At 34.8% G+C, this 72,089-nt stretch overlaps 1 protein-coding gene across 1 annotated transcript; it reads left to right on the forward strand.

The window, feature by feature from the left end:
- The first annotated feature begins 12,185 nt into the window (after window positions 1-12,185).
- PPP1R3A (protein phosphatase 1 regulatory subunit 3A) lies at window positions 12,186-52,338 on the forward strand. The gene is made up of 4 exons (XM_059395646.1): window positions 12,186-12,973; window positions 47,745-47,803; window positions 47,916-48,040; window positions 49,957-52,338. Exons 1-4 carry the CDS (start codon window positions 12,186-12,188, stop codon window positions 52,336-52,338), a joined length of 3,354 nt encoding a protein of 1,117 aa, XP_059251629.1.
- The last annotated feature ends 19,751 nt before the right edge of the window (window positions 52,339-72,089 follow it).

Here is a 72,089-nt window from a genome sequence, read left to right on the forward strand (position 1 = left end):
AGAATAAACAAAGGCTCACAATCAAATCTGAAAGTAGTAGTATACCTTCAAAGAGCTGCAACTTACATAGAAGGCCTTTATCCATTTTCATTAGAAGATGTAATCCAAAACGGAACTATATTAACTACATGTCTACTATCACAAAGAACTACTGTATTTAGAAGGAAATTTAAAGATATTTGAATTTTGTTTCAGCAACCAAACTGAAGAATAAATTAACTTCACACTAGGATTTATTTATTGGCAAATAGTTTCTTCCTGTCAAAATTCTATCAAGATCTGATTTTCTAAGCCTATTAAAAATAATAGGTAAATCAATAATAATTTAGTGAACTTCTTTCCATTCAACTTCCTTCACATAAAATGAATGAAAACACTCCATTTAATCACTTATTGAAAGAGAAAGTCATAATTTATTGACATAGAATCAAGTCTCTTGTTTTGCCTGGATCCTGCAAAGGGAGGGGAGTGGGAGGTTGCGTGAGCCTGGTGGTGGGTATTAAGGAGGGCACGTATTGCATGGAGCACTGGTTGTGTTGTATAAACAATGAATCTTGGAACACTGAAAAAAAAATTAAATTAAATTAAATTTTAAAAAAGTATTAGTATCCCACATCTTTTATCTCCCTTGGGAAAATAAGTGAAAATTAAAAACACATCCCAAATTCCCAACTTTGTTTCTGTAACTGTTAAGAAGAAAAGGGAAAGTACTATAATACTTGTAAGCCCAATGAGACATTTTTTTTAAGATTTTATTTATTTATTTGACAGATAGAGATCACAAGTAGACAGAGAGGAAGGCAGAGAGAGAGAGGGAAGCAGGCTCCCCGCTGAGCAGAGAGCCCGATGTGGGACTTGATCCCAGGACCCTGAGATCATGACCTGAGCTGAAGGCAGAGGCTTAATCTACTGAGCCACCCAGGCGCCCCCAATGAGACATTTTGAGAGTTTTAATTTATTCTCGTTATAAAGTTCTATCTGCTTATTATCCATGAGGTTTTTATAATCGTTTAGGTAGGTGAATGCAACATGTAAAATGCAGAAGGATACCAAAGGACCAAAGGACTCTCGAACACTAACATTCAACTCCCCTATGCCTGATGCCCTGCCTTGCTTTTAGTCCCAATTCTATTTTTGGTTCTGCCTTTGTTCTTATGACATATTTCGAACTCCATATGAAGACCTTATGGGGGTCCGTGCGTGGAGCATGCCTGCCACATGCTGGGCAAATAGAACTCCCTGTAATTATCTCTATTTTATAAGGGATGAAACTGAGATGCAGAAAGGTTAAGCCATTTGTGAGAAACCGCATGTAAGTAAGCATTCTTTGAGATGGAGATAGAAACCTTTAATCAAGAAGAGGTTAAAATGTCACGATTCCAAATCTGAAATAGATGGTCTGAAATGGCAGATTCTTAAGAGAGAATAATTAAAGGAGTTGATGCCTCATTGTCTTTAACGATATTCCTTGCTGTTCCATCAAACCATTGAATAGATAAGAGGTGAGCAATAAGTTTCAAGCTGATCTTTTGTATAGCCAGATAATTTAGACAAAAGCTCATAGGGATGGTGTGGAAAGTAAATTCACCTGCCTGGCCTCGAAACTCCAACTTTCAGTAGAGGGTGATTGAGTGACACCTAGACACATGGAGCAGAAGAAAATTACTCTGTAAATTCTGGTTATCTTTCTGAAATTTGCAGTGTCAGGCCACAGACCATGTATACTATGTTAATTGTAATAATTTGAGCCTTAGATACAGAGATCGCTATGCCACTCCTGCACTTTAGACTGGGCAGATGAACTTTACTCATATTCTATTTTTCACTTCACCTATGCTCAGAAGACTTAACCTATAATTGTATAAGATGGTTAATCCTAGTTTTTTCCTACGGTGGCCATAATTTTCAGTGTTTAAAGGGTGAAAGAAAATATCACCATCCAAGCAGGCTGGCACATATATTTGACCTCTCTCTCCATGTCTGGGAAGGTTCTGGGTAGGAAACCTTATGAGGTACCTCACCACCCCTAGTTTGAATTCTGATTACTCTCCTGGGGAAAGAAAATAGGCCATTCCTAAATTTAAAATTTTTGCAACCAGAGGGAAGTAGTGACAGTATATATTTATCACATCTCCTCTAATGGTTCTAATTCCCTGATACTGGTTTTTAATGGATCATTTCCCTCACATCTTTATATTTTATGTGAAACTGTACTTGAAAATGTTCTAATGTTAGTCTACTTTTTCAGGGATTCATAAGTCTCTTTTCTTTTGTGCTCTACTGTTCTTTAAGGTTTTTTCAAGTAAGTCTACATAAACCATGATGGGCTTCTTTATATAAATGAGTATGATAACTAACTTCATTTATATGAAACCTTCTATGGTGACTGTTAATATATTAAAACCTGTAGAGTTGTTCTTTTAAAGAGGTTATTCAGAAAGATACAGAACACTCGTCTCTAGACTCCAGGTAGACAGTGGAGAAATCACCTTCGACTAATAAGAACAAGCAGAGAAATGATCAGTGAAATAGGACTCCTTTACCAAGTGAGCCATCACCACCTTTAGACTTTCTCACCATCATGGAGTGTGATAAAGATCCTGGGGTGACTGCTTGGATAAAGAGGAGAGATACCACACCCTTTTAGGGGACTTGACTGATCCTCAGAGTTAGATTTTATGTACCATCCCAGCCTTACATATGGATGCAATAAAAATACTTTGAAAAGAAGGGTTCAGCTGCTTATGTTCAGGACACCTTCAGGAGTGGCAGAGGGACACATATTAAGCACTTTTCAAAAATACCAAACCAAACTGCTTAAAGATTTTGAGGGGGAAGACCACTAAAGTGTGAGCCAGCCAACCAAATTCTAGCTTTGCTTATGCTGCTGGTGCTTTAATAAGAGGTGGGGGAAAAACTCTCTTCTTCCTTGTAGACATGCTTCTTTTACAATAAAATGTAGCAGAGGGTTTACAGAGTTTCTAGAATTCTTTCCAGCTTATATATGTTCTAGTATACAAACATCTTCTGGTAAGTCTGTGCTCTTGGAGCTGTGGGAGACATGATACCATATAAATTCTAGTCCAGCTCTACAAAAGCTAGCTCTTACTTACTTCATCCTATGCAAATGGTACAGAAAATTAAGCTGAAATTTTGAGCCAATCCTGCAATAGTTCGTAAGTAATGAATAAACCCAATAATGCTGTCTGATCTGAATTTAGTAATAACTACAATATTTTATCTTCATGGTCTGTTTCTTGGGCATGCAGATTGCCTGTTAAGAGTGAATGCCATTCACTACAGCAGTCTAGTGTGGTTCAGCCAAATGTATATGTAATGTACACAAATTACCTAAATGTGTGGATAGCTATCAACTAAAATTTTTAAAATTAAAGGAAAGTTACAGACTTATCAACTTTAAAGGAAGTAAAAGGATGAACACTAACTATTATATCCTTAAAAAATTGTCTAATTCACAAAGGAGAATTTAAGTTACACTTTCTATGATAAATTGTGGTCCCCTTGGAGGCAAGGGCACTTTCTTATCCATCCTGGCACAGGGTAAGAGTATTAATAAATATTTACTGAAGTGAACCTTATAAAATGGAAGTTTGGGAAGTCAATCAATAGTGTCTGTCCCAACACACACATCTACTCACACAATGAACAAACAGGCACAATTCATCACAAAGTTTAAGCATATTGCAATAAACTTCATGGGGCATAAGAGTCAGAATTAGCAAATTAAAAAGGACCTTGGGGATCATCTAATTGTTTTATGATATTGAAAATTTTATTTTAATGAGAGAACATGACTAGAAATCACATTCTCATTCTGTGGGAGCTAGGGATGTGAAAGAATTTATATTTAACCTTTCTGAGGGAATTACCAAATTAAAAGAAGTTTAAATTCCAAAAGTGTAGAAAGAGTAGTATCAGATCCTTCCTATCCCTGCCTATTTACCTTTTAGGTCTTCAGGAACTTTTTATGTTCTTTTGGGTTATTGTGGTATGGTTTGGGTGAATGTTTTTCAGATGGTCTGATGGGATTTGAGGTTGGGATACAGAAAGATTGGGAGTTGATATCTCCAATGGAAAAAGATATAACAATCACAACTCTTCTTTCTCTTCTGTGGCTATTCAAGTGCAAAGTGAACACTGTAAGTTATTGTCTTTGAGAGGAAGTTACACAAGCAGAAAGAGAAGGATTTATTACAAAAGCAATAATACCTAATGAGTTTGTGCTTTGGAAAATGTAATGTTTTCCACAAATTTAAAGCCATACCTTATTTTTCCATTTCAGTGTATGCTATTGTGAACTGAACACCTGCTGATGCTAGGCACTGTGCTTGACCTTTAAAAAATATATCTCATTTAATATTAATATTACTGTTATTATTTGTGCTTTACACATATATAAAGAAAATGAGGATTCTTTAAAAAAGTCAAATACTTGTCCAAAGTCACATGACTGGCAATGTATGAACCGTATTTTAAATAGAATTTTCTTGACTCAAGCGATCTTTTCATAATGTGCTACTTTCTTCCCAGTGGATTTTATTGAATTGAATTTACCATAAAGTGCTGAGTAGATGACGGTACTAACTTTGGGACTGATTTTATCCTTTACTAACTAGCTGTGAAGAAAGAATTTGGTTGCATTTAACTTAAGCTCAAAAACCAGAAAATTTATCAGTGGTGTAAGAAGTCACAATAGTGGTTACCTTTGAAAAGTAGCTATTGGGAATGGATAGGAGATGGATTTCTGACTGGAGCACTGGTAATCTGTGTTTTTGGACTAGTTGGTGGTTAAATGGTTAAGTTCACTTTGGGAAAAATTCAACGAACTGTACACTAATGATTTGTGAACTTTTCTGCATGAATGTAATACTTTAAATGTTTTGCTTCAGTTGACATTTTTTTTATAAAGATTTTGATTAGCACAGTAAGTTTTTATGAGAATTTCAAATTCTGCTTCCAAAATAAAAATAAAAATAAAAAACAAAAACTAATATAAGTTACACCGTGGCACAAAATGACAAAGAACTCTTTATTAGTTTTTTTCAAAGTGGAATGTGCTGCCTTATGAAGCAGTGAGTTTGCTATTACTAAATTTATCTAAGATAAAGATAGAAACATTCCTATTAATAAATCTTAGAAGGGAGTCTGAAAGGGTGGAGGTGGACAGAATGACTTCCAGGGAACTTTCCTACTCTAGGAGATACAATTTTAACCTTATAATGAACAAGCATAAGCTCCCAAATGTGTTTTACCAAATAGCTTTCCAAACACTGATCATCAGTGAATAAATCATTTAAAATTTCAAGCTGATTCCACCTGGAACAACATATATATTTCTCACTTCCTTACATATTTCACAACTCTTTGTTATAGGATTTAAAAATATAGATGACGAAGCTACTGGGTTAAGCAAGAGATTATGCCTAGATTTCTTTTTTATTCTTAAGAAAAATCTAAAAATATTCAAAACAGTTGACTGCTCTATTGGTAAAAGATGATTTGCCATAAGAAAATTTAAAATGATGCTAAATATATTTATTCACTGTACCAGGACTGCCTTATGAAAAATTAAGCAAGTTCTATTTATTTCTCACCTATATAGAGAGATTAGCTATGCATAATGTGTGTGTGTGTTCATATAAACATCATCATGTATTTTTCATATTACATAGCAAAGAGGTTTTTATAATGGGTACTGATTCAGTTTGTGCTGAACTTGAGGTGCATGAAAAGGACACACTAGCACAGATTCTACTTGTAATTCACAGGATGGCATCCTCCTGATTGTCAAATCATCATTTGCAGATATCAATCATTCTTAAAACTTTGATTCAGAGATCCAGGAACTAAATTTTATATACTCAACACAGTTAAATGTAGACATGCAAAAATTTAACATATAATTTTAGAGAATTTCAGATCCTTTGTTTTCTATCCGTTTACCCTGCAAGGTCAATATACCACAGGTTCTAAGCTCCTAGCCTGGTAAACAAGTATGCACTCTTGAGACAGCTACAGTGAAGTAATGCTGACAGTGTTGCTGGCTTCATTGTAATATTAAACCTGTTAGGTACCATAACCAGCACAACAAATTCAGCTTAAGATTCTGTAAGTTGTTACTGAGGTATTAAGTACTCGTCTTTACCCAAAACTGTGCCAAGCATTGCATAAAGCAAATACGTATCTTTGGAACTTTGGGGAAAATCCATAGGTAATGCAAAATTTTGCCCATATTAAGTAAACCAAATGGCAGAAGCCCCATAGTGATCAATTAAAAATTTATTAAGATATTACTAGATTGTGCTTGACTTTGAGAAACTTTTAATATATTTTCCTTCTAGGACTAATGCTGGATTCATCCACACCCCGAGGTAAGAATCCAATTGACCCCTTAGATTTCAGTGTTTTATTGGTAAAACGCAGGGTTTAACCTAGATGCTTGCTTCCTTAGTAAACTTTGAAACCTAGATTTCTTTAACTCTGTATTTATACATTTTTATTTCAATCCAAGGAGTTCAAAGCACATTATTTAATCCCTATAAAATAATCACTCAGTGCTTGAATATTATACTAGTTTTTCTTTTGTGAATTAAGCTAAAGAATGAGGATGCTGCTTTTGGTGACAAAAATCTTCTGCTATAACATGATCAATCACCTACACTGAATCATTCATCTCTCCATGGATAAATGACACATACCTTTAAAAATTTATCTTCACCTGGCAAAATTTCCACTTTCTACTGATTTATCTGTGCATCCTCTATTGGTAGATATATGCATCTTTGCAGAGGATGTCTTCCAGTAATTGGCATCTGATGAGCCAACCTGTGTCTCAGACTATGTTTGAAGCAGTGTCCTTTAACTAATAGTCCTTTAAAATACTGAGTATCAATATTAGTTATAAAAAGGTCACATAACTCATTTTTATAACTTATATCAGTAATTCCCAAATAGGAGTACAGCAGAGTCTCTGAGGGAGAGGGAGAGGACAGTGTGAGATATTATATTTACCAAAGGCAGCAAAGGTTAAAAAAGGTTGAGTGACTCTGTCATGAAGAAAAATTATCTGGACACTCTGGAGATCTTTCATCAAATGGAAAAAAGAAAGTTCACAAAAGTTAATTGATTTAAAAAAATAAACTGAATTTAGAACAAATGAATTTTAATGACTATTTGTTAATTTTGAATTCTAAAGCTAAAAGTTGGTGAGTATATGTGATAATATGGAGAACACTAGAATCAAAGCAAGAGAGGGCTGAGTTCAAGTCCCAGCTCAGTTACTAAATGGTGGGGCCATCATTGTTTCAGATTTCAGTGTTCTTCTGTGAAAGTGAGGGGATCAGCCTAAATGATTGCTAAGTGCCTTAAAGTTCTGTTACTCTATAACTCTACTAAATTTTTATGTCAATTTTTATGAAAGTATTTTATAGACTCTATATAAAAAAAACAAAAAACAAAAACAGGGGCACCTGGGTGGTTCAGTGGGTTAAAGTCTCTGCCTTCAGCTCAGGTCATGATCCCAGGGTCCTGGGATGGAGCCCCACAGCATCAGGCTCTCTGCTCAGCGGGGAGCCTGCTTCCTCCTCTCTCTCTGCCTGCCTCTCCGTCTACTTGTGACCTCTCGCACTTTCTGTCAAATAAACAAATAAAATCTTAAAAGAAAAAAAACCCCAACAACCTATACTTGTACAAAAAAACAAAAACAAACATAAAAGACCAAAAACCACAGGGGTGCCTGGCTGGCTCAGTTGATTTAAGTGTCTGACTCTTGATTTTGGCTCAGGTCGTGATCTCAGGGTAGTGGCATGGAGCCCCACATTGGCTCAGTGTGGAGCCTGCTTAAGATTCTCTCTCCTTCTCCTTCTGCCTCTCCCACCCCCACCTGTGGGCATGGTCTCTCTTTCTCTCTCTCAAAAACAAACAAACAAACAAACAAACAAATGAAAACCAACCAACAAACAACAAAACAAGACGAAAACCCCAAGATAAACCACATAATACTTGAGGGATGATAGCTATAATTCTTTCTAATGAGAACCTAGGTCCCTGACTCCTTGATGCTACAGCCAAAAGACACGCAGATCCTGCATCTTCAATCCTTACTAGAATCATTTGTGCAGTATCATCAACCTGGAAGTTCTGTTCAGTAGAGCTGATGACGCACCTAGCCTGTGTACTTTGAACAGCTCAGTGATTTTGATATGTATCCTTGGTTAAAAATCACTCTTCTGGGATCTCTTCTCACAAAATATTTCTTGAGTTTAGGTTGCAAAGACTTTGCCAACAAGGGAAACAAAGTGATGCTATAATTCATCTCAAAAAAAGATTCTTTCTTTCTTAATCATCTGTGGATAAACTCAGTATTTCGTATTTATTACTTCCACTGGATCAGTTTATGAATGCTAGATATTTCAAGTTTTCTCACTGTGACAATAAAATACCAGGTAATAGGAACTCAGCTGGTATTGAGATTGAGATAGAATATGTATTATGCAAGAGGAAAACATATGCATACTTTAAATTACATGTTTAAACATAATGTATAAGCATATAACAATAAACAAGTAGTAAACTTTTAATCTCTGAAATCTTTGTTTGCTCCTCCAAATCCACTTGCCACTTTTTTCTCCCTTCTCCATCCTGTTCTCTATACCAGGAAGCTGACCTGAATGAATTGTTATAGCCCCTGTAGCCTCTGGCCCATGTATGCCCTAGTAGGACATCACAGGAAAGAAGAAGAGTAAGTTCAATGCATTTTTGTTCCTGGATCTCTCCTGGCAAGGTCATATTTGGTTGGCTGTGTCCCTTGACCAAAGATCACTGATCCTCTTCAGCCAGTAGGGAGCTCATGGTACTCTTTGCTTTCAGGTTCAGATGATTATCCCTTTCCTCATCCCTTGAAGTATGGTAACAACACTGATGTGCCTGGGCCCTAGTTTACTGCACTAGTCCTCATGGCTTTTCTGAATTTATACTTTATAAATAGATGCTTGTAAATAAACCCTTCTGGAAGGAATTACCTTATTTTGAGCATGATGTTGATCTCCCATTTACTGGCATCATGACTGATACAGTCCTTTACATTGAAGTTACCTTTGAGAATCTTTGATTAACACAAAGAGATGGAGTATGTGAAAACTTGAGCTGTAGTTTGTTAAGGAAAAGAAAAGCCCTAGTTCTTTTTCCTAGTTAAAAAAAAAAAAAGTCTGTCTAAACAATTGAAGAAAAGTAGGTACAAGTCATTTTTATAATTGAAGTAGTGGTGAATATGAGAAAATGGGATGATGGTCTGATCTATGATATGGAAAACAAGCAAGGTGATGTGAATTTTAACTGAATACCAACACCAAGTCACAAGGCTGGAACCAGTATTGTTTCTTTACATGCTCCAGAGACACTGGATCTGTGATACTGCATTCATCTGGGGGCAGATCATTAACAGAATATACGTAAGCTGGAAGGAGGCCATAGAGGAGTAACAAAATGATAAAAAGTGCTGGAGGATGAGATTAAGAGTCACTTATGGTTTGTCTCCCTCTTGGGAGAAGGGGGTGGTATTATGGACATTGGGGAGGGTATGTGTTTTGGTGAGTGCTGTGAAGTGTGTAAACCTGGTGATTCACAGACCTGTACCCCTGGGGATAAAAATATATGTTTATAAAAAATAAAAAATTATATTAAAAAAAAAGCGCTGGAGGATGGACATGGGAGAAGAGATAAAAAAGATGAAATCACTGGGCTTTTGTTAAATGGTGACTAAGATGGACTATTCAAGTGTCTACAATTATGCAAAGGTTATAAACTGCGAAAGAGAGGCAGTAATTACTACAAATCAAGGGAGTAGTGCTGTGTAAAGACACACATTAAGAAGAGAAAACTTGAGTTCAAATAACAGGGCCATTTTCTAATGTAGAGCTGTTTTATGTCTTATAAAGTTAAGTGTTCCCTACTAGAGTCTTTGAAAAAAAAATCAAATTACAGATCATCACTTAATGTATGTGGACTCTCTGTAGTCTATTGTCCACCTATTGATGTGTCTTAAAAATCAGCCACTCCCAAACACATTTAGAAGTAAACATAATGCCTGCCACCGTTACTGTTGATTTTGTGCTACTTTTAATGTGCAGCTCATTTAATTGTTATTATTGCATTTTAACAATGAAAGAAGATAAGAAGATGGGGGTTAAAAAATTTGAGCAGAATTCTGAACATCATCCAGCTAGTAAGTGTCAGAGACAGAATACAACCCCAGAGGGCTTTAGCTCTAGGCCTCAGCTCATAACGCATGAATAGTTAGATTACTTTGGTACATCACTGTATCTGTAAATTTTCATTCTTCTATTATTTACATGACTGTATGGATTATTGACTAATTCTTTAAGATATTTTGTTACTAATGTCCTTGAATACCTAATGGTATATTTTAAGTACCTTGGGATGTGGTTACTCAAGTCTCATGGTCATTAACTTTGTAAGGGATAGCCATTTTCCCTTCCTGAACAATATATGAGGTCACCACTTATTCTTGCTGTATTGATGATGTAAAGCCCAAATAATTTTGTTTCCTTATTCTATACCCCACTCATTTTTAATTTTAAATAATAATTTCCTGGGCCATGATTTTATGCCATTCAAATTGTCCAATAAGTTAAAATGTATTTACAAAGTTGTAATTTTAAAGAAATGCTGTTAGGCAGCTCTCTTTTTAAAAAAAAAAAAAATTAATCACCTTTCACAGTTTAATTAATTGAATGAAGAATAGGAATCTCCCTTCCCCTATGACCTCCAGACTCTATGATCGGAATTAACCACTGCTAACAATTTCTTCTGTGTCTTTCCAGGAATTTTCTAGGCACATATTTGTGCACATTTTCTTTCTTTGCTTAGCCATTATCTTGGTTATCTTTCTGTGTCAATATATAAAGTGGTACTTTAGCCTTTTTAATGACTATATAACATTTTATTGCATGGGTGTCACATTATTTATCCAGTTTCCTGTGGGTTGATTTCTGAGTAGTTTCTAGAGTTTTTAAAAGTCAATTCTGTTGTAAACATATCTAATTTTTTTATACTGATAGGGTAAATTTCTAGCTGGAATATTTCAGAGTCAAAGCATATGTCTGGTTAAAATTTTTTGTAGGTATTTACCTGATTGTCATCTCCCCAGTGGATTTTACATTAACACAAAACATATGGTGGTCTAAACAGGGCAGCTCACACTTTAAAACTCACATCAAACTCCAAGATGTCATGGTATTAATTTCTGTTTTGTGGGCATAAAATGGCAGTTTGCTAGAGATGAACATTTTATTCTACATAAATATTTCCCTCCTGGGACAGGCCTACCATTGCCCATCTATATTTTCAAGGCAATAACACATTACTTGTATATATTTTTCCATAAGTTAATTAAAAGAAACTAATGTTTAAAATAACAGATTTGACTATTTGCTCTAGGCCTTGGCTCAGGCCATTTCTTCCACCTGGAAAATCCACCTCATTCCAGCCCTGCATGTCTATATTCTACCTACCCTTCATGGTTTATTTCAAATGATAACTTCTTCTTCTAAATCATGTTTCTTCAAGACTCCTAGAACCTTAATCTAACACTTTTATAGTTCACATTTTACATTGTCAGCCCCTGTTACATAGTAGCAATCATTATTATTAGGCACTGGATTTTCCTCCATTCTATAAATGTTCTTCTGTTCTCCTATCTGTCCTTGTCTACTTCAATGGATTGATTAAGCTCAAAACTATGTATTAGTATGGGATACTACTTTTATTTTCTTTTCAAATAAGTGGTCCATGTTTTTGTTTTTAAGATCAAATGGCTAAAACAATTTTTTAAAATTCTAAATTCAGATTTTTCAACACAGCAAAAAAAAATATTTAAAATGTCTTTTTGGAAATCACCTCAAACAGATGCAACTTTAAAAACAGAGTGAACTCTGAAGCATACTTGTGAAAGTAACATGGATGCTATCATATTAAAGGCCTTTGGAGGCAAGCTAGCATAGTTTACACGCCATTGGACCTATTTATAGAGATGACTCCTTTCTGCAATGTCAACTGTAACATAATACTTATTTTAAGCCTCAGTATCTCAAATATCAGCCTCTACTAGTTGTACAGTCTTCCCTTATTTGATATCAGAGAGCCCAATGGAGCCTTCTGAAGAACCTAGACAGATTAGCAAAGATAACTTTTTAGAAGTTCCTAATTTATCTGATTCTCTTTCTGAAGATGAGGAAGTTAAAACTACTTTCAAACCTGGCTTCTCCCCTCAACCTAGTAGACGAGGTTCTGATTCTTCTGAAGATATATACCTGGACACTCCATCTTCAGGTGCAAGAAGAGTTTCATTCGCCGACACTTTTGGATTCAATCTTGTGTCCGTCAAAGAATTTGATTGCTGGGATTTACCGAGTGTTTCAACTGGTTTTGACTTAAGGAAGGACACTTTTCACACAGAAGAATATGTTTTGTCTCCACTATTTAATTTGCCTTCTTCAAAAGAAGATCTTATGCAGCAACTTCAAGTACAGAAAGCAATACTGGAGTCAACTGAGTATCCTCCTGGGTCTACAAGTATGAAGGGCATTATTCGAGTTTTAAATATTTCTTTTGAGAAGTTAGTATATGTGAGAATGTCCTTGGATGACTGGCGGACACATTATGACATTTTAGCAGAATATGTCCCAAATTCATGCGATGGTGAAACTGACCAGTTCTCCTTTAAGATTTTATTGGTTCCCCCTTATCAAAAAGATGGCAGTAAAGTTCAGTTTTGTATACGTTATGAAACTTCTGTTGGTACATTTTGGTCAAATAATAATGGCACAAATTATATACTGATTTGTCAAAAGAAAGAACAAGAGCCGGAACCTGTAAAACCACGGGAAGAAGTTCCTAACAGACAAATAAAAGGCTGTTTAAAGGTAAAATCAAGGTGAGAATCTATCTTAACATTCTTTACTCTTCATAATCTTAAAGTCTTTTTATGTCATTCTTATTTCATGTGTTGTAAGAAATAGCCATTCTGTTTAAAAATATTCTGCTCATTATACACAAAACAATGGTGCTAGGCTTTAACAAGGTCAGTGCTATTCAAATAATAACACCATGTTAGCTCTCCTCCAAATGCAAGGAAAAGTATGGGTATAATATAGTAGATGGGGGAGAAGGGAGCACAATGTACAGATGGCTTGCCTAATGCCTTACGAATTGTTAAGTTCAAATCATGGAATCTAGATTCTTAACATGTACAACTTCACTTTGACATTTATAGTATATTTATTTTCAGTGGGTTTTAAAGGTCTGTGGTGTATTTCAAAATATTTCTGATTAGCATAAAACTGTGTTTCAAAATGCTCTTAGTGCTCAGAAATTCATAAGTTTCCCCTCAAACTTCTTAATGATCGAGTCATACAGGGCTGTTTGGAGTACATGTTAAGGTAAATCACAAGATGTATGACTTTAATGGCAAACCAAGAGAAAGACAAAAGTATATGAATGTATAAATAATATACATAAATGTATAAATTACACACAGAATTTTGTAATTACAACCAAATATAACATTATAGAACACAAAGTAGTATAAGTTAGTAAAAGCAAATGGAGCAGAATTTAAAAAAATGACCCAAATAGAAATAAGTATATTCAGCTTTATAGATTAGAGATTTGGGATATGATTCCTCATTAGTAACCCTGCTCTCCTGTTAATATAAAAAAAAAAAAATAAAGAAAACTGCATTCAGCCCTTTCTATTGTAGAGTTGGCTAATTTCCATGACACTGGGTTAGCAGATAAAACATCCAGGAGGAGATAGATCCCTTCTGCTCCTCAAAATGTCTCAGTGGGAAGTCCACATTGCTCCACAAGTCACAGGCAAAGGTTGGATTGTCCTGTGGGTGGTCCATCCTGTTACTAGACCTAAAGATTCTAGCAACTGTACCAGAAATACTGTAATATGATGAAGAGGGAACTGTATTACGAATCAAGACTCTGAGATTCCAAGAAGAATTTAATGAAAACATAAGGAATGACATTGAAAAAATTTTAGCCTCTTTATGCTTTAGTGCCTTGTTCTATTATAGGACAGTAAATAGTAACTATTAAGTGTGTTAGTCTAATGCATTAATGAATTAAATATAACATAGATGGAAGCAATTCAGTCATATAAAATATTTCTATTTTCATTACCCTTTAGTCTTTTGAAAGATTGGGTTACTCAACTTTGTGAATTTTGCCAACTTTTAGTCCAACTAAAACTTTCTCAGATCTTAACTGATGCTATTAAAAGAATAATATAACCATAATCTCTACATGTGCTAAAATAATAACTTAGATGTTTATGAAATTACTCAGCAACATGTTAGCTATATAGGCAAAATAAACTCAACATTAATTTATATACACATACACATTAAATATTTTACAAAAGAGATGATCATCAGTGAATATCTATTAAACATGTTGCAACTTATTCTCTCTGCTAGAGAAAAAGCAAAATTAGAAAAGTCACAGCCTTTTCGTCAAAGAGCTAATAGAAGGAGAGTTTAAACTCAGAGGACTGTTCTGAAGTTAAAGATGCAGCTTTAAAATACAAGCAATACACACTCAACTATGGTAAAAACAGGATTCCTTTGATAGGCCAAAGTTGATTTGATACCAAGAACAAAAATGGGCACTGATAGGTCTCAACTTCTATCCAACTCATGATATTATTGGAACTTCTTCTATTGTAAGATATGTATAACTATATATATCCATACATACATTTGTATTCAGAACAGTAATCACTGGATTCATAGCGGACACCATTCAAGTTTTAATATTGCTTTGGGGAAAAACCTGAGAAGAACTAAACCACAAAATGGTCTGAAGGCCTGTAAAGTTTCCTAATGAGTTATAAAAATGGAAAAAATCTCTCTCCTTCAAAACCACAAATACATTTTCTGCACTTCTATAACTTAAAATTGACCAACATAATTCAAACCACATTTTGAAAAAAAGCATTTGCCTCTGGAGGAGGCCTTTTGTGCTGAGTTTCAGTCCAACATGAATTTTTACATCTGATTTATATACCACTCAAAATGGAGTGTATAAAGGAAATCCTGACAGATCCTTAGAACAGCATGTGCCGTAATAGAATATTTATACAGCTTTTCCATGATATAATTTATATGCAATGGGGTTTCAAATATTCCTAAAACTCACACAAGAGAGCATTATCAAATTTCTAAATGAATATTGCAGTTGGATTTCATTGTGAAGAATTTAGTTAGGGAAAAATAGCACACCTTATTAGTGTTATTTTACAAAACGTATACTTGGCTAAAATAAAAGTGAACTAATACTTATCTGATCAAAAAATTACAGCTTCGAAAATATCCTCCTCCCTCCAAAGAGTTGCATAATTTAAATGGGTCTTTTTTGAGTGTTTCCACACTTCCTCCATAGCTTAATTTGGTGGTCGCTTCTTCCAACAGATAAATACAGAAGAGAAATTTATATGAATCTTTGCTTCATACATGCAAGTAATTAACAATAATGTGTTATATAACTCAGAGTTGAAGTGAAAATAAGCTGTCCTAATGTAGACAGTAACATCTCTTAATACCAAAGTTAATTTGCTATCAGGGTCCTAGATATTTTATCTTCTGAAAGTGTCAACAATCCCTTCTAATAAGTTCAGAACGAACTATGCGAACACATTTAGTGAGGTAAGTTTTCTGTTATGTCAATCACCCTAGGCACTACACTTTTTCTATGGAGATTTTTTTCAGGTCAGAGTTTGTAAATCTCTACATTGATGATGTTGTCTATTTTATTTTATGTTTGTTAATCCATCCACTTTGACAGAAATAAATATCTAGACTAGGGAGAGGAATGCAGAGTTTGTTACTTGTAGGCATGTGACTGATAGTGACCCAGAGGTATTTAATTGCACCGAAAGGCACGCATCAGGAGATACTCGATAAGTGTCACCACAGACAGGGCACAGGTGTATGTGCTAGCAAACAAACTAAGCAGATTTCTGATCCTCATCCCGTGGGCTTTATTTCAAAATAAATGACCAAAAGAAATAAATGACATTAATATGAATTACCTTAAATGTACATGAATAAATAAACTAAAAATAGCATTCAGAAGCAGTTAAAATTATGGGCTTCAAAGTTAAACATATCTGGCTTTTGGGTCCAAGTTCCACCATGTTAACTGTATGAGTTTGGACAAGTTAAGCTTGGTTTCTTCATCTGTTAGTTAGGACTAACAATTGTACTATCTTACAGGGTTGGCTGAGATTTCTATGAAATAATACATATACACTTTTGGTAGAGTATCTGGAACATAGTAAATGTTAACCAGTATAAAAAAGACAAGGCTAACTTTAGCTTTAGATGGATCCCCAAAACCCTAAAAAGGCTCAACTTGCCCCAGAGTCTCTTTCTTCTTTCTTTCCAGGGTTCCTAAGTTTTTTAGCATTGGATCTCTTGCAGGACTTTAATCAATTAGCAAAACTAATTAAATCCTACCTTTTCTTGAGATGTATGTCACCTTATATCTGAAACGTCTTAAAACTGGTTATCTTAATGACTATTAAATATTCCACAGTTACTAGATTATAAAACGGAGGACCAGATGGGAAGGGATAAAAAAGGCATGAAGTTTGGCATTGAACAGACTTGTGTATTAATCCCAGTAAAATATATACTTCTAGCTATGTGATTGTGGACATACTACTTTACTTCTCAACACCTCAGTTTATTCATCTTTAAAATAGGAGTAATGATGCCGGATAGTGTGAGGACTCAATTAACATAAAATTAGATATTCTTAAAGCTTTTAGTGCAGTGCTGTGCACATATGAAGTAGTTATCAAAAACTACCTATAACTGCCATAATCATTATCAAACCTTGTTCAGCTAGCTAATTTCTGATTCTTGGACTTGCATTATTTTTCCAGATATCATAGTCTACCTTGTTCAGGTTCCAAAACTCATTCAACAAGTGTTTACTAAGGACCTGTGTGTTATTAGGCACCAGTATCCATGAGAAACCTGACTGGAAATAGGACCCTGTGAAGATGAAGAGAGGTCCCAAGAAAAAAGTCCTCACAAAGACTGAGAGCAGAGAAAGGGACAGAGAAAGAGCATCAACTCCAATACTTTGGGTATACAATGGAAGCCATGGATAAAAATTAAAATAAGAACCATTTACATTATGTTTCAGGTTTTCTAGAATATGTGATCTATAAGTGATCTCGTGCATGGGCTAGGGGAATGATCTTTTTTTCCATCACCAGCTGCTAAACGTATGTTTCCAACCATTGGGTACACAGACTGACTTCATCTGGTTTTGTATTTTATTAAGTGAAACCAATTTATTATTTTAAATAAAGAAATGGCATGATATAGGTGTTGGATGGTATTTATAACTTGGCCAGGTGAATGCAAATAAATTCCTGAAAGACTTCAATGCCAAAGGAGAAAATTGATCAGTCTTCAATTTTTGTACCTGAGAAACAGAACCAGGCATATTCAAGGAGGGAAAAAGAGAGAAATACATTCTAAAGCATGATTTTAAGATTACAGAGAGTTTATCTTTCAGGGTGGCATAAAAATCGCTAAAATGAGGCCAAGAAAAGCATTGGAAAATGAAGCATAAGATATGGTAATGTTGCATGTTCCAGTCAGAGCCATTGGATTGTGAGACTTCCTTAATTTACACTTACAGTATAATCTGGGATCCTGGAAATAGTCCAAAGAGGTGTAAATAGCCCCATGAGGCCTTTAGGAGTTAATGTATTCCATAACTAACTTGTTGTGAGTCCGTACTAATTGTGGAAGCCAGGTCTGCTTAAGGTGGGGACCTCTGGCAAGGCCATATGGAAACATAAAATGCAGCTGCACAGGACCTGTCAAGAGGACCGTTTGGAAGCTGCCAGCTGGTTTGACAGCAAGGAGCCAAGAAGCTTAGTTTCCTTGGAGATCTACCAGGGCTTTGTGGCTTCCTGGTTTTCTATAAATCCATACCCCTAGAAGACTAGACTCCTTGGCGTAGTTTTGTAACTTTTTCTAAGAGAAGGGAAAACAAGAGAGTCTCATCATTCAGGGTGTTTCTCAAGTTCAAGCTGAAGGGAATCACTATGGATCCCATTTCTTACATGGATCCTCTGGATTTCCAACTTTAACTTCCCACCGCCAGCCTATAAAAATTATCATTATTATTTATTGTTATTTTTAGATTTTATTTATTTATTTGACAGGGGGAGCAGCAGAAATAGAGAGAGAAGTAGGCTCCCTGCTGAGCAGGAAAGCCCAATGTGGGCCTCAAACCCAGGACCCTGGGACCATTACCTGAGCCAAAGGCAGACACTTAATAGACTGAGCCACCCAGGCCACCCCAAGCCTGTAAAAATTTCTTATAGGGTCCAAGCACTCTGAGCCAGTAAGGCTCTAGGAGGGGAAAAAAAAGATAAAAAAGAAAAAAGAAAGATTATGAAAGATTATGAACTAGGACACTTAGTTTTTCAACTTCTTCCAATTTTGCTGTGACTCTTGTCCCTGTTCTAAGTTTTTACCCCCAAACCCCAAGAGGAATAATGCAGGATAAATGAACTCAGAAGACACCTGAGGTGGGCCTGACCGCTTAGTAAAATGGCAGACTTAAAAGATCTTCTATGCTCTGACACTTCACTTTGAAACCATGCCTGACATTTTTATATACATGTGTATACACACACACACACACACACACACACACACACACACTCTCCCCTTCCTTAAATGTAGACACATTCAGGATGGCAGGGGCTATCTTTATCTTACATCCGATGAAGGTTGGTTGCACATAGGGGCTTTAAGTTTGGATTGAGCCAATGGAAATGGATAATTTTAGAGGAGAGAGCACTATGAGATATAACCAGGTTTGAGTACAGAGTTTGCAGTATGGGTTCCATAGAAGTATGAGGACTCTGGGGGTCTGGAGTGTGTGTGAATGTGTGTGTGAGTGTGTGTGTGTGTGTTTAGGGGAAAAGGTGGATTCCATAAACAATGAGGCATAATGGAAACAGCACACCCTTTAAATTGGGGCAGATCTGGGCTGTCAGTCCAATTAATTACTGTGTCAACTTAGATAAATTATATTTCGTGTCCTCTTTACAAAGGCCAAAATAGGGTTAATAATTTCTACTTGGCAGAAGTGCTATGAGAACCACATCAGCTAATATATATAAGCATCTGTCCCAGTTGCTGATACTTCATTGATATTCATAATGGTATTGGAGATAAATATTGCTTTTAAAAATCTTAAATTACTTTTAAAAATCTTATATGACTAGTCCTACACTCAAAATTAGTGGAGGAATGCTTTATTTCCACTGTATCATTTCTGCTGCCAGGACCCACGCTAAAAAAAAGTTTCAAAATTAGTTGTATTGTAGAGTCAACAAGCTTTGGAGTTAGTTTTGGAGAAACTAACCAGAGAAACTTATGCCATTGCTGCTATAGGGAAAATAATTCCCAAATTCCTGGAATTTCTGGATTACAAAAAATTTTGGAACATTGCCTGTTCATAAGTTGAACACTACTTAAAAAAAAAACTATAACATGTTTCTTAAGATAGTTCTTAAAATAGTTCTTTTGGACTAAATAAATGAGATAGTTGCACATAACTTCACCGTATCATCACTTTATACCTGTAAGAGGAAACTGAATTTTACATAACACTTTTCCTCTAAAAAAACACATTATACACCAGCACATTTCAGTCATTCCTTTGTTTTAAAGGATTCTCTGTACCTCACCATTATATAAAAGAGAAAAAGCTTCTCAGGACATATGCCTCTAATCTTTTCAGGTTTTTATTCTGCCTCTCTAATAGTTTTACTTGGATAAATGGCATGGTAGTGTTATTATCTATTAAATAAGTAATAACCGGTTTTGAAGCCTTAATCATATCATCCTGCTATTTAAAGATTTTATGACAAAATGGTAATTCCTAAATTGTACTGTTTTATGGCATTGTTTGGTGACAGAGATCAGTTGTACATTAAACAAAGCTGTCTGAAGTAATTTTGCTACTCCTTCCCCCTCAGGTGAGGAGAGGGGGTCTGAGAATGGTTTGTCTGTGTTGCATTTAAGTGCTATTCAAGTCAAAAAGAGAAATAAATGCGACCACCATAAGACAATGATTACTCTATGTGTAGAGTATTGTAGACTTGAATTTTACTTATCCCTTTACTTACCAAAAGATAAAATATCCCCCAAATTTGTATTTGTAAAGCATGCCAAATAGTAGATTCTTTTCTTAATTATGTGAAACAGATTTTATAACCCATTTGACACTGATGGGATTCTGATTTGTTTTACAGATTTAAGCCATGATACCAATCAAATAGACTAACTCTGTAAGGAAAAACCCCAAGCTTACTTTCATTCTTGAAAATTACTGTGGTTTTCTTCACACAAATTAAAAATCACAAAAAATTGTGCAGGTAAATGTTAGCTTCATAAGACATATAATGAAATGAAGCTGGGAAAAATACTCACATCTTACTAGTACCTCCGTTTGAGGATAAATACTTACAGAAGATTTTAAAATGTATTGTTATAACTTAAATCTTCCAGGTATTTGCCAATAGAATATCACACAGATTTTAAAAAGCACATTTATATGCAGTAAAAAAAATGTAATCTTCATACATACTCTAATGGGTATATAAGACTATTGTGTTTGCTGTAAATAAAGTTCAATCGTTGTTTCCAGTGTTATACAACAATTGATTTCTGAATCATTTTCAATAAATCATTGTTGTAGAAAATACTATTTAATTCTGTTTTTTTGCTTAGAGGCAGAATTATTTTAAAAACTACCCAAGCCAAATGGTTATATATTCTCTTTTGAATCATCTTCTAGGAAGATTGTGTTCTTCAGTAATGTATTCTATCAGGAATTCTAGGTCTTTTATGTAGCCATTCATATTGTTCTATGTCTTCAATCTTGTCATTTGTTCCCTCTGATTCTCAGTTGAATTAAATGTTGGAGTCCCTATCCGTACAAGGTTAAGCAGAATCATCTTGTTTTTGTGACTCTTTCTATTTTTCAGGTAAACCAACCTAATAACTTTAGATTTTTGCCCTGGGGTTCTAACCAGTAAGCTAATAAATTAGTTTGTATTATTTAATGCAAAAGTGAGACAGGAAAAACTCACCGCCAACTAGATTCTCTGAAGGGGGAATGACATGACTATTACAAAGACTGTGCACTGCGGGCACGAACATTCCAGGGGCAGCAGGGAATAGCAGACTAACTAAAGAGCTCTCCCAATCCTGCCATCATTAGTTTTGAGTTCTGAGTACTGGAGGGATTGTTGTTATTACTGTACTTTCTATGGGGCCGAGGGAAGAGAAGTTACAAAATTCAAAATATTTGAGAAGATTACTCAGTTTATTTCTCAATTCTACCTAAAAAGATAGCCATTAAAATTTTTAAAATCCTCTTAGACAAATAATGAATAATTTAGAATAGCTATGTACACTATATTCTAGATATCTAATTTTTATTTTTATTTTTTAGATAACTAATTTTTAATAAAATTCCACTCAAGAATGTTAACTGTATGAGACACTGAAAGAAATCTTGAATAAATTTGTAAAAATCAAATGTAATATAGATCAGCTGAAACTTAAATTGGTTCTAATTATATCATTTTTAGAAAGTTTAATATAGGGGCACCTGGGTGGCTCAGTGGGTTAAGCCACTGCCTTCGGCTCGGGTCATGATCTCAGGGTCCTGGGATCGAGCCCCACATTGGGCTCTCTGCTCAGCAGGGAGCCTGCTTCCTCCTCTCTCTCTGCCTGCTTGTGATCTCTCTCTGTCAAATAAATAAATATAATTTAAAAAAAAAAAAAGAAAGTTTAACATAGTAACTACAAGCGGAATTCACCTGAGTATATGTTAAATTTCTTGAACCTGTGTGTGTGTGTGTGTGTGTGTGTGCGCGTGTGTGTGTGTATACAGTATTAGCTAAAACTATTTGTTCTAATCAATGAATATGTGCAGAGAACTGGGAAGCCAATCCAGTCCATAATTTATTTAGTAAATTGAACTTAGGGAGTAGTTAAGTAATACTGCCCATTTATATTTCAATTATTCTTAATTTGTGTGGAAAAACTACACACACATCTGTATATATCAGCTTTTTACTTAAACCTTATCTTGTTTGTGTGCATGTGTATGTGTGTGTAATACACATAAGAAATGCATTGTTCAGATAGTACTTATGTTTTCTAATATTTTCTATTTTCTCTATTAATATCTCATTTAAAGCTAACTTTGGCAAGCCAAGTTTTTAGGTAATACTAGTTATATGTAGGGACATATAAGACATTTATCTACAAATCTCATTAAACTCATGTAGTTCAACAAGGCTCCTGGTCCTATTCCTGATTTATCCATATTATGGGATTGCCTTTGTCCTTATATTGCTTTGTCATTCTTCCTTTAAATTACAATATTTCTGGCAAAATTTTTTCATGGAATAGTTACTTCAAGGGTACAAAATAAAATAGCTTTCCTTAAATGAAAGCATTGTTGTTTACCATGTTTGCATCTGATGCAATTAATCTATAGGCAAAGAAATTAACATTTAACAAAAGACTTCCTGTTTATCAGATATTCCTAAATCCGGAAGGAAGAGGATTTCCATCATATAGCCTCTATTATCTGTTTAGTCAAAATGTTTACGAAGGTTTTATTTATAGTGGTGGCCTTTCTCTGCACTTTAAAAAACCTATGTGTGTCTCATCTTCCCAACTGGTCTGCAAGTTCCTTGAGGCCAGGAATGATGTATTTGTCTAAACATTATTCCCCACTGTAGCTAATAGAAGGATTTGCATATAAAAAGCTCTCAAAATTAATAATAAAGGCAATGGGTTTTTTCATTTATAACCCTGAGGCCTAGTAAAATCCAAAAGCACCTTCTGAATAATTGAAGAATGAATTATACTTGTTACAGTTTTAATGATGAGTGCTTTTATTGTTTTCACAATCTTTAAAAATCAGATGTCATCTGGACATCTCCATCTGGATATCCAGGTGGCAAGTTTATTCCCTTAATGTCTCACACCAAAGTTGCATCTCTCCTCAAATCCTAACTCTTCTTTCTTTATTCCATATTTTGTTTAAAATCATAGTCATTCTCCCTGCAATGCAAATAAAAAACTTGAACATAATAACTGATTTCTCTTTTGCTGGTTCTTATAAATTCTATACTTACGTTATATCCTATAGCCATGAAGTAATGATTGTTCATTGGATCAAAAATAAAAATTACTTAAAAAATTAAAAATAGAATAAAATATAGAAAGACTATATTTACATAACATAAAAACAAATAAAAAGGAAATTTGTCTCTGCAATAACCATGTATTTATTGTCTAAATTGACTCAAAATTAAATATAGAAATGAACACACTAACCATTCTAACATCTTATAGATAATCTAAATTTAGATGGTTACTTTCAGTTATCAAGGTATCAACAAGAGATCATATTGAGAATAAATTAACATAGTCTATGATGGGATACTCTCATTATTGTCTTTCCTTCTATCCTAAGTCTTCTAAAGAGCTGATTCATGGAGTCACCAAAATATTACTTTGAAGTAATAACAAGTAATCCTAACATCTCAAATAGAATAAATATTCACTGGTTAGCCTTCGGCTTTCCACATACAACAGTCCAGACCAGTGGAACCAGAGCCAGAAAAATCTAATAGGCTGAATAATGAAAAGACCAAACGCAGATATTGTATATCTACCGATCAGAACAGAGTCATTCATCCTTCCTTCTTGCCAGGGCCAGGATCCCAGCCAATATTCATAGTAGTACTACTGCTGCTTATATGGTGTTCCCTGATTCTGACACCTGTGCATTCTGGGCTTGCCTGCTGTCTTACCTGCTTTCCTTTATCTTAATGTCTTCTCTTGACTGGGCCTTTTGCCCCTACTAGATCCCTAAATCGAAACTTTTCTAAGTCATACAGTATGGTCAGCTCTGTCTTGAGATTGCGTTCTTGGTCTTCCCCTCCAGGAAACAAAAAACACAAGTAGTTAAGAGGAGTAATGCAATGTGTTTAAATGTTTAACCTTAAAGCTTACAAAAAGGTCGTGTGAAGGATCTGCTACGTTCTAATGAATACTGTTTACAACTTTTTTGGATATAATTTTAGATTTAAAGAAGAGTTGTAGGAAGAATATGAGGACTCCCCATATTCCTGTGTACTTAGGTTTTAAAACTATATAACAGCAGAGTCCAGTTGCATTGACTCTTATAGGCCAGAGCTTCAACTTTTGAAAACTTTAAGCAATGGTAACTTTCTAGTTTCGAGCTAATTGCTGATTTTGCAGGATATAAAATACATTCAAAATATCTTGTGAAAACGTTAAACGCAAACTGATGTTGTACTGTCATCAGACATCATAATGTTCTAATTTTTAAAAAAATTTTAAAACTTTGAAAATTATATTATTTTTCTTCTTATGGCAGTAAAAATTGGGGAACAAACATATTTTAGGAAATTAGCATAAATAATTATATTTCTTATGGCAAAAATAAGATGCTCCCCTATACTGAATAGCAATTGATTCTTACACTACCACCCTCAACTAACATCTCACTGTTTTCATTAAGAGTTTTACTATAATTTTCCTAATATCCTAAAGAACTTTAGAGTGTAAAACCTAAGGTTACAACCCAAAGTAAAAATGTATTATTGAGGTAGGTAAGGCATAGAGTTTGTAAATAGTGATTATTACTATTTTTTTAAAGAAGTTTTTAAATGAAGTTTTCTGGAAATTAAAGTTTTGCCATTTAAATTTGTTGTTTTCCAATTAATTTTCAATAAACAAGTAGAGATGGGTTCCTAATGAAAATGTTATTTGTGAGACTGAAGTAAATGTTTTCTGGGTAAGGTTTAGCTGCTGAGAAACTGGGGGTAATGTTTTTTTAGTACAACAGAATGTGCTTGTCTGTGATTAATTGTAACCGTTAAGGAAATTAATTTTTTGGAAATCCTTTTAAAAATTATAAAAAAAAATTATGTTGTCATGATTATAAAGGCCAGTTGTGTGGTGTGTGTGTGTGTGTGTGTGTGTGTGTTTCTCCAATTCCTAGAGAATTCCTTGACCACTTAAGGGATGAAATTCCTTTCATTCATCTAATTTTGTGTCTAAGGATCTGTTACATTAGTTAGAACTTGGCTGCCAAACTAGGAGGAAGTTTCATATCATGTATGGACTAAACCTTTTTGACGACTATAATTCTATGATATTTACTACTTTAATGTTGCCTTGTTCTTTTATTTAGAAACTTTTAATTATATAAGCTTAAAGAATATGTGGTTTAAATCTATCATCATTTCTTAAATGATAAAAAGTTCTCATTAGCTCACCTTTATACATTGTAGTAAGCAACACCAGTCCCATCGGATAGAAGAATAAATTTAGGCAATGGGGATTTATTTGATGAAGTCTAGAAAATATTTAAGAGGAGAAAGTGGGTTTGTGATTTAAATTCTCTAATCTCCTATGGCTCTGAACCATAATGCCTCAATAAGACACTTATTCATAAAGAAATAATAGGGGTCTTATTTTGCGTAGGACACTTCTAAGTAGCTACTATCTTCAAGCATGAATTTGGTTAAGGAATATATTTATATACATGAAAAGTTAGCTATCAGTGTAAAGTGTGCCAAATAGAAGGACACATACTCAGAGAAAATCGTAGGAGATACAGAGCAATAGGCATTCAAGAAAGGACTGTTCAGCAGGCTGCCCTCATTAAGAAGAGCATCACGGGGGCGCCTGGGTGGCTCAGTGGTTTGGGCTGCTGCCTTCGGCTTGGGTCATGGTCTCAGGGTCCTGGGATCGAGCCCCGCATCGGGCTCCCTGCTCCGCAGGAAGCCTGCTTCCCTCTCTCTCTCTCTCTCTCTGCCTGCTTCTCTGCCTACTTGTGATATCTGTCTTTCAAATAAATAAATAAATAAAATCTTTTAAAAAAAAAAAAAAAGAAGAGCATCACGGAAGAACTGAACTTAACTTTGAAATGCTAAAACTTGGGTAGGTGGAGAAGGAGCAGGGGGGTATTTACAGACTGTAAAAAAGATGTGTGGAATGGCAGCCCAAAGGACAACATGGGGATTTTATTAGTCAATCAGATTGCCTAGAACAGACAGAATTGTGAAAGTCAAACTTGAAAAACAAAGATGGGAAAGAACTGTATACTCTTGCAAGGCTGAAATTTGAACTTTACTCTCCCTGTTCAAGGATAAAGTAGTATTTTAGTTATATTAATTCAGAAAATTTTCAGAGTAAATTAATGAAAAGTATGAACTAGGTTGCTAACTGTAAGAAATGGGATTGATGTAATTGTAAATATTGAGCATAAATTCCCCAATGTTTCTCTCCTAACATGCTTTCCACTAATCATGTTTTATGAAAGATTCTTTATTGCCTTGAAAAACTACTTACGGCACTTATGAACCGTTAAGTACCGTACCATTGTACTTCTGCTTGTGTTTTGGGAGTCTCATGGTTTAGAAACCTTTTCTAGGTTTTTAACCACTTTTTAAAAAAGATTTATTTAACAGACAGAGATCACAAGTAGGCAGAGAGGCCGGCAGAGAGAGAGGGAGGCAGGCTCCCTGCTGAGCAGAGAGCCCGGTGCAGGGCTTGATCCCAGGACCCAGGATCATAACCTGAGCCAAAGGCAGAGGCTTTAACCCACTGAGCCACCCCAGCGCTCTGTTTTTAGCTATTTTTTGCTATCTCTTTCTGTATTTGGAATGGTTAAATACAGGTCTTATTCTTTTTAAATTTTATTTATTTTTATTAAAGCTTTTTTTTTTTTTTTAAGATTTTTATTTATTTATTTGACAGAGGGAGAGAGCGTGAGAGAGGGAACACAAGCAGGGGGAATGGAAAAAGGAGAAGTAGGCTTCCTATTGAGCAGGAAGCCCAATGTGAGACTCAGTCCCAGGACCCTGGGATCATGACCTGAGCCGAAGGCAGATGCTTAACGACTGAGGCACACAGGTGCCCCTACAGATTTTATTCTATCCTCATTATCAATATTAGTTATTTAATTTTGCTATAGGTCACCTTTAATATAAAAAGCAGGTATGTATGACGGCACACATTTTTAGGTATTCTTACACCTATTTCATGAGTGATTCATTTTACTGCTCTGGTCATGTTCAGGGAAATTTTCCTTTTGTAATTAGTTGATTCAAATTCTTCCTTTAAAATCTAAGGTTTATGTTTTAACTTGGTGAGAAAGATTATTCCAGGCATCTCAAGGTTTATCCTTATGGATGGGTACATGAAAATTCCACTAATATGCTTCCTTCTATAATACCAATGCCCTCAAGATTGAGAAAATATGGGTCTTCGTTAACTTCAAAGAAAAAAAATCATCAAGACACCAGTGGCAAATCTCTTATTGTGCCCTTTAGCTTGTACACTGACAGAGAATAAACCAAAAACCAAAAACCACGCGTGACTGAGAAATGACAAAAGTGTCTTCATGCATTCAAGAAGTGTTACTGAGTATATACTATGTGTCAGGTACTGTTCTAAACACTGGGGATACACTAGTGAAAAAATGGCAGTCTCTTTCCTTGATTAGCTGATATTCTGATGGGAGGGAAAGCTAATAACTAATTAATTTAAAGAATAAATAAGTTATGTCAGAAAATGGCAAGTGCAATTGAGAGTATAAAATGCAATACCAGATAAGAAGGATGAGTAAAGATTGAACATCATCGAGAAAATGACAGTTGATCAGAGACGTGAAGAGAGTCAATCATGAAGACCCCTGGGAGAACAGGGCTCCATGCTGAACAAAGTCACAAGGGCAACACTGGAAGCAGCTTCAAGTGATGTACCTTTCCCCTCTGTTTGCATTAGATTCCCATGCTCCTTATGGCTCCTATAGACTCTTGGGCATACCAGTCACTAACTAGCCATATGGTCTCATGCAGGAAAGGCAGGAAAACCATTTCTCTTTGACACCAAACCTGTTAAGGATCCCTTTCTCCTTTTTTTCTGGCTGCTCTCTGGCTTCCCAGAGTTTCATTTTCTATCTTTCTAGGTCCATTTTTTTTCCCACTGGCGCACCGCCTTGCAATTTTGTTTTAGTGAAGATGGAGTTGTACTCCAGTTAATCAAAGAAGGAATTCAACATTTGAATTATTGGAGTGAAAAAGCACTAAATAGTTGTACCTATCATTATTTTTATTTTCAACTATTTTGATTATCCTGACTATAGGCTATTAGTATTATACATACGGAATAAGCTTATGTAAAAAAAAAAAAGAATTTTTTTTCATAAAATCAACTCTATATACATATAAATGAAGCAAACAGGTGTAAAATGCTGATCCTCAAAGATAGCAAGTGCCTTCACTTACATATCAAATCAGGAAAAATGAAGATCAGGTTGTGGTATTTTTGTATGAAACATTCTCTTAACACATGATAAACTCCAAACACATTAAGCTATCAGCATTATCCACAAACTTACATTTAAACTATTATATTGCAATTTCTGCCTTTTTCAGTGACTGTCATCTCATTTCTATTATTTTTACCTCAAGACTCTAATTGTTCTTTTATAGGATCTAACCGACCAGTGTCCTTGGCAATACACTTTCTGGTGCTTGCATCTGCAGTAATTGTTTGGACAATTTGCCACAGAGTACAACTGGAAAACGTTTTACTAGTTCAGGTCTAAATCTTTACAAACACTATCAGTTTTATAATGAGCTATATAACTGTTAAAGTAGAAATGATGACTGTCTCTTACCCTAAACAGCATGTAGGTTTCTTTTTAGTTAAGAAAAATAAGTAAATTTAAATGCACTGAAGTATGGGTGGGTAATCCCCATGATGAATAAAAATTAATTGTTTTATAGACCTAACAGTAGCGGACGTACAATTTGTATAAAATTTACATTAATTCCAGCCTATTTCATTATGTATATCTTCTTCTCTCCCCACGCCATGGAAACTTAGTAGCAGAGTATTTTTACCGAAGGTCTTAATTTCCCACATCCATACCTTCACAGAGTGAAAGCCAGGGTAGTATAGTGGTGTAAACCGATGTTTCTCAAGCTTGATCCACACAGGAAAAGGAAAAATAAGGCACCCATATGCAGGCCCTACTACAAAGACTAACTGAATTGGTCTGGGGGCAAGGCTCAGGCATAGGTATTTTTAAAAAAGCTCCCCAGGTGATTCTGATGTACCCCAGGATTGAGAATAACTGGTGTAAACAATAAGACCTAAACATAGGTGTTCTGAATTATAATTTTTTTAAAAACTAGAAATCATTAGTTTTAGTATATATCAAAAGAGTAATACTATTTAAACAAAAAGAAAGTTAGTAAATCTAAATGAAATAATGCTTTTGTAGGTATGGTGAGAGGGTTAAGCAAGAGTAGGAACATTGGGGTAGAGTTTATTGCCATTTAGAACGAAGTCAACTTTTAAGAATTTTCTTTTAAAACAGTTTTTCTTCTTGAAAAAAATGTATATTTTATGATTCATAAAATCAAGCTTTTAAACATGATATGCAGTCCGATTGCAGGATCTGACCTCCTTCCCGTCTAATGTGTCTTTACAAGCCCACATGTGTGCACAGCAGCTACTGCCTTCCTGGGCTTCCTCCCTTCCTTGAGTTTAGGGTAGTGCTCCGAGTATTTTTTGCTGTAGGACCCCATGCTTCTCCAGCTCTGAATAGAACAATTATGATTTTTAAACGGCTGGTTTGTATTTGTAGTTCTTTAGACTGTAAACTTTATGAAGGCAGAGTTTGTTTAATCTTGGCTTGTGCTTGTGGTTTAACTTCTAGTATAATGCCTAGCAAATATTTTTTTTTTTAAGATTTTATTTATTTGTCAGAGAGAGTGAGCACAGGCAGACAGAGTGGCAGACAGAGGCAGAGGGAGAAGCAGGCTCCCTGCTGAGCAAGGAGTCCGATGTGGTACTTGATCAAGGCAGGGATCATGACCTGAGCCGAAGGCAGAGGCTTTAACGCACTGAGCCACCCAGGCGTCCCATGCCTAGCAAATATTAAATATTTGTTGAATGAATACACACTGAGTTTTGTCTAACATTATTCTGAATTAGCATGATGTGCAACAGAAGGACTGAATCCTTTAAGCTTACTTGATAGAAGTATTCTTCAGAGTGTTGACTGCAAAGTCTGTTGTTGCCTTGCTAAGGGTGTGGCGGAGATCCTCATCTTTGGCAATGTAGCTGGGTCTCAGCAGAATTTGACATTTGTACCAGAGTCCTTCTGCAGCCCCAGTCTGTGGCCCAATGTCTTCAGTCAAAAGTCTCCTTGCCTTTTGGTTCATATCTGGGTCTCAACTAGTCCTTCCCAAGTATCCTATTGCTCTGGTTTTGATCTCCAACCATAGTTTTATCTTATTGAGCCCTTCTAACTTTATCTACTTGGGATTTCCTGGAATATACTTCGCTCTATTTAATCAGGGATCTAAAGGCCTTCCACTGGGATAGTAATCTTGGCACAGATGATCTCCTCCCTAATTACTCTATCTCGTCCAGCTGTAGGCTCCAGAGAAAAATAGGATAATGTTTGTACTGTGAGCTTCCTAAATCAGTTGAACTTCTTTCCTCAAATCTACATGTTCGTTTGAAGCATTTCTGAAATCTGCTTATATCTATTTCAGTGTAGAACCTGGGTAGGACCAATAAGCATTGGATGTTTTCTAGCATTCAGTATTTGAAATTAACATTAGAAGACTGTGAAGTATAATTAGGTGCTTGTGATAATTATATTAATAAATATTATTTTTGTTAAAAGTATTGTCTCCTATTTAAAGAGATTTACTCAAACAAAGTCTATATAGGGGGCACCTGGATGGCTCAGTCGGTTAAGCATCTGACTCCGGCTCAGGTCACGATCTTGGGGTCCTGGGATCGAGCTCTGAATCAGGTTCCCACTCAGCAGGGGGTCTGCTTATCCCTCTCCCACTGCTCCTCCCTCTGCTGTGCCCTCCCTCTCTCTCTCCCTCCTTCTCTCTATCTCAAATAAATAAATAAAGTGTTAAAAAAAAGAGACAATCCACATAGTGGAGAAAATATTTACAAATCATATATCATTAAGTAACTTATATCCAGAAGAATTCTTACAACTCAATAATAAAAAGAGAGCTCAATTTTAAAATAAGATAAGCATCTGAATAGATGTTTCTCTAAAGAAGCTCTTTTAATGACCTATAAGCACATAAAACAATACTCAACATCATTAGGAATATGCAAATCAAAACCACAATGAGGTATCACTTCACGTGCACTAGAATAATTATGATCAATAAGAGGTAATAGCAAACGTTGGTGAGAACTTGAAGAAATTAAAACCCTCATGCACTGATGGTGGGATTATAAAATGATGCAGCCACTTTCTAGGAAAATAATATGATAATTTCTCAATATGTGAAATACGGAATTACCATAGCCCAGCAATTTCACACCTAGGTTTCCACCCAAGGTCCACACAAATGTAAATGTTTACAGAAGTACTATCCACAAACAGGAAAAGGTGGAATAATCCAAATACCCAACTGGTGAATGAATATACAAAGTGTGTTATATATATATAATGGAATACTAATAAACAATAAAAAGAAAGCACTGTTACATGCCTCAACATTGACGAGCCTCAAAACATTATGCTCTGTGGAAGAAGCCAGACATGAAAGGACACATATTGCATAATTCCACTTGTACGAAATGTCAGATTAGGCAAATATTTAGGGACAGGAAGATTAGTGTCTCTAAGGCTGGGGGTGAGAAATGGAGAGTGATTCTAAGGAACATGAGGTTTCTTTTTGGGTACTAGAAATGTTTAAGATTACATTTTGGTCATGGCTGCATGATTCTGAAAATACACTAAATATACTAAAAATTATTGTATTGTACATTTAAAGTGGATGAGTTTTATGGCATATATATTATTATTTGATAAAGTTGTTAGCTTTAAAAAACATTACTGATTTTGCATGGAGATGTGGATTTTATGACAAATAGACTTGTAGATCTACTACAGAGTTGAGGGCTAATGGAAATTAGAAATAGAGTCTATTTCTCCTGAAACTTTGCAAAGCAGGTATTGTGTTTTAGACAAGGTTAGAATAATAGAGTAGCAAGAAAATGAATATAGGTAGTATATAAAGTCCCACATGAAAGGGCATATTAAAATGTAGTTTCTATACATGAAATGTGGATAAGCTTCAAAGGATACCTGAGTACCTCTCCATGAATGCTGTAGCTAATTCTGCTATAGAAATAAAGAATGTGTTTGATCCCCTCTTTATAGTATTCTAATTTAAAAATGGAACAACTTTCACTCAATAACATTTTTCTTATTGTTTCAAAAGGAAATGAAGATATCAACTTCATCTTTGTGCAAAGTTCAAAATGCCAATATAATAGTAACAGCTACTAATTACTGATTGACTTGCTGTATGTCAGACATTGAGTGGCTTAAATTCATTTCTTCATTTAATGTATTACATTGGTATGAATAGTTACTCTTCCTACTTCGTTTAATTAAACTTTTTTTTTTCCTCGTGCCTTCTCTGTTGGGCTTTTCTCAACTCTCTTTTTCTCTTTCCCTTCTCACCTTCAGTATAAATGATACTATACATGTTTCAAAGTCTCATTTCTTAAAAACAACCACTTTGTTCATGTTGCCCTGCCTTTAGCCAAAAACTGATTTGACCTGGGAGAAATACATTCAATCAGATTTTATGCTGAATTTTTACTGACTTATTCAAAATGTTCAAGGGGGTTTGTGTATGTGAACCTGCATTAAGTCCCAGAAACGTGGGCTGAAGGGTCTTTGAATATAAAGTGGTAGATTCCGCAGGAGTATGGAATCTTTTGTGGAGAGATCTGAAACAGAGGATGGGTAAAAGAAGACAGTTCACAAAAGGTGTGGGTGAAGAGTGGCAAAAAAGACATGTAGTGCAAAATGTGGACATTTGTGAGGGATGCCTCAGTGCATTGCATTAATAATTTGCATATTAAGAAGTCATGAGTCTTCCCGTTAATGAATCCCTAACTAGTCTCTGACACAATAGACTGAACCGTCCCTGGAGGAGTCATTATGGCCTATCATGTCAATGAGCAGCATATTAATGACTCTCTTACATGCTCATCAACAGGTAGCCTAATAGGCTCCCATTGAGTTCTTTTTCATTTGCTTTTTAAATGTATCCTCTCCTCCCTTCCTTTTGTAACACTATTGTGAAGAATTGACAAAAAGATGCATTAAGATGATTTGAATGTGTGACGTAAGTTCACAAAAGCACTAAATTCAGAAATAATGCTTTAAGTCTTACTTCTCTGCCTAGAAAACTTCTCAAATGCAGTTAAATACAAATCCAGTTGGATAATAGGATTCTTATTTGGATTTTAACATAAACCATCCAACCCAATTTACCATATTTCTCTTTTCCCTGATATATCAATTTATGCTGTCATTAGCATAAGTAGAATAGCTAGTTTGGAAATATGTTTGTGAAACTGAATTACTCAAACATGGAAATGAATTAGAATAGATTTCATATAATAAACACTCATTAGAACTAACACAGCAGCTAATACATAAAAAATTTAAAATAAAGAGGAAATGGCAGACATATATTAATTTCAAAGCAATAAAGAAATGACCTAAAAAATGATTTTATAACTTTTAAATTTAACAATTCAAGGCAGTCGCAGGAAGGCACTATTTAAACTTTTCTAGCTTGCTTTGGTACTCCTTGACTTTCGCTAGTCCTAATTACTATATTTAAAATATCTGGTGCTTTTTTTGCAAACATAAAATCTATGATCTCCTATTAAAAAATACTGAAGAATTGTTCTTCCAGTATTTCTACTGAATTACACACCATCTCACCTGATTTATTTTCTAGATGAAGGAAGGAGTATCGACACATGCTTGAAATTCTTTGTCAAGAGACAGGAATGGGTAGAAGCTGGGGAAAAAAGTTGGAGAAGTTTCCTAGCACTTTGTTCCCCATTAAAAAAAAATAATAATAACAAACGAACAGCCAGTTGTAAACATTGCTATTTTGAGGAACAATTGAGGGCAAAGATGCTCAGGTAAGCAGTTACAATTTGGTACTCTGATCTCATACCCGTCACCCTCCATTTGGCAAACATTTTTTTCTGAGACGGTCACTTCTTGAATGACTTGAATTCAAAGTCTGGAAGTCTCTTGCTCCTTTGTGTTGCCTCTGCCTCCTAAGCCTCCCCAAAATACACTGGATATAATAATTTACATTTTAAATTATTTTTTCTTAAAACAGTTTCGAAACAATTATGTAACACAAATGCTAAGGAGGTTGTATGTCAAAGCTCAGTATCTCAGTATTTAACAAACCAAATAGCTTAGCAATACTTACATGCAGATTCCACAAGGAAAATGTGTTTAATCAGAGTTTCTGTAATTGCAATTAGCTGGCTCAGTAGTTGTAACTCTGTGATAGTGACTTTTTACACAAACAGATAAATCAACATCATTATGAAAAAAAGAATGCCTGCAACTTAGTATCCTAGGGGAAAAAATACACATGACAATACTCTGGTAATTTTTGGAAGATGGAGATGGTATAAAACTCTTAGCAACTACTTTGCAGGGGAACTCTGAAGAATTAGGATGTCGCTTCTGAAGTAGCAGGACTCTCAGCTGAACAATCACTAGTTTCTGGTCACCCACCTACTCTATGGGTGACAATTACTTCCTTTAAGAACTCAAGTAAAATAAGGCTTTGGGGCCAATAAGTTTAAGAACTTTTTCTGATATCCCTCTGTTATGTATTCTTGAGTTTTTGCAGTACTCGCTGTTTAAAAACATTCACATTTCTCTCTCAATGGAATAGAACTGACAGATTGTGGTAGAGTATCTCTTGAGCCAGGTTTACCTAGAAATCTTCTTCACTTATAATTAATGGATTCTGCTTATAATTATATCCCCTCCCAAAGCAACCTACAATTTTTGGTTCACACTTGGACCTCCAGGAAGATACTTAATTCTTCACTGGATGCTCACAGTGTAGTACCTCTTTAGGAAATACACATTGCCACAAAATGGCACATGCTGCCCAGATTCAATCACAGAACTAAATCTAAATAGTCTTTTTTTTTGTCCTGATTCCTATACGGTGAGGTGAGCAAGAAAAAATAGCATCCAGCACTCTGACATGGCAGGGCAGATTTGTATGGGCAATCCTTAGTAGGCAACCAAGTCACGAAATGAAGAAACTTTGGAAAAGAAACTTACCAAAGGATTCTTCAACAAAGGTATGTTTTCAGTTATTGAAATTTCCTTTATTGAGAAGGCATAGTACCATTGTTTTCAGTATGTTTTCAAAATCAAGCACCAAGGCAATGGGCAATGCTCTAATTGAGAAACAGAAAAGATTTTTAGAAATGTAGTAATTCAGCTTTATGGAAAGCAGGAAAATGACTCAATAAAACCATCTGGTCCCTAATGTGGCATATGCTTAGTTCCTTGAATGCTTGAGCTGTTCACTAGAGTTTACTCAAGGGGCTTGTGGTTTGCCATGGTTTATGATTACATTTTATAAGTAATAAATGAACTTATATGATAGGTATTATCCAATACATTTGTTTATCCAGCCAGTTGTGATTTGCGTAATGTTCTGTTATTTGAAAAGTTTTACCTGAACATAAGTAAGATGAATTGGAAGCAAATGATTCTGTAATCTTTACTACAAATAATGCAGGATCAGCTCACGAACTGTGCAGCTAGGACCTCTATCAGTTTGAACTGATAATGCTGACCATAAAATTTAACCAAGAGTTTATTCTTGACTGTATTGAAATTTTAATTTAGTAGCTATTTGTACTGATTTTTCTAGCATTTTATTTTTTAAAAAAATGGTTTAAGAAAATTCCAAATTAAACATTTCAAATTATATTCATAGATACTCCTATTATTTATATAAATATAGAACTAAAACTGGAAGGCATGTTATTTCATAGCAAAACTAAGAAGGGCAAGTTCATTCCAATTTGAGCAATAAAAGGGTTGATGGGTAGTGGCCGCCTGGCTGTGTGGAGAAGGTTCATAGAATTGAATCTGGTCTCAGCAAGAAAATTCCTTGATCTGTTATCAGTGCTTGCCTTAGGTGCTAGAGAGAGAGGCCAGCATGAGGGTATTGTATTTGATATCCTTAATCTAATCCAGAACCTTCACTTTGAAGATAAGGAAATGTGATGCCCAAGTAACCATATTCCTTACCATATTAGTTATTAGTCTCCAGATTCAGTGTTGAAGGGAATATAAAGCCATTTAAAAATGTTGCTGTTTTTTTCTCTGAGATTATTTCTTGCTTCTTTCAATCCCTGTGAATAACGCAGAGCTATCATTATTTTATTGTCCTTTCCTTATCATCAAGGAACTGAATGTAATTTGTCTTTTCAACCTAAATTCCTTCTGCATCATGCCTTTAAATTTTTTTCCTTAGATACTTCCACTCACAATTAGAAATTTATCTCTTTAATTCTCTGTCTTTTGATCAAATATTTTGCGTCTGTTTTTGGTTTTACTCCTTATCAAGAGAAGACTACTGGTATTGTAACACCAAAGGAACATATATTAAGCTCCAGTAGTTAATGTATTATCAACATTACCTCTTGTTGAGTATAAGCTTTTGTTTTCCTCCATCCTCTAATTCAGAAGTGGCTTAAAAAAAAAAAGAATAATAGAAGGTGAATTTTCAGGAAAATATCACCACAAAATTATGAAAATAAATAGTATACAAGATGTAATTATTATTCTAGGAAAGCCTTTTCAGTCTTTCTAGAAGTAGCCATTTGTCAGTGCCAATGCGAAAGCTAATGTATTCCTAAGTGTCTTTAAAAAAAAATCGCAAAAAGGTTCTATTTTTTCTAATTTAAAAGCTCTCCATTTTTTCCCCTTTCTTTAAGGAAGGAGGAGGATAGAGGAAACAAAATGAGACCAAAGAGGACAGGCTGAAAGGCTTGAGAGTTCAACTTTTATTTACTTTTTAGCTGTTTCAGAGTGAAAGGTGGTGCCCAAGAATTCCAAGTTTGGTTCTCTTTGAGCAATGCTGAACACTTTGCAGCAGTGTTAAGGAGACACAAATACAAGTCATGACTCACTTTGGAAATGATCCTTTTTTATGCCAACTTTTTTATTCCTGTGGAACAGAGTTACACTCTTGCTGCCCACAACCCAATCTTGATATTTACCTGGACTGGCTGGGTAATTCCATCACAACAGACTCAGATTGTGTGGACCAGGTCTCTGAGAGGTTTCACTCACTTAAGAGACATATGAGCTTTTTAGCACAAAGGCATTGTTAAGACCTTAGGAAAACCATATCATTACTTATACGAAAACAACTACATTTCAACAGTGTTAAAATCAACTCCAAAAGCAGAAGTGCCGCATACCCAGAAACTGGAGTAGTACAGTAGTATTAACATGGTGCCTAAATCTTGACACTGAATAAATAAAGTGTGGGTTAACATTCCCGTAAACATTGTATTTGGAGAGGACATTTTTCAATAAAGGCTACTTTTACCAAAGATCTAGTGATTTTTCTTTGGAGGATGGTTTTCTGAGAAGGACACTGTAAAAAGAACTAAGCAAGTATGCTAACATGGGTTGCAAATTTTACCCTTGAAAGTAGCTTGTAAATTAAAGATAGAAGAGCATATAAGGTAAACATCAAAAACTACGGATAACTCCAAGTGAAAGGAAAAGATTGGTACTTGGGTACCATGGTAGTGTAGAGTGAGTATGTTTATCACACATCACTAATAATAATAACAACAACAATAGTGATAATAATGATAAACTTATTAAACACTTCCATGTATTGAGAACTATGCTAAATTATTGCCCTTGTATAAGGAGGAGGCTATATTTTGGAGCAACCTGAAGCATAGAGAGGTTATCACGTCTGAGGTCACATGGCTAGAAAGTGGCTTAGTAAGTGGTAAATAACAGGAAAGAATGAGATTTACATCCCCGTCTTCCTGCTCTTTTTCACTCCGGACTGACCCTTTATGAAAGAACATTGACATGGTAATCAAGAAACTTGTATGTAGTTCTAGTTTAGCTACTAAACTAGTTAGTGTGTGTGTGTGACTTCTGCCATATTGTTTAACTAGGCTTCAGTTTCTGTCTCTGTAATATGATGGGTTGGGACTGTCCAAGTATGAGACCTCTTATAGATCTGAGATCCTGTGAATTGGAGGAGTTTGGCATAAAAAGTATTGTAAACTTTCTGAAGTTACATGAAGCTCAGAGGTAGAGAGTCTATAGAACTGACTCAAGTTTTGAGTGATTAACTGCTGACTCAGAAACACAAATTATTGTTTTTCTGTTAACTTACTAGGTTGCAAATACATTTCAATTCCTACCTTATCAATGTTTCATCATTTTATTCTCCAAGGCACATAAATTGGTCTGTGTTTCAATGTATTTATTTTATGGGTATATGTGATGCATACACAATTATTTTCCTTTGTGCATAGAACTGCAGCCCTCCTTACATAACCGGATGTGAATTGCTGAAAATTCAGAGACATAAGGAGACACTTCCTGTATTACCTTCCTGGATTCTTAGAGTGTTTTCCTATAGCCCTGATAGGAACGAACACTTAGATCAGATGTCTTCAAACACGTGAACATCTTTGAACTTCTACTAAAAAAATGAAGATTCCTATTCCCCAGGCCAGACATGCTGATTCAGATCTGGTTTTGGGCCTCCAAAGCAGCATTTGTAATGAGTGCCAGGTTATTTTCACATAGAATGTCAGTGAACCACATTAAAGTTTGTGCCTCTTCAGCTGGCTGACCACCAATCAATACCCTGGATTTCACAATCTTTCTTTCTTCTTGAATTGTATCTTAAATTTCTTGACAAGTTTAGAATAGCTTTTTTACGGATAAGGCATTTGTACGTGCCTTAAGCTTAGAATTGCTGCTCCCCTCTTCTCTAACAAGTGTTATTTCTTGCTTAGTTTTCAAATTAAAGGGCAAACCCTCCTGGGCACTTTTCATACCCCATACTACTGCCCACTGAGCACACAATTATTACACTGCTGGGTTAATCCTTTATTTCGTTGTCTGCCTTCCCTTGTGGTTTGTGAGCCCTTTGACAGCAGGAACTCTCTCTTATTCATTGCGGTGATCTAGTACAAAATTTGGAAATTTGTAAGCATTTGAATATTTATTAAATGATGACTAACTGAATTAATAGTGATTACCATGTATTTTAAGTTACTATTATATTTCTTATAGATCATTATTGATTGGAAACCATTAGTTTTTTTATATACTCAAAACATATTTTTTATCTACTTGAGGCCATCACATAAAATTTCAATGTCATGTACCATTTCTTTGAAGTGGGGGAAAATTTAAATTGTAAAGAAGATGCAAGCCTTTGTGCAATGATATTATGAGAGAAAAAAACATTAAAATCTGGGCTTTTGGGTTCAATAAACCCTAATTTTCACTTCCCATTTGGTCAAAAGCTCAAAGGCTTTCTAAGCCTAACACATTTTCTCAATGAAACTCATTGCTTTCCTTTACCATTGTTTCTCCTCCTGAATTCTCTATCTCAAATGATGCTAGTTCCATTCTTTTAAATTCTCAAACTAGAAGCCTCTGCATTAGTCTCAATTTCTCTCCACTCTTAAGTGTTTTCTAAATAGCAGGAAAGCATGATACAAAGTCATAGCAAACTAACATGGAATAGGGTAACCAGGTTTGGGACCAGGAGGGCCAACTAAAGCAGAGCAATGATTCTTCCCACTGCCTATCATCGAGGGAAGGGGCAGTGTGCATAGCTTGACCCAATAGACTCAGTCCACTGAGATACATCACATCTTTATCGGGGTTTACAAATTTGGCCTCACCTCAAAATCATCTTGGGAGTTTCTCAGCTCTATAATTCTCCATTCCTTACCTCCATGTGAAGGTCTATTAATTTAAAACTTACAGAGATCAGATCTGGTGCTTCTGATATGAAAGGCGATTTGGGGATCTGTTGTTATATCAAGAGCTATATTGTTCATGGGAGAAGGGAGGGACAAGGTAGCAGGGGTCCCAAACAGTAGAGATGCTTAAAGTTATTTTATAAGCTTGATCTTGAGTTCCTCAAAAATTCATCTAGATAGAATGCTCAAATCTAGCAATACTAGTAAGTTACTACTTATAGGCTGGCTAATAACCACTTAGAATATTATGGACTGAGGTGAACAGTGTGGATGGGAAGGCATTTTATTTTTCCCCAGTGAAGGACTAGACTAAAAGCCAGGAGCCTAAGCATAACTGTGGGTTCCCTTTCCAAGCATGTGAGATTAAGGAAGAAGGTGCTTCTCCTGGGTACCTGAGATGTAGATCACCCAGTCCATAAGAGATCAGAAACCACACTGCAGATTAACTCAACACCTTCCTGACTTATAGTACAGGGGCCCCAGTTAACTGTCAGATTTAACTCTTCCTTGCTTAGGTCTTAGGAGTGAAAATATAGTTTTCTAAATCTCATTAATGCAACCAAGGTCAGGCAGAGAAAGTGATTAAAAAAAAATCTATCTACAGGGACTTTATCAACAAATCATATTGTTTCCACATCACTCAAATTTGATTCCTCTCCTCTTTTCTCATTGCCATTCATTTCAAAACCTCATCATTTTTGTGCCTGAAATACTGTAGTCTTCTACACAGGTTCTCCATACAGAAGTCCCTAAATGAACCTCCAGAGATTGGTTCTGAAATGGACATCTGACCATGTCTCTCTCCCACTGAACTCCCTTTTCCCACCACCCCCTGCAGAGATTAAAAAGTGTATAAAGAATTCGGCCCCACTCTGCTTAGCATGCTAAGCCCTTTTAAATTGGAGGAGGAGACAAACCATGAAAGACTGTGGACTCTAAGAAATAAACTGAGGCTTTTAGAGGGAAGGGGGTGAGGGGTGGGTGAGCATGGCGGTGGGTATTATGAAGGGCATGTATTGCATGGAGTACTGGTTATAGGGCATAAACAATGAATTCTGGAACACTGAAAAGAAATTGAAAAAAAAAAAAAGAAAAAAATCTACTCAAAAACAAACTGGTGGTTACCAGAGAGGAGGTGGGCTTAGAGATGTGTTAAATAGGTGAAGGGGATTAAGGAGTTTAATGAAGGGGATTAAGACATTATAGTTTATTCATCTTTGATTTCCCAGTGTTTGTTATTAAGTTGTGAGAGTGGGTGATCAAAATATATTCGAGAAGAATGAATGACCCTTATGATTAAATAATACAAAGGACTATATTATATGATTTAAGATGCGTTGGAACTTTCTCCACAAAATACATATCTTTTTGACATTTTAATTTCTAAGTGTATAAGATTTTAGGAAGTTGTTTAATTATTTGAAGTCATAATTAAAAACATTTTCCTGAGCTTTGGAAGAGGGAAAACTTTCAGCATTATAAGACAAAGAGGTAAAGAGAAGGTAAGAGTAGAAAAGATGCTGTGCATTTGCTCAACAGCATTTGTTATGCCACTAGTATGGGTCAGGCGCTGTGTTAGCCACTGGGAATACAAATAAATATGAAACTTCTTTGCTTAAAAGGGCTCAGTCTCCCTTAAAAGGGAGACTAGAAATATTCAATAGTACTTTTCCTTTCTATGACAACTGTGTATAGTTCTGGGCCCTATCATCAACCATCAAGTGCTTTGTTTTTTTCCTCAATTCTTCTAAAGTTGTTTTAATTTCACTCTTTAGATATAATGGGCATATGACTGGCACTTTGAATTTCAGAGTGGGATTTTATCTAAAGTCATCCTCTAATCTAAGCCACAGAGCAACTCTATATCTCTATATCTATATAGATCTCTATCTCTATATCTCTATCTATATCTCTATATCTATCTATAGATCTATCTACTAAAGTAATTTGAATATATATATAGATAGATCTATAGTTACCTATAGATCGATAGATTTATATAGATCTATCTATAGATCAATAGATATCTATCGATCTATAAATCTATACAGATCTCTATCTCTATATTTATCTCCATAGATAGATAAATATAGAGATAGAGATCTATATAGATAGATATAGATATCTATCTATCTATCTATCTATATCAATAGATATCTATCTATATCTATCTATAGATAGATCTATATAAATCTATCGATCTATAGGTAACTATAGATCTATCTATATATATATTCAAATTACTTTAGTAGTTTTTAGCTTATAAAAAAAGAACATCTGATGTAATGTTTTGGGACTATTCATTTAATGTTATATTACTAAGATTTACCCATACTGTTGTATGTCTCTGTGGTTTATTGATTTTGAGTGCTATATAATATTCTTTTTTAATGTTATGCCATAGTTTTGTGTCTCTCTCCTGTTGGTGGGCATTTGGATTGTTTCAAGTTTGTATACTTGATAGCAATTTTTATCAATTAAATGGATATTAATTTTTATCAGTTAAATGGATATTAAATGGATATTAAGACCTTGTGGTCTTGATTTACATTTCTCTGTTCTCTAACAATACTGCCTATCCCTTTCTGTGCTTACTGGCTATATGTAGTTTCTCTTCAGTGAAAGGTCTGTCCCTCTCCCTTGATTCTATGAAAATGTTAGGGCTTTCTTATTGAATTGTAGGAGTTCTTTATATATTCTTGATGCCTTTTTGTGTTGGTTTTATGTAACACGTGCATTTTATCCTAGTTTGTAATTTTTATTTTCCTCTTATAAATCTGCCTTTTAATGAACAAGTTTTAAATTTCAACACAGTTAAACTGACAATCTTTTTTTTTATAGTCACTTTTTTCCCTTCTTATTTAAGAAAAAATTTCCAACTCTGAGTGTGTAAGATATTCAAATGTATTTTCTTTTTTAAGATTTTATTTATGTATTCGACAGACAGAGATCACAAGTAGGCAGAGAGGCAGGCAGGGAGAGAAGAGGAAGCAGGCTCTGCTGAGCAGAGAGCCTGATGCGGGGCTCGATCCCAGGACCTTGAGATCATGACCTGAGCTGATAATGACCAGAGGCTTTAACCCACTGAGCCACCGAGGTGCCCCACATATATTTCTATTAAGAATTTCAAGGCTTAAGGGGGCGCCTGGGTGGCTCAGTGGGTTAAGCCCCTGCCTTCGGCTCAGGTCATGATCTCAGGGTCCTGGGATCGAGCCCCGCATCGGGCTCTCTGCTCAGCGGGGAGCCTGCTTCCTCCTCTCTCTCTGCCTGCCTCTCTGCCTACTTGTGATCTCTGTCTGTCAAATAAATAAATAAAATCTTTAAAAAAAAAAAAAAAAAAAAAGAATTTCAAGGCTTAGGGGTGCCTGGGTGGCACAGCCAGTTGAGCGACAGGCTCTTGGTTTTGGCTCAGGTCATGATCTTACCATAGTGAGAATGAGCCCTGCACTGGGAGTGGAGTGGAGTCTCCTTGAGGATTTCTCTCCCTTTTCCTCTGCACCTCCTCCTGCTGTGCTCTCTAAATAAATAATTGATACTAGCCATACTTCTGATAATCAGGTCAGTGACAATTGTAACTTAATGACAATCCCATGACTCAAAATGGCTTTCCATCAAAGTAAAACCTGTTCAATAGATACCAGAAATATACAGGAGTAAAAATAAACCTCTACTGGTCAATTTAATGAAACTGGTTGTATAAGTTTCACATTTCAGCAGAGCACTGGCAAAGAGAATATTTTGGCTTTATATACTTAAATCAGATGCTAGATTTTTTTTTTTTTTCTGAGTGAAGGAAATGTTTTGTTATAGAGGATACATAGACTTCCAATTTTATCTGAACTTCTGGGTTCATTAGACTTTAGTTGCATTACTGCCAAAGTTTTTGTTGCTTCTAAGTAAGTATGATTTAGTGTATTGCTTAACCTATTCATAGAGACAAATTTGAATCTTAGATTTTTTTGGTTGTTTAAAACAGGAATATATTTTCAAAAGAATAAATGACTTTAAAATTCAAATTGTTTATATTTCAACATTCCATAGTGGAACATTTCTGTGTTATTTTTCAACTTCAAAGATGGTAATAGTTAATTTAAGTTTCAAGGGTAAATTTCTTGAACAACTTTGCTTATATTTGTTCATTATACCTATTTAGGAAACCAGACTTTTCATGAACATGCACAGTGTTTACAGAGAGAGGTATATCTAATTTAGGGTGTGCTATAATAAAAGCTGTGTTTTGGAAAAATTACATTGTGAGTTCTCTTATGATTTTTTAATATGGAATTACAGAAATACAGAATACAATTAAATCATCTAGATTCTTTTTATATTTTGTGTAAGTATGGTTCCAGGTGGCTATATTATTTTAGGATACTATTAGTCTAACAAGCAGAAATAAAAGCAATATGAACACTTCTGCTACATATGGGTCCTGCTGGAGAAATTAATATAAGGCTGTAAACATTGGTCTTGCACAGTATTGCCACAAACATTAAAATTAAAATGCATGTATATATCTGAAAAAATAAATAAATCTTTAAAAAAATAATTTATTTATTTATTTGACAGACAGAGATCACAAGTAGGCAGAGGGGCAGGCAGAGAGAGAAGAGGAAGCAGGCTCCCCACTGAGCAGAGAGCCCAATGTGGGGCTCAATCCCAGAACCCTGTGATCATGACCTGAGCTGAAGACAGAGGTTTTAACCCACTGAGCCACCCAGGTGTCCCATAAATAAATCTTAAAAAAAAAATAAAAGAATTTCAAGGTTTTTGACATTTCAGGTCTTATTCCATCTGGAGTTGATTTTTGAATACATGTTGTGCTGATTTCATCTTTTCTGTAGAAGCAGCCATTTTCCCTATCTCCATTTATTGAACAATCTCTTATTACCTGCTATGTAACCATGTTTGCCATATACCCAAGTTCTAGATATGTGCATCAGCATAGCAGTCTTTTTTTAAAATTATTTATTTGAAAGACAGAGATCACAAGTAGTTAGAGAGGCAGGCAGAGAGAGAGAGAGGAGGAAGCAGGCTCCCCACTGAGCAGAGAGCCAGATGTGGGGCTGGATCCCAGGACCCTGGGATCAATGACCCGAGCCAAAAGCAGAGTCTTTAACCCACTGAGCCACCCAGGTGCCCCCAGCATAGCAGTCTTAAGTAACTAAAACTTCATAAGATTTCTTGAAATTAGGTAGAACAGGTTTCTCCTCAAAGCAACTTCTCAGAAATATTTCATCTATCTTCAGTCCTTTAGTCTTCTCTTTAAGACAGTGTTTTCAGGGCGCCTGGGTGGCTCAGTGGGTTAAGCCGCTGCCTTCGGCTCAGGTCATGATCTCAGGGTCCTGGGATTGAGTCCTGCATTGGGCTCTCTGCTCAGCGGGGAGCCTGCTTCCTTCTCTCTGCCTGCCTCTCTGTCTACTGTGATCTCTCTCTGTCAAATAAATAAATAAAATCTTAAAAAAAAAAAAAGATAGTGTTTTCCAATTTTGTAAAAAATTGTGTATTTTTAAAAGATTTTATTTATTTATTTGAGAGAGAGCAAACAAGAGAGCCCAAGCACGGGGAGAGGCAGAGGGAGAGGGAGAAGCAGTCTTCCCCATTGAGTAGGGAGCCTGATGTGGGGTTCCTTCCTAGGACCCCAAGATCATGACCTGAGCCAAAGGCAGATGCTTAGCAGACTGAACCACCCAGGTGCCCCAAAAACTGTTGTGGAATTTTGATTAGAATTGGACTGAATCTTAGATCAATTTGGGAGAGAATTAATACTTTAATATATCTTCTTCCTATCTATGAACATGGTATGTATCTCAATTTTTCTAGGTTTTTTATTTCTTGATACAACTTTATTCTTTTCCTTGTAGTAGGAGTCTTACACATCTTCTATTAGTTTTCTTCATAGATATTTGGTATAATATTTAAATTTCATGTATTTCAGCTTTTCTTTCTTGTATTTATCCCTGAATCTAAGATTTCTCTCCCATTTTATGTATTTACATGTTCTATAAGACACCAATATAATAATATACATTTTAGTACCTAATTTTTTTGTCCCTCATATTAGTTAAAAGCAGGTTTATTTTCTTTTGATGCAATCATTTTTTAAAAATTGAAGTATCTTAGATAATTAAATTAGAAAAATTATTGATTGCATTTTGGTTAGTCAAAAACAGAAGGCTTTAAATGGCTGTTTTTCCCTCGACAAATGAGATTTTCAACACTGTTATGGAGATAAAGAGAGAGCAAGAACAACTAAATGGTGTGTGATGGTTTATATATTTTTAAGTACCTAAATATCATGTATTTGGAGAAGGGAAAAAACCCATCAGCTTGCAGTTAGATTGCACAAAAACAATTCTTTGCATAATTATTGGCCTCATTAAACAATACAGACTTATAGGTTCAGTATCAATTGTGTAACTACTATATTTTTCCAGTGATGTTATATTTATGCAGAAACATTTTCTTCATGGACCCACTGAAAAATACCAAATATTTTTGGTACAGTTAAATTAAACTTATAAACTTCTAAATATATACAAAATATATATACAAAACATAAATACATACAAAAAATACCTTCTTGTTTAGTCTAGATGGAAGAATTTGAAGTTTTCTCATGATTGAAAAAAGATTGGCTTTCCTGGGATTTGGAGCAACATCATCCATGCAATGGAGAGTAGACTCTATTACACAACTTTATCAGCCATTGCCAACTTTCTAGATGCATTTTATTAAAGAGAAAAGGTCATTGAGAAAGTCATCATAAGAAAATTCAGCTGAGACAATACAAGAAAATGTGAACACTGGCTGAATCATTTCCAATTGATTGACCTGTTTGTTGAGTGTCATGAACAAATCTAAATTCTAACGATGCCACAAATATACCTACAAATAGAGTACATTTGAAAGAAAAATGTATTAATCACCATGCAGAAAATTATCATAAAGGAAGAATAACCCAAATCATTTTAAAGAAAGAAAATACATGCTTTCATATGTGCAATCTGAAGTCTTGGTTGTAAAATTAGCCTGTGGCAATACAGACATAAAGTCTTTGAACTGAGTATAAATTTAGCTGCCTTTCAGTTTTTAGTTTGTTTTTTTTTCTCCTTTCCTGGAGAGAGAGAGTTAATGTTATATCCACCTAACTGAAAGAATTTTGAATAAAATGCAACACAAAAAAATTAATAATTGGAACATTAAAAAGCAATTTCCACGACCACAAAAGGACTGTCAGTTCATAAAACTTTATCATTTAAACCAAGAGAAAAATGTTCTCACTTGCAAAGATTAAATTCATGCATGATGGAATAATCAGCATTTACATATATTTTTGCTTTGGTTATGTAAGTTTTAAATATAGACAATACAATCTTATTTATAAATATGGCATTGTGGAAATTATTTAAAAATTTTTCTACTACTAGTGAATTACTACTGAATTATTCCAAGAGATTAATTTTAGTTAAAAAGCATACCAAGTAATGCAAGAAAATATGAAAGGTTATATATTTGACTTGTTATCTGTTTGAATTTTCCCCTGTACAAAAATACTTAGAAGAGGTAGTCTCAGAAAACATTTATAACATTCTGTTTTAAATTTGACAGTAAAGAAGAATCATTAGCAACATCAAATGAGAGTAACTTTGAGAACTCAAAGATTACAGGTAATATTTTTTATTTGATTTTTTAATTTAATTTTGAAACAAAATCTGTGTCTTTTTTTAAAACCTACAATGATAACGATCTTACACAGACACAATTTTATTAACTTTGCAGATACCTATATCCCAACAATTGTTTGTTCTCATGAGGACAAGGAAGACTTGGAAACCAGTAATCAAAATGTAAAAGATGTAAACAGGGAACATGATGAACATAATGAAAAAGAATTAGAGATGATGGTAAGTGTTCTGGTTGCCACGGTATTACAGAGGATGAATCCATTTATGCTTCAAAGATGCTGCAATGCCTGCCTTTCAATAGTTTCAACTAATATAATTTGCAAATGTGAAAGCACAGCCTATTTTGTCCTTGCATCTCTAGCTTGATCAACAAGGCACTTTGATTTCAGTATGTTGCTTCTGGTCTCTGCAGTGGTAAATTAATGACATTCATTTCTTATCTCTTCACCAGCGGCTCTGAGTAATAGTTTGTAGGAATTATAGAAGAGGAAGCACTATGCTGATGTGCATTTCTAATCTTTGTGACAAGTGTACACTTAGCATAAACTCGTCTGTAAAATGAGAGGGTTGGACTCGATGATTGTTAGAGTCTGTCCAGCTTTTCAAGTCTGAATCCTGCATTTAACAGCATTTTTTTAAAAAAACTTACTTCCATCTTTGTGAGAATCTCACAGTTCTATATCATTAGGAAGTATTAAATTATCAAATGAGGAGAAAATAGCCTGTGCTATATTTTTTAAACAGGAAACAAATTCAGTACTGTACAATTTAGTATTAAATTTGTTATCATAAATTTCACACTTGGTGAACATTCAATCTATTTGGAATTTTGGGGGGATGGTTTAGATAGCATTTTTATCACAAAGGAAGAAATGGGAGTAAATGAGTCACATAATGCAATTTATTCTTTACTGTATTTGGTTGGAGCTCATATCATTAGGATACATGGATTCATAATCATCCAAGATTAAAATGACATTTGCCTCTTCAAGTGTCAGTGCTGAAACAGAAAAGAAATAGAGCTCATCTCTTTCCCCACATTTTCCACCTTTTCTATAGTGATATGGAAGCTGCATCACTAAAGTATGCAATTTACTTTGCTCCAACTTTAAGAAACTACAAAGTTGTCACCCATTGTGAGAATTCTCACCAGCTGAAAGTTAACATCGCCATTTTTTTTTTCAAACCACAGAATATAATGAAAGGGCCCTGAAAAATCACATGCTTCACCAATACACCTCATTACAATGAGCAGGCTCAAATATAAAAGTTTGTTTAGAAGTTACTGAGATTGTACATCCAATAAATGAACAGGGAGCTGTAATTTAGATGCTAATTTGCTCCATGCTGACGTTAATGCATAAAACAATGAAGCTCTATAATAGATGGAAATACAACCAAATCTGTGGAACCCACAGGCATTGGCTTACAAGACAGCTGTGCAGTTGACAAGTAACATGAGCCTTATGTGAGAAGAAGGGGAAAACGTAAGATTTGCATATAATTATTGAGATCATGCAAATGTCAGTTATGAGGAGGAAAAAAAAACACAGGCATCTCACTGTTAAATCCTGACAGTTGGCATCACTGAAGAGCTCAAATACATTTGAGTACCAGTTGGCAGAGGGTCATTAAAACAGAATTTGCAGAGACATTAACTCCCTCACTTTTCTTTGAGTGACGTTTTGCTATTAATAGTTTGCAGAGGCTTTGCAGAAAACATATTAATAAGAGAAACTGTAATAGGGGCACCTACAGCAAGTGTAAATGCAGCAAGGGGCACCCAGGAAGCTGCTCTCTAATTGATTAGCATGGAGCTATCAATGTGTATATCCTAAGTGAGGAGAAAGTGCAATGACAAGCAAGAATAGTTGAATAATACAATGTGATATTTGGAAGCTGGAAGGAGAGTGATTAATTTTGGTCCCTTTTCTTATTAATCTCATTCACAAGTCATAGCCTAAAAGGATCCCCCCAAAACATCCGGCTTTCAGAATTTATACAAAATCCACAAATGAAATGAATCAAGGAAATCTATGAGTTAACTGCTAGCCCCACTAATGAAATCTAATTCATTCTGTATATTTAAAATCATTTGATCATTATCTGTTTTGTTTTGTTTTTTATCCCTTAAGATAAATCAATGCTTAATAAGAAGTACTGCTTCCAGAGATGAAAAGAATACCTTTGCAATAGATCCGGTCAATTTTCCAAATAAAGCTGAGGGGTTAGAGAAGAAGCAAAGCCATGGTGAAGTACACCCTGACTTGTTTAAAAGGTCTTTGTCTCCAAGTTCATCAGCAGAAAGCCCCTTAAAGGGAGATTTTTACTGTATTGAAAAATATTCCTCAGAAAATAAGTGTAGACATCAACCTTCAGAGGAAATTACTACAGATAGAGGAGAAATCGAGCCACCATTGGGAGATACTAGCAGTAATGAATTAGTGCGATTACATCTTAGCAGCAAAGAAGTACTGGATGATAATGCTAATCCCGCGAAAAGGAGAGCCAGAGTGCAAATATCTTGTCCCTCCTCAGATCAACTAGTTGCAGACAACTTTAATAAAAAACATGAAGGAAGAGCTGAGAAAATTGAAATAAAAGATTGGGAATGTTTAAGAAGAGATTTCCACTCAGAAGAATCAATGGAAAAAGGGTTTTCTAAGAAAGGTTATGACAATGGTAAGACTGAGGAGGAGGAGCAAAGAATACAGTTAGGTGTTAATGTAAAACAAAGCAAAAATTTTCATTCAATCTTACACGACCAAGAAAGGAAGATGGGCCACTCTGAAATCAGTACAGAAGGGGCGGCAGCTAGCAACAGAGACCTAACCATTCAGCTGAGTAAAGACACCACAATTCCCAACCAGGCAATCAGCGCAGATATGTTTCATTTGCCAAAAATAAGTCTAAGTTGGGAAAAAGCTATGTTACCAACTCCAGGACGTGATCTCTTGACTAGTGAAGGCACTACTTTAGGAGGGATGCGTGGCCAAGTTTGTTCACCAAGAAGTGGAAATGTTTTGAAGAATGATTGCCTTTTCCAAGTTGAAGAAGAAAAATCAGATTGGATTAATCGTGAAGATCAGAATAAGAATGCACAACAGAAACTAAGTTGGAATGTTCTAGAAAGTCAGAGAGAAGCAAGAGAAAGCAAGACAAATAGGACAGAACAGATCAAAGAACAAGCAGATTGTGAAGACATGTGGGAAAAAAGAGATAATACAAGGAGTTTGAAAGCTATTCCTACGGAAGAATTGTTTACCTGCCAAGAAACAGTGAGCTGTGAACTGTCTTCTCTAGCTGATCATGGTGTTACTGAAAAAGCAGAAGCAGGTACAGCTTATATAATTAAGACAACATCAGAAAGTGCTCTAGAAAGCATGTCTGCTAGAGAAAAAGCAATAATTGCTAAGGTACCTCAAGAGACAGCACGAAGTGACAGGCCCATCGAGGTAAAGGAAACAGCGTTTGATCCACATGAAGGGGGAAATGATGATTCACATTATACCCTTTGTCAACGAGATACAGGAGGTGTAATTTATGACAATGATTTTGAAAAGGAATCACGTTTAGGTATTTGTAATGTACATGTAGATGAAATGGAGAAAGAAGAAACCATATCTATATACAATCCTGGGAAGACACATGACAGGAAGAAATGTGGCATTGGAAATTTCACATCTGTAGAAGAATCCTTACAAGTTGTTACAGGCAATCAAAAAGCAGCATCAGAACTGGATTTACATTTGGGAATGTTACCAAAAGATGAAAAAACATTTCCAAAAAATAAAGATCATAAACAGGTCCAAGAATTAAAGAAACGAGATAGAGATGCTCTTATTCATTCTGCTTTAAACTCAGACACTAACAGAGCTTCTCAGAATGGCTCTCACGTTTCCAATCACCATGCTAAAACCTCAGTGCCATCTCATGAACAGGCAATTGCTGTAGAAAATATAATTACTACCATGACTCTCCAATCTATTTCTACTAAATCAGAATATAATTGTAATCCAACAAGTGAAATCCAGGGTGTTGAGAAGCACCCTCATCTTGGTTCTATACCTGAAGAAGTTTCTAAAAATTCAGGAACAGAGACCTCAGGTAGTAGCAGAGAAAGATTTAAAAGCCAGATTTTTCAACAAGGAGAACACGGTGTAGAAAAATCTCTACGGTCAACGATTTTCATCGGCGAAGCTGTTGAGAACATGGAACAGGCAAGGCATGAAAATGAAGGATTAGCCTCCGGACAATCACTGGGCTCTTCAGGTGACAAGCAATCTGAGAGCTCTACTTCCACTAGTCTCCCTGCCCAGGAAGGTCAAACTGAAAGCAGCGAATCTCTGCTTTCGAAATACACCAACTCTAAAGTCCCTTATGTCCTTTTGTTTCTGATATTTCTTGTAACCATCTACCAGTATGACTTAATAATTGGCCTGGCATTCTACCTTTTGTCATTGTACTGGCTTTTCTGGGAAGGGGGGAAACAAAAAGAGTCTGTCAAAAAGAAGTAACTTCACCACTATTATTATTTTCTCGTAAAAGATACGCTTTTTAGCCCCAAACATTTGGATTGGTGAAAGAGACTATTCATTGTTCAAAGAGCCAGTGCAGTTTTTCTCTTGAAGGATCATTTAAAAAGGAATGCGTATGAAGTTTGCTCCTTCATATAAGTAATTATTCTATATAGGACCATTATGTTTGGATCATTAAATACCTATATGAATATGCGATCTGAAGCACGTCAAGTTGAAATTAGGTACAGCTGTTGCTCCTTAGCAGGCTATGAAGGTGCAATGCTTCACGTCTCTTCACTACTTAAAGTGCCATTTCTTGCATTCATTTCTTTTGCAGTAAAGCTTCAATTTTTCCCCCCTAGGGTATTTTTCCTTCTACGGTTTTTTAAAAAATAGATAAAACATGAACAATGGTAGAGGACCTTTTTTTTTTTTTTTTTGGTCTTTTGGTATTGACCATCGAATTTGCATTTATCCCTTATCATTTATCAGCACATTTTGATAGATCAAATCTTTAAACTTTGATTTCATATTTTTAAGAACAACATCCATGTATATTGAAATGCATAAACTTAAAGACCTTTTGCTTGAATAATACTTTATACACAGATATTTTACCTCCTATATACCTACAAAGTTAGAGCACTCATAAGCCAAATCTGACAAAAACTGAAACAATTGGGAGATGATCTCTCAGTTTACAAAATTTTCTGGGTGGCTTGTCAATAAGCAATGTTTTTGTCTTACAAAGAAGAGAAAGTATAACACAGCTGAACAATTTTAATGTCAAATATTCAGTTGAGATTTTAAATGAAAAGTTCCACAAGCATCGCTTCAGAATGAATTTGTACCTATAAAGCATCAAGTATTAAATGGTAATAATTAAAAAGATACTTCCAGGGGCGCCTGGGTGGCTCAGTGGGTTGGGCCGCTGCCTTCGGCTCGGGTCGTGATCCTGGGGTCCTGGGATCGAGCCCCGCATCGGGCTCTCTGCTCCGCGGAGAGCCTGCTTCCTCCTCTCTCTCTCTTTGCCTGCCTCTCTGCCTACTTGTGATCTGTCTGTCAAATAAAAAAAAAAAAAAATTAAAAAAAAAAAAGATACTTCCAAATGAGCTGTTTTACTTGGTAGTATTTTTTGTCTTCAAACAATTTTTTAATCTTTTTTTTATAAGACAATGAATTATTTTCCAAGGTGCATATAGAGATGAACTAATCATTTGTGATTGTTACATAATCATCAGGTTGTTAAATGATAACTCATGGTTTTAGTGGGCAGATAAGTAGACCTGGAAATCTACTCGGGGAAAAATGAATATCCCGGATAGCAGTGACTTTAGCTGCTGTTATTATCTATGGTTAAGTATGTTAAATAATGGAACTAATCATTTTGGTCACATAGTGGGAATGTGAAGATTTTTATATAAGATTTCAACAACCATTTATTAAAGGACTGTTAGATCCAAAAATCCTGTGCTCTGGTCTATGGCACAGTACTTCCTTTGATACCCTGAATGGTTAGTTTTCAGGGAGGATGCATAGGTATGTAGTTTGATACTTTTGACTTGGCTAGGAATATGGAAGAGAGTAACACTGAGGGGGTCCATTTGGGTGATTTCTTTTTCATAGGAACTTCCTTCATAGAGCATGTAACATGATCTTCAGAGAGAAAAGATAACCTATTTATCTGTAAAGGTAAATTTAATGAGTAAAACTTGCATATATCATCCCATGCTTCTAAGAAACATACATTTATGGGAATAAAAAATGAGAACAAAGCATTTAAACTGACTTTCATGTAGTAGTAAATGATTTCCCTAATTTTCATTAGGTACACAACTATTTCCAAATCCCTAATTGTATGCTTGTCTCAAGTCCCATTGAAATTGAATGCTTGACTTTAAGTTTTTAGTTGAACAAATACAAACATCCTGAAGTAGAACTTAGGGCAAATATTTGATTGTTTGAGAAAGCACATTTTCATTAAATACAAGTGGAATACTGTAGGGCCATACCTAGAATATTATCTCTAAAATTCTATCCTGATAATTTTGTTGACAGGTCCAAATTACAGCAGAGTTAAGGTTAGTATTTCTTCAGATCTTAATGGCTTGGTTTTTGCATTCTACCTTTAAGAGTTTCGGTCAATATGCCATATCTTATTAATGCAAAGAACACTACATTACTTTATTAACACAGGTGCCCAAACTATAATTATTCCCTTATACATAAAGAATGAATTTTTTTCTCTTTTACTTAACTTTTGGTAACATTAACTTACTAAACCTTCTCATTATGTATTTGTAATATGACAATAGAAGTTTCAAAGACTTTAAAATATTTAATTGTGTATTTCTCTGCATGCAGTGAAGAAATAATGGGTGATTTAACTGACTTTCCAAACATTTCTTATGAAGAATTTGAAATAAAGTCATAAGAACTTAGGAAAGTATTGCTAGGTGGAGGGGTAGATTTTTGCAACCCATTTTGATCACAACATTATGACGAGCAAGAGAAATGGATCTCAGAAAGAAGTGGGAGCCCCTGGTTAATAAAGATTTGACTGTGAATCATCATGACAAGGTAATTTTTATAAGTATAGATGCCTTCACTGTGTCCCCCCCCACCCCAAGTATAGGTCAAAGGCAAAAAGAGGGTGTGGCAGAAAAATAAACAGAGAACTTCATTACACATCTGCCTCCTATTGTGCCTAAGAAATGTGATATAATAACTATCACCTTTTATTTTGCTGAGCTTCTATTAGAAACACAATTCTGAAAATTAACTGGCAAGTATAGGTAGTAAAATCAACTATCTTAAAAATAACATATCTGTTTATCATCGGTATCCCAATAGATTTTCCACATAAATGGAAATGAGTCAGTGAAAGATCTCACCTTGCAACATTCAAGAACTTTGGGTTAATGCAGTTATGCTTCCCTGCTGAGTTCTAATATTTTGATAATGAAATAGTGATTGTCACTGTTTTGTGAGAGAAACAGGATCATCTCTTACTTGTGATCTTAAACCGGTCTACTGGGTAAATGAAAAACTTAAAAATATCCAGACCAACTTGAGGATATAAACGACTTCATTTTCCCAAATTGCATTCATGGCACTTTTCTTGATCATTTTTTTTCAGTCATGAATGTTATTTCACATCACCAGGCGCGTTGCCTTTTGTACTAGGCTGAATTTTGCATATAAATAAATTAAAAAAGCACAGAAAGTAAAATAAGAACAAACTAGCAGGAGAACTAGTAAAGATGCATGCAGGAGGACTGTCATCCCCAGCGCCAGTTCATCCACTGATTCCTGATACCAGAATCTCTGCTCTTTCTTTCAAGTTTTCAGAGTGAATACAGAAACTGAACTGTGCAATAAGCACTGTCTTTTGTTCTTTGAACCTGAACCCTGCCTCAGCCAGTTCTTGTGGAACTGAGGAATAGGGTCAAACTTGGTTCTACAACAAAGTATGAAAAGAAACATAGGAGACCATGTTTTTCCAGTGTCTTCACAGTTGTACACATGTGTGAAGAGAACAACTAAGGAAGTTACTTCTATTTATTTAATTAAATTAAGTTGCCTTTTCTATTTTCAGAAATAGTTCATAATAAAAATCATGGCAACGTAATCTACTTTTCATCTGTTAAAAATAGGTTTGGTCATTAATACATTTCCATAACTTTATCTGAACCTCTTTGAACAGCAAATTAAATTTTCGCTAGCCTAGCTTTGAACAATCACGTGTTTTCATGAAATGTCGTCATTGTAGTATGCTAAAAACTTATTAAACAAATGACTCTTTAAAAAGTTCAGCATTTTTGTTTTGTGTTATTTCTGTATTTGTTAAATACATATATATTACCTTCATTTTTTTTTTTTTTTAACTTAAGTAGGCTCCACACCCAGCATGGAGCCTGATATGGGAGCTCCAACTCATGACCCTGAAATCAAGACCTGAGCTGAAATCCAGAGCTGGATACTTAACTGACTGAGCCACCCAGGCACCACACCTTCATTTTTCAAAGTGAAACAATATATTATGTAAAAATTTAAGGAAAAATTCCTTAAGTTTTCCCCTAATATATCCAATTCTCTATATTCATGATAATAAAGAGTGGTATGAGTAAATTAATTTTATTTGACTGAGATGCCTCCACAACTTGATTTTGGAAAACATTTCATTCAATGCCTATTCAAGTTACTGGTCTTGGTTTAGTGCATCATCCCTAACACCCCACCTGAACCACAAGGCCTTATTTCCCACTGCTTTCTGCCTGAAGTCCTCTGTCAGTCAAGCAAGTCATGTTGTCCTTAGAACATGCCATGCACCTCAGTGGGTTAAAGCCTCTGCCTTCGGCTCAGGTCATGATCCCGGGGTTCTGGGATCGAGCTCTGCTTCAGGCTCTCTGCTTGGCAGGGAGCCTGCTTCCCCCCCTCTCTCTGCCTGCTTCTCTGTCTACTTGTGATCTGTCTGTCAAATAAATAAATAAAATCTTAAAAACAACAACAACAAACAAACCATGCCATGCACTTCTGTTCCTCTGTGGCTGCTCTTGTACACCCCTTTGTCTGGGGCACTTCCCAGGTATCTTTACTCTCCCAGTCTAACTCTGTACATTTTTTTCTATGTACACCTCAAGCCCTTATTCTTTTGAAGTCTCCTCCTCGTTCAGTTTGTGGGATATCTTTGTTTTCAGATCTCTTTGGACAACACTCATCTTCCTGCATGCAGTGGGCATTTGAGTAATTATCCTCACTGGACTGCCTGCTTGTTCAGGACAGGGACAACGGTTTCTTCTTCCCTTCCATCCTCTCACAAGGAATCCTCGGTCAGTACTTGTGGATAAAACTGAACTGCAGTAATCCCTCCTTCCTATCTTGTTTCTAAAATGTAGACAAGATACTCTGAGGTCTGATTTTAAAACGAGTAAACTTAGTCAAAAAAAGTTAGGATAATTTAGTGAACTTTCAAAGACCACATAGAAAGGGGCAAAGAGGAAAACAAGACAAAGTAATGCAGGGGGTTTGGGATGTGGAAAAGAGACAAGCAATCCTTTCTCTCCATTTCCCTTAATCATTAAATCGATTTTCTATATTTATGAATTCTTCTTAGCATGGGAAACATTCTCTTCATTCTATTTCATGGGAAATAACACACAGATTGTATATCAAAAGAATAATAATGTATACCTTAATTCACTGAAGGGAAAATTGATAGAACAAGACCTGCTTTCAGATAAAGTAGTGCAGTCGCTTAAAAACCAACAAACATCACAAGGTATAAAGTGTAAGAAACTCAATCTTCTCAACTGCTGCCATGCCCTTTGAAAATGGCTGATCTCTCAATTTCACACCTGTTCTGCATGTCAACTTTTCAGGTTAAGCAAATAGCACAACCATCAAAAACAGTCACTGGATTTTTTAAAAAGAAAACACTTGCCATATTAACATATAGAAGAGTCTGTATATACATATTCACAAATTTATTCACATAAGCACGCAGGCACATGCATATATAAACGTACACGGGTATTCCAACATCTGACAAATAACAAGAATGGCAGAGAACATAGTCTACTAATACAGTGTGTAGTAATGCAGATGATATAACATGTAAAAGAGTTATCCTTTCCTTGAAGACACTCATTTTATATATTCGATATGAAATTAAAATGGTAACACAAAAATATGCCTATTTTTGCAGCAGACTCTAAAGGAAAGCAGTGTATGGCCTACAAATGTAGTATCATGTCATGTAACAGCTTGACACATCAGAAATTAGTCGCTTAAGACTTAAAAGTAAAATAAGATACACATTTACTGTATTGTAGGATTCATCGATATTATGTATTGATTTGGTTCTGAAACAGATTTCAAATTTCCTAGAGATGCACTCTATAAAACACAATATCAAACAACAGAGTGGTGGTGCTTAAAAATCACTCTAAGAGGTTAGACATTCTCTTTGTAAACACTTAAATAAACCATATTCTACTTTTAATAGTTTCGTGTAGGAGCCTTTTAGTGTTCAATTTATAAAATATTTTTAGCATGGAGCATTTATGAAAATGTCACACATTTAAATAATGTTTATACATACATTATAAAATGATATTTATATCATGCTTTCTATACGTCAAACGACTCTTCCCAATTAATCTATGAATTTTGAGAAATTCAATTGTCATTTTCGTTATGCACACAAAACTCCATGTTAAAGTGAAAAAGTTCTGACTCCTCCCTAAGGAAGGAATAAAGGTTAAGGAAAAGATAATTTCCCAACTTCATAGACATAAATAGAAATATTTTAAATACATTTCTATTCTTTGCAAGTTGAAAAGGGAAATAGGAAGTAAAGATAAGAGATTATAAATGTCCTTCATACAAAGTCCCTCATTTCACTGTCTTCAATATTTGGGGTAAATCCTACAGATTTCAGTTTTAATTAGTTATTATTTTCTCCCATGTGAATTATTTGGCTTACCTTGTCTTATCTTATCCCCATCCTTAAACCAGTATTTAATTTAAGTGCAACATATTGATTTTTCATTATGTGAATGAAAAATCATTCTTGCTCAGCACCCAGCTAGTCTGGATATTTGAGTATAATATCTACATCTATAGCTCTATTGATCTGTGCATGTGAAGTTCATCTTTAATAATAATAGTAGTAATAATAACACTATAACTATTATAGTAAGAGTTATTGTAACAATAAAGCAATAGCCAGCTCTCAAGCATTTACAATAATTGGGCACTGTTTTAAGTCCTGTATGTACAAAAACTCATTTATGATTACAACTCCATGAGAGAAGTACATACTATTAACCTTCCCATTTTACAGATAGAAATGGATATAATGAGAATCTAGCTTTTCCAAGGTCACACAGCTAGTAGGTGGCAAAGTCTAGATTCAGACTCCAGTAGACTTTCTCCAGAGTTGACCCTCTTAACCATTGCATTGTGTTGCTCCTTAAATTCAGATAAACTAAGTTATGGTATGAACCACAGTCATATTCTAACATGCTACATGGTGTTAAATTGTATATAAAAGCATTACATGTAACGCATCATCTTTTCCACAGATAATCCTATCTTTAATAATGCTCCTAAAAAAAAAGAAAGCTCCTAAAACTATTCTGCTCTTTCCAATTTATTCAGATGGCCTCAATTAGAAAAATATATATACACTGATTCTCTTCCAGGCCCCAAGAAATACACCAGTCCCATGTCATATACTAGTCTGAGTGAGCAAAGAAGATGGAGACATAAATCAGCAATTGCAATCTTGTGACCAGTTCAATAATAGAGGTAAGATTTAGAAAAAGAAGTGGCACAAAGGAAGGACTGTTTGGTCCTGTAAACACTTTATTTCTTTGATTTCAGGGATGTGCCATCTTTTTAACACTGTAATTTTAGGCATCAAGGAAATTACAATAAGACCCTCCAAATATCTCATTAGAATTAAGTTTTACAATCTTAATAATTATAGTGAAGATACATCTTGATAGAAATGGTATAGTGTTTATTTTTGCCTGATGTCTCTCTATAATTATTAATAGTATTATTTTCATTTTCAAAAGTCACATGACTTGACTGAAAAATTACAAGGTCTGCCTAAAAATCCAATAAAATATCCTAGCTAGTAGGTATAAATCACTCTGTGTCACATGAATAAAAGGGGAAGCATCCAATATGAATACCTCTATAATCTACAGACAAAATTCTTGTCCTTAGGACTGCCGAATATAATTCAGATATACCAGCCACTGGTCAACATAGGTGAAGAAGTGCAACATTTTTGCTGATTCAGTATTGCTGAGAGCAATGATTAAAAAACAAAAGCAGGGACTTTTTTAAAGAATGCACTGGTCAAAAGCCATTGGAAAGATGTCATTTACATTATTGGCACAAGATTATTATAACACTGTGGAAACTATACAGTATAGCTTATACCCTATTCAGAGGGCTCAGGACATGATAACTACATTATACATGATAGCCAAAGCAGAATTATCAAGATAAAAAAAACCTTTACAAAAGCTATGGTAGCCACTGTATGTTACTCAAAATTATAATAGTCTATGTTGTTGGAAGGTATATTATGAGTATACATTCTTCTCATTATCTGTAAGAGGAAGAAAAATTTTGTGGAAACAAATTAGACCATATTACTGGCATTTAACAAACATGACATAAGCCAATAGCATTACAGTAGCCAAAATAAGTTAAATATAAACAAATGACCTAAGATATTCAGTGAGAGACAAAGACATTTGAAGACAGAACCGGTGTCCCTCCATCTAGTTTGGTCTTTGCAATAACCTTAACTTCTGGACTCACTTCAAAACAGGTGTGCTGTGCTCGGACAGTGAATGACAATGGATTCAAGTGGAAGCATTTCTTTCACTTCTACTTAGGAGATGTGTGTATGCAATACTACCTAAAGAACTACTATCATAAGTTAAGACCACAAGATATATTCCTGCTGAATGAATGGCAAAAGGTTAGCATACTTGTCTTAAAAGCCTTTAGCTTTTCACTACATCTATATCTTTGGGGTAAATAACCAGGAGTGTAATTGCAGGGTCATAGGGAAGTTCTATTTTTAAGTACCAGGTGGTGGGTATTATAGAGGGCACGGATTGCATGGAGCACTGGGTGTGGTGAAAAAATAATGAATACTGGGGACGCCTGGGTGGCTCAGTTGGTTGGGCAGCTGCCTTCGGCTCGGGTCATGATCCCAGCGTCCTGGGATTGAGTCCCACATTGGGCTCCTTGCTCGGCGGGGAGCCTGCTTCTCCCTCTGTCTCTGCCTGCTATTCTGTCTGCCTGTGCTCGCTCTCACTCCCTCTCTCTCTCTCTGACAAATAAATAAAATCTTTAAAAAAAATAAATAATGAATACTGTTATGCTGAAAATAAATAAATTTAATTAAAAAAAAAAGAAATGGACTCTGATCCAGTTTTCTGTGCAGGAAAAATAGCACATTTTCCTTAAAAACCAAAATGAAGTTGCCATTCTCTCAAGGGAAATTAAAAAAAAAAAATAAGAAATTGAAAAAAAAGTTTCAAGAAATTGAAAAAAAAAAAAAAAGCCTTTAGCTGTCTTCAACCCACATAAGACAAAGAGGAGCAGGTTTTGAATACTGGTCCTTCTATATATATTCTCTCCTCATTTAAAAAAAAAAATCACTGACTCTTTTTTTTTTTCTTATTTATTATTTTCTGACTCTTAATCTCACAAAACAAACTGAGGGTTGCTGGGGGGAGGGGGTTTGGGAGAAGAGGGTAGGATTATGGACATTGGGGAGGGTATGTGCTTTGGTGTGTAAACTTGGTGATTCACAGACCTGTACCCCGGGGGATAAAAATATATGTTTATAAAAAATAAAAAATTAATTAAAAATTAAAAAAAATCACTGGGGTCAATATTATGTATCTATAAAGCTATTCTATTGGTGAAGGTGTAGAGATCTTTGTATTTTATAAAGTTGGGCATCATTTTTTAAGTTGTTAAAGCCAAAGGGAATTTGATAATAGTCAATCTCATTCTCTCAAAGTGCTTTGTCTGGAAATAACCAAAACCCCTCAAAGTAGTTTAAGGGACAAAAAAGAAAAAGAAGAAGAAGGATGTATCATAAGGAAATAAGACAACTACTCCAGGGCTAGAGTGAAAATAGGCATCAATAGGAACAAGAAAAGTCATCAAAACTGGGGTTTCTCTAGGCTTTTGTGTTTTCCCAACTCCTCCTCCCCCATGTCTACTTCATTTTTCTGTTTTGGTCAGTGGATTTTTCTCTTTTGACTTACTCTTCTAGGCATGTGGTTCCTAAAATAGAATTCTCCAATAGCAATATTACAATCTGATTGTAAATGTCCAAAAGTTAACTGGTTAGAGTTTTCTGGATGTCAGTTCGAAACTCCTAGGAGACAGAAATTCATTTGGCTCTATCTCTATAAAATGTTAATTCTAGATGGAATCCACTGTGTCCCAGTAACTGGAGGCAGAAAGTAATGGGGACTTCCTGTAAAGGAAATGTTCTCAAGTTCTCAAGAGTAGGTAGGGATTTGTAATGTGTATCTATAATGTGCCAATTCTCATATTTTTGTGGATATATTTTTGCCTCTCTTTTTCCTTTTGTAGACCTATAAGGCCCCAATTTTTTTTTAAAGATTTTATTTATTTATTTGACCAGGAAAGATCACAAGTAGACAGAGAGGCAGGCAGAGAGAGAGAGGGGGAAGCAGGCTCCCTGCTGAGCAGAGAGCCCGATGCGGGCCTTGATCCCAGGACCTTGAGATCATGACCTGAGCCAAAGGCAGTGGCTTAACCCACTGAGCCACCCAGGCGCCCAGGCCCAAATTTTTTTTTCTAAGTTTTTATACAAATTCCAATTAGTTTACATATAATACAATATTAGTTTCAGGTATAGATTTTAGTGATTCATCACTTACATACAACACCCAGTGTTCATCACAAAGGTCCTCCTATAACGCCTCAATTTCTATAGATTTATAGTATATATTGATATTGGGAGGACAAAGTAGATCTTTATATTGGTGAGGTAAATTTCCTATATTTTGTTCTTTAAAATTCCACAACTCTTGGCCCTTTGCTTTTCCATCTGAATTATAGGATCAGTTTATCAAGTTTCATGGAAAATTGTTTTTAATGGATTTTTTTCTGTGTACAATAGAGAAGAATTGACATTTTAAAAATATTAAGCCCTTCTACAAAAAGTGTATTTTTTGTTTTCAACTATTATTTGTAATATAATCCATGAATATACTGCCCATTTCTTATTAGATTTATTCCTATACACTTTATCGATTTTGGTGCTATTGTGAATGAATTATTTTTTCCTATTATATTTCTTTCGGGAAATTATTAATATATTGTAAGACTTGACTTTTATGTGTCACTTATTCAATTACTTTGCCAAAATCTCTCACCAGTTCTATTAGTTATTAGTTTGATATTTTGTTGGTTATACCAATAGTGTATAGGAACATTATTGAATTTTGCATACTGATATTCTTTATGCATTTTGCAAAAAGTCTCACATTAGTACAACTAGTTTGTATTACTTTTAATCCTTTTCTTTTTTTTTTTTTGAGGTGAATGTATACCTCATTTATTTTTAATCCTTTTCTTAAAGAAAGTTCATATAACACTATAAAATAAAGCTAACATTTTTAACTGAATTGAACTGGTCTTGAGATAATTATCTATGCCTCAGAACATGTATGTGTGTGAATATATGCATATATATAATATTTTTAAATTTTCCATTCACTTGTAATTATTTCCTGTTTCCCATAATTCCCACTGGAATTTAACACACAAATGTGTTATTTAACAGGACAGTTAATTTATTTAATGATCTCTGATTTTTGGTGTCAAATTACATTAGACTACTGTCATAGAATATGATTTATTGTCAATTATTTGAACTGTGATAACACTTCATCTGTAATCTACTATTTATGAACTTAATTATTATTCTATGTATGGATTCATTTTTTTGGATATAGAATTCTGTATATATTTACTAGTTTGAGCTTTCTAAGTTTGTTGTTCGAAGCCACTTGCTAACCAATATTTAGTCTGCTTCAACTAGCATTCCATGAAACCTTCTACTAATATTATAGAGGTATCCATTTCTTCTTGTAATGATGCCTGTTTTGCTTTAAATATTTCAAGACTCTTAGTTCTTAGTTGCAAATAAGCTCATTATTGTTAATATTTCTTATGTGACTTTTCCCCTTTCTTTTTGTCCATGATATCTTTATTAACATTTTGCCTTAAATTTTATATCGTCTTATATTAATATTGCTGTACTAGTTTTCTTATGGTTAGTATTCATATCACTTTATCTCATCTCTCTTGCTAGCAACTATGGCTGTGTTAAAAAAAAAAATCCAATCTGTAATCTGTCTTTTAATAGGTGAGTTCGAGGCATTTACAGATTTTTAATTAATATATTTGAATTTATTTGTATCATGCTATTTTAAGTTTATATCTTACAGTTCTTATCTCTTTGTTCTCTATATTGCATTTTAATGAATTACTTAAATTATTCTTCCAAGTCACTGGTTTTCTCTTCTACTTAATGTAAAAATTATTTTTCAAATTTTAATAACCATGATTTTTATTTAAGTGTATAGAATTTTTCTCTTTCATGACTAGCCATTTTCATTTTTCTTCTTTTTAAAAAATAATTCCTTGTTATTTAAAAATAGAAGAATTCTTCCATTGATCAATTCGAGTATCATAAATGTAGATATTCAAAGTCTTTATCGGCATAGTTCATAAAATTAATTTAGCTTGGAGTGAATGTGCCAATTCTCGCTTTGATTAGCTGTATTTGATTTCTTCATGTGCTTTAGAATTTTTGTTTATAAGCTCATTTGTCACTTTCTTTCTCTGAGTTTGTTTCTCCCTGTCTCGATCCCAATTTGTGGTTGTTTTCACTTGGCGTCTTGATCCTCATATGCAGAACTAATCATATCATCATTTTGGGGGCTTCTGTGCTGTGGGGACAATAGAAACATTGCAGATTCTGTCAACTGCAAAGTCAGTTGGTTGTTTTTGTGCTAGTCTTAGCAGGGAGGCTATTTATTCTTTGTAGACTTGTAGCTTATGAAGGTTGTATTCCAGGTTTCAGTATGTGTTTTCTCATGAGAAGGGGAGCTCCACCCCCATTTGTTGGGTTCAAATCGTGAGCATTATCAAATGTTTGTATTTAGCCCAGTATTGTATGTGTCACATCCCAGGAAATGGCAGGTGGGAACTGGAGGGAGAAAAACGTAGTCTTGCATGTTTGTTGAAATGGTATTAAAGGGAGAAGAAAAGTACATGCACTGCCTGTCTGTTTAATAATGCCCATTTAAGATAATCTCACAGTGATAGAGTGAGATAGTTTTCTCCTAAGGTTACTCCTAAGAAAGGCTTTGTTTAAAAGGTTTGATTGATCAATGCTAGTTTTAACAATAGCAACAGATATTGAGTATATTGTCTTTTATTCTCTTTGATGAGTGCTAAAAATTTAAGTAATAAGAATTTAGAATTTTATGTTTGTACTGGAATTAAAATAAGAATTTAATAAAATTTAATATAAAAAGAAGTTAGAATTAGATCAGAGATGCTGTGGAATTGAGTTTTTCAAATATTTATGATTTATCTATAAATTATACTACCACATATCCCTTTGTGGAATTCAAAATATGTAGAACTTACATTTGAACATCATTATGTTAAAGGGAAAGAAATGATTTGTTATTAGGTGCTCCTAGGCCTTTGCTCAAATGCTTATTTCATGTAATCCAAGGATTCCCTAGGGCTTGAAAGGTCTAGGTCTAAATACCTAATGGAAGCAAATGTTCTTTGTCATGAAATCCAGGTACATACATTTGAAGTAGTTGATATTATTTTATCATTTCCTCACACTTGTATCAGAAAAACTGAAAGTATCCTGGGTAAGGGATAATAATCCCACTGAGAAACCGGAGAGAGAACTCAGCTTTTGGATTTCTAGGCTTTTTATTTTCCATTTCATTTTATATCACACTCTCCCTTTCTTTCTTCCTAATCTTTGCCACTATGATGATAATCTTTGCTGCCTTAAGATGATCTCAGATATATATACATACACACACACACACACACACACACACCATCTTGCAAGATTTTAGACTGAGTCAAAGCATGTTAGTGTTTGCTATACCACTAAAGTATTATCCCACTAAAATATAAAATTACACCTAATACTAAAATATAAAACAATACTTAATATTGTATAGATTATTCTCATTAAATAACTAGTGAGAAGAAAAAGTTATTTTAGTGCTGAAAACCAATTAGCCAGTGACTGATTTAGACTACTATCATGTTTCAGTTTCAAAAGGCATGACTAAAACACAGCAACATCAGAATACATTGTGACCACTCCTCTGGTTATTTGTGTCACCCTCCTCAACCACATCATGGCCTATGGGCTGACCCAATAAGATATCAAGTCCTAACAAGTGTAAAATCCCTTTCATCTTATTCAGGGAAAATGCCTACTATATGTTTACTTTTCATTATAGGAAAATACATCGTTATGTATTACCTCATCAAAAACATGCTTTAATACAACCTAGAAAATTGAGTATGGTTCGTCAGATACCAAAACAATTCTTGTATGGGAAAAGATTGAATTAAATTGGGATTTTACTAGCATATTGAGTAAACACTTCATCTTTGATATGTTAACGCTACCTGGGAACCTTGAGAGGTTTTTGCCTTCCAATTTATAAATTAGAATTCTGCTGTAGTTGTGACCAAGTATAGAGTTTTTAAGTATTCCTACTCAGGACTTTCAAAGTATTCTGCCTACCACAAGAATAATTTTTGCATGTTTAAGTGAGCCAATGGAATGATTAAATCCAAAACACAAGAGATTAATCATTTTTCTATTGTCATGAGAAAAAGTTGGTAACTCCATAGCTATTTCTTACATTATTGCTAACCATAGCTGACCATAACTATTTCCTGAAGCTAACAGATGTTATAGTTAGATGCTGTGGAAAATTAGGAGTATACCACACTGTGAAAGAATACTCTTGATGATATTGGGAAAGAGTTCAAGAGAGTTGGCTCACAGGCAGGTCCTTAAAGCCAGAATAGAATTTTGATCGGAGGCGAGAAATTAAGAAGTGTTTTATCCAAGATAGCTGAGTTAATTTAACTCACCAAATACTTAGAACAAACTATAATAAGTAGAGTTAACTACTAATCAGCACTGCTGTGTGCTTGGCACTACCCTAAACATTTAACACAAATTATCTAACTTAATCTATTTAAAAACCTGAGATAAACACTATTAATATTTTCACTTTAAAGATGAAGCGCTGAAAGACATGGATGGAACTAGAGGGTATTATGCTGAGTGAAATAAGTCAATCGGAGAAAGACAACTATCATATGATCTCCCTGATAGGGGGAAGTAGAGAGGCAACTTTGGGGCTTTGGGGGTAGGAAAAGAATAAAGGAAGCAAGATGGGATCAGAAGGGAGACAAACCATAAGAGACTCTTAATCCTACAAAACAGGGGATTGTTGGGAGGAGGGGGGTCGGGAGTGGGTGGTGGGGTTATGGACATTGGGGAGGGTATGTGCTATGGTGAGTGCTGTGAAGTGTGTAAACTTGGCATTTCACAAAACCCCTGGGGCTAATAATACATTATATGTTTATAAAAAAAAATTAAAAAGTAAAAAAAAAAAAAGGTAAAACATAAATCAGGAAAAAAAAAAAAAGGTGCAGCACTGATGCACACAGAGAGCACTCAGCCAGTAAGTGGTAGAATCAGGATTCAATCCAGAACAGCTGACTTCAGAACCTAAAAACAAAGGTCTTGGAGTTGACTGCCTGGCTTCAAATTCTGATTCGAATCATCCACACAGTACGTAGGATACTGCCTGCTACCGGGTTAAGTGCCTAATAAAAGTCATCTATTTTAATTATGTGTATTGTTATTACTAATAAATTGCTATCTTATTGCTACTTCTCTGTGGCTATATGTAAGTTGTTCAATGCACTGCAGATGATACAAATATGCTAGATTGAAGGTCTCGGTCTTCAGTGAACTTTCAGATTTTTAGGAGCAATAGGTATATACCCCAGAGATATAATAGGTTTAGTATGAAAGAGATTAATTCCAAATGGAGGAGATTAAGGAAGGCCCCAGAGGTGGTTTTTGAGTAGAAGACTGGATGGGTAAGCTTGCAGTTGAAGAGATAAGGGGCAAGGCTTTCCAGGGTGAGAGGACAGTATGCTCAAAAGGCAGAGTGTTTTCAAAAGGTTCAGAGTGTTTTTGGAGAGTAGCTTGACTGATACTTGGTTTGCAGAGAGGAAGAGAAAGGCAGTGAGAAAAACAGGCAGGAAAGCAGCCTTAAGTTTAGATTTCATAGAGCCCTGAAGAAGTCTTTCAACAAGTCAGTGATAGATCCAAGGCATTTCTGGAAGATTATTTTGGGAGCAGGCATAAAGTTGAAGGCAGGAGGACAGAAGTATTACTATGGGTATGAAAAAGAATTCAGGCTTGTTGCCATAGTTCATTTCACCTTAATTATTCTAATGGCACACTCTATCATTCATTTTTATGTGTGTCATTGGACAAGTCCCTTACTATTGTGATTCTCTGTTTCCTCATCTATAAAATAAGGATATGATCACAGAGAGTCATGGACTCTCTGTGCTTGGACTTTATGCTTAAAACTGTAACAATTTTTGTGTATGATGATGGATTTGAATATCTTTCCTTTCTTGGAAAATTATTTTTAGTATTTTCATTCATTTGGCACATAATTCTATATTTTGATCATTATTTTTTTACCTTATTTGCATTTCTTTTCAACTAATGGTAAGTTGAAAGCCCATATTTTATGCTTCTATATCTAAATAAAAAATAGTATATCACATAGGCTCAAAAAATATTTACTTATTTAATTAATTAATGCCAATATGAAGTTCTCTGCCTTTATGGTCCTTTTCCAGTGAGTTTTAAAATTTACTAGATTAAGTTTTCATACAAATTTGTTATATAAAATTAAAGTGATGATTCATTTTCCTATCACTGCTGTGTAAACTAACAGAATTTATTTTTATTGTGTGTATTTTTACATCTTCTCTCCAAAACCAGAATATATACCACACAAAAGAGTGGAAGAGGACTTTTTTTTTTCTCAAAATAATAATACAAATCCATACAGCTTGGGACAGTTATACAATGATTATTTTGAGGACTATGAAAAGTCTAAATATATATTCCATGTAAAGAGAGTTGACCTCAAGTTAAATGGCTTCTGCTTGGAACTTTTGTTGTGACGTTCACATATATTTTCACATTGCTCTTTGACTACAGTAAACCATAGATCCCTTGATATTTGACGACTGAATGTCCCCTAGATACCTTAAGATGCTATAGCAAACAAAGTCCTGTTGATCTGAGAAGCCACTAGAAGTAAATCTTAAAACTAATTATGGCTCTCCTGCTGAGAGTTTCTTTAAAGAGCCACTTTCCAATTTCTGTCAAACATTTGCAGTTCTAGTACAAATACATTAATTTTTTTTTCAGAATTCACTTGCATTTCAACTTCAAGACAGTGTCTGTCTTTCATTGTGAAACAGGGAAAGGTTATAAAGAAATTTCCAAGGAATTAAAAATTAACTCTTAAAATCCTATTTTAATTTTGCAAGAACTTGATGGATCCAGTTCTAAAAATCATAGAGTTACACAACCATTTTATAGATTTGGGATGGCGTCATTGTCAATTTTGGCTTTCTTTTTTTATAGATTTGGGATGGTGTCATTGCCAATTTCGGCTTTGAATTTTTAAAAAATCAGTTTCTTAAAAATAAACTCTCTGAATTGATTTTATTGCCAATATAAACCTTAGTGGAAAATTACCAAACTTCCTTTATTCTTTTGGTCACATTAGTTCGTATTCCACAAAAAATACATAGCAGCAATGAATTCCCTGTACTGTTCTCCGACCAACAAGGCAGAGGTATTATTGTTTGTAGATGATACACTCTCTCCAGTCAGGGGTTGCATGGAAACTTTATACATTTAAGATGTCTCCCTGGCAGACATCATTTTTGTTCTAGAAAAGGAAATGGATTGGATTTAGTCCAATTTGTCTCTAAACTCCGTCTCTTCACAATTGTTCAAAAAGAAGAATGAAATCAACTATAAGTCTAATTGGGCTATTTACCCCAATTAAATAAAAACTTGCTATTAAAAGATTATTTGATACTTAGACAAATACTATATATAAAAGAATTAGTTATATGAATATAAAAATTGAACTTGCATTAGATTATAAAATGCTAAGCTTTATTGTTACCATCTTAACTAAATAATTCATGCAAAGCATCTCTTATAGTCTCTATTATATTAACAACCTGAATGGAATGAAGGCTACTATTTGTAATTTACTAACATACCTAAAAAAATGTGTAAAGTTAGTTTCATTAACTAGGTTTACATAATGCATTTTTCTTATGACAATCATACCTCTTATGATATTCAAGGATATATCCCTTTAATAAATTTTAAATGAATGAATCACTTTTTTTCTTGGTTCACTGTCATTTGACTGAACCCCATAGTTATATCCAATAAGAAGTAAGGTAAAAATGAAGTTTCTGTCAACTATTTTCCACTAGCAAACATAGTGATTCACCTTCCAAATAAAAGCATATCAACATGAAAGTTTCCCAAGGGTATATTCTAGGTCATAATCTTTATGTTAATGAATTCCTTACTGAATAGTAAATCGTAAGAATATATTACCTTATTCCTATAATACATTACCTGTCAGCAGGTAATTACCCATCAAAACCTAAACAGAGAGGAAGATTGCCCTGTGACAGCAGTGACCCCTGCAGGTAAAATTAAAGAAAAGACATAAACTTTAATTGGGCAAAGATTCCCACTGCATATTAGAATGTAGTTAGCTAATGCCAAAGCATAACATTTATCAGTAAATCCCAATGAGACTTGTCATTATTTTCTATTGTCATTGGGAATTTTATAGTTTGTAGAATAAATCAAGCATATATTTTAATATTTTAGCTATTATTCAACAAATTTACCTTATGCACATTACCAGAGTTTCTAGAAAACTCTGTCCAGATAGGGCCTTTTAAAAGGTATCTGAAGTTATCTGATTGAGGAGCTAGAAGAGATCACAAATGGCATCTGTTTTACAGCCTGCCTGATCATTAGTTTCAATAACCAGCTAAGTGAGAGCTTAAGATGTACTCAGTATTGCACATGGTGTCTCAGGAACTCCCAGTGAGATAAGTAACATTATAGGAAAAGATAGCTGAGTGGCACTAAGTGGCAAAGTTGAGAAACATACCTCCAAACCCCTGTTCCTGGACATTATATTACAGGGTGAAGCTAGTGTTTAGGAAAGTTCACAATACGGATATGTATACTTCAATCTCAATTTAATGGCATATATTTAATGCTAAACCTTTGTTTAAAATGTATGGAGTGAATATTTAATATGGGCTGGGTCCTGAAGAGATATGAAAAATAGCCAACAATTAGCATGGGGAATTTTTTTAAAAGAACAACGTATCACATTAATGGTTTAAACAAATGGAGTTTCAATTCTCTGATGGTAATAAAGAGAGTAGCCACCAATTCAACCATTTCATATATATAATTGGGTCATTATTTGTAGTACTTATATCAACATTACACTTCCCCAGAAACCTATGAGAGATAATGAATTATTTTTATAGCCAAACAGTTTTCATGATCTCTTATATTGTTTTTCAAAAGGGATAGAACATTACATTTTTTTTTTAAATTGTGCTTTGGAATTCAGTATTAAGTTTATCTTCTTTTTTTTATTTAAAGATTTTAGTTATTTATTTTGAGAGAGAGAAAGAGAGAGAGGGAGGGAGCAAATGCATGGAGAGGGAGGGGCAGAGAGAGAGAGAGAATCACAACCAGACTCCATGCTGAGTGTGGAGCCCAAAGTGGGGCTTGATCTCCTGAAACTGAGATAATCACCTGAGCTGAAATCACGAGCTGGTGATAGGTGGATAGGTGCCCCTATCCTTGTCTGTTATGTTCTCAATTAACCTATGTAAAATGTGAGACACAAACAGGAGAATGATGATTTTTGTTACTCTTAGAATATAGTGATGGAGGTGTATTATGGTCAAATATGTCATTA

This window comes from Mustela nigripes, chromosome 4, assembly GCF_022355385.1.
Source record: "Mustela nigripes isolate SB6536 chromosome 4, MUSNIG.SB6536, whole genome shotgun sequence".
NCBI classification, from domain to species: domain Eukaryota; kingdom Metazoa; phylum Chordata; class Mammalia; order Carnivora; family Mustelidae; genus Mustela; species Mustela nigripes.

What these genes read in the sequence shown, in the direction of transcription:
- PPP1R3A (XM_059395646.1), top strand. Translation starts at nt 12,186, where the DNA reads ATGGAGCCTTCTGAAGAACCTAGACAGATTAGCAAAGATAACTTTTTA. An exon ending in TGTTTAAAGGTAAAATCAAG is followed by an intron (nt 12,974 to 47,744) that starts GTGAGAATCTAT and finishes TAAATTTGACAG; the next exon opens with TAAAGAAGAATCATTAGCAA. An exon ending in AAAAAGAATTAGAGATGATG is followed by an intron (nt 48,041 to 49,956) that starts GTAAGTGTTCTG and finishes TTATCCCTTAAG; the next exon opens with ATAAATCAATGCTTAATAAG.